The 71402-nt window shown below is 42.2% G+C and overlaps 4 protein-coding genes and 1 non-coding gene across 6 annotated transcripts; 2 read left to right on the forward strand and 3 right to left on the reverse strand.

Annotated features, from left to right (window-relative positions):
- The first annotated feature begins 4735 nt into the window (after window positions 1-4735).
- On the forward strand, window positions 4736-25867 carry pgh1 (Prostaglandin G/H synthase 1). 2 transcript variants are annotated; one of them, XM_014160048.2, is made up of 12 exons: window positions 4736-5053; window positions 5163-5252; window positions 6827-6943; window positions 7387-7527; window positions 10930-11073; window positions 11218-11399; window positions 16440-16523; window positions 21477-21723; window positions 22266-22552; window positions 24559-24706; window positions 25322-25667; window positions 25834-25867. In XM_014160048.2, exons 1-12 carry the CDS (start codon window positions 4966-4968, stop codon window positions 25835-25837), a joined length of 1878 nt encoding a protein of 625 aa, XP_014015523.1. In that variant the 5' UTR covers window positions 4736-4965; the 3' UTR covers window positions 25838-25867. The 2 variants fall into 2 exon arrangements, with proteins under 2 accessions (XP_014015523.1, NP_001133846.1); NM_001140374.1 differs by having other exon boundaries at window positions 4996-5053; window positions 25322-25867.
- Window positions 25868-30653: 4786 nt separating this feature from the next.
- On the reverse strand, window positions 30654-33108 carry LOC123729136 (uncharacterized). The gene is made up of 3 exons (XM_045703017.1): window positions 32890-33108; window positions 32557-32764; window positions 30654-32384 (listed from the first exon to the last, which is right to left on the reverse strand). The coding sequence occupies exons 2-3, from the start codon at window positions 32740-32742 to the stop codon at window positions 31875-31877; spliced, it is 696 nt and encodes a 231-aa protein (XP_045558973.1). The 5' UTR covers window positions 32743-32764; window positions 32890-33108; the 3' UTR covers window positions 30654-31874.
- Window positions 33109-35332: 2224 nt separating this feature from the next.
- On the reverse strand, window positions 35333-46930 carry LOC123729311 (proteoglycan 4). Its single transcript, XM_045704190.1, has 6 exons — window positions 46028-46930; window positions 45602-45715; window positions 45447-45499; window positions 45145-45244; window positions 38508-39888; window positions 35333-35782 (listed from the first exon to the last, which is right to left on the reverse strand). The coding sequence occupies exons 5-6, from the start codon at window positions 39434-39436 to the stop codon at window positions 35572-35574; spliced, it is 1140 nt and encodes a 379-aa protein (XP_045560146.1). The 5' UTR covers window positions 39437-39888; window positions 45145-45244; window positions 45447-45499; window positions 45602-45715; window positions 46028-46930; the 3' UTR covers window positions 35333-35571.
- Window positions 46931-47881: 951 nt separating this feature from the next.
- On the reverse strand, window positions 47882-56541 carry LOC106580018 (neogenin). The gene is made up of 9 exons (XM_045704220.1): window positions 56248-56541; window positions 55932-56083; window positions 55659-55812; window positions 54510-54525; window positions 51834-52264; window positions 48723-48912; window positions 48537-48631; window positions 48256-48442; window positions 47882-48117 (listed from the first exon to the last, which is right to left on the reverse strand). Exons 1-9 carry the CDS (start codon window positions 56255-56257, stop codon window positions 47997-47999), a joined length of 1356 nt encoding a protein of 451 aa, XP_045560176.1. The 5' UTR covers window positions 56258-56541; the 3' UTR covers window positions 47882-47996.
- A 9369-nt stretch (window positions 56542-65910) lies between these two features.
- On the forward strand, window positions 65911-65963 carry LOC123729350 (U7 small nuclear RNA). Its single transcript, XR_006761136.1, has one exon. It is a non-coding gene; the product is annotated as a U7 small nuclear RNA (small nuclear RNA).
- Window positions 65964-71402: the final 5439 nt, after the last annotated feature.

Raw genomic sequence — 71402 nt, forward strand, 5'->3', positions numbered from 1 at the left:
TGGTTTCGAGGTCACCCCTCCAAGGCCACACCACAGGAAAACATTTGTTGGCATGGCAATGTCATCAACAACACAAAATTAAAGGTAATTTAATGTTTGAAGAGCTGACCTCATCACTTTATATCCAGATATTTAACTGTAAAGGCATTTCTTTATCCCAAAGTTTAACTTATGAGTAACAACTCAAAAGTAAAGTTATATAACCAAACACTGAACAAGTCTCTCAGTTTTGTAAAAGTAATTCCAATACATTGTTTGAACTGAGGCGGGAGATTCCAAGGAGGGGTATACAGGGTTCTTCTTCAGGTGGGTTTTTAGGGCAGACTACATCCCGAAATGGTGTATTGCAGCCCACTACTGGAAGCGGAAAACTGAAAGGTGGGAAATTCACAACGGAATGCATAACCGGGGACCTGAGAGGAAAGAACTTCTCCAGGTCTGTGCAACTCCTCGTCTATGACATCCTTCAATCCCAAAAAGCGTAGTGCAATGTCTAAAAAAAAAAATCCTGCATTGTAAATTCCCACCCTAAATGGTGACTCCGCAAGTACGGCTGCCTCCGTTCTGATCCTTTCAAGCCTTACTGCTGGGCCACCTTACAATGACGACGAAAACGACGATAATGAGGAAGATGATGATGAATTTTGTGTTGTGTAATTTGCAACATTCAAGGTTATTACAATTGCAAGAAAAGCAAGTATCCATACTAGTATCAAGTATCTACACAATAAATGGTAATGCTCATAGAACAACCAATAGATGGGGCCAGTAAGCTACATTGCACACTACCCAAGGTGCTTAGAATGCACCAGAGACACTCTATATAACGATGAGATAGACTTGTCTTTGTTCCAAAGGCGGGAAGGCAGGCGTTCTGCTTTTCAGTCTGCCCCCTCAGATTTGCCGTGTTAAAAGAATACATAGTATATAAAAAAAAAATATATATATATATATACTGCTCAAAAAAATAAAGGGAACACTTAAACAACACATCCTAGATCTGAATGAAAGAAATAATCTTATTAAATACGTTTTTCTTTACACAGTTAAATGCGCTGACAACAAAATCACACAAAAATAATCAATGGAAATCCAATTTATCAACCCATGGAGGTCTGGATTTGGAGTCACACTCAAAATTAAAGTAGAAAACCACACTACAGGCTGATCCAACTTTGATGTAATGTCCTTAAAACAAGTCAAAATGAGGCTCAGTAGTGTGTGTGGCCTCCATGTGCCTGTATGACCTCCCTACAATGCCTGGGCATGCTCCTGATGAGGTGGCGGATGGTCTCCTGAGGGATCTCCTCCCTGGACTAAAGCATCCGCCAACTCCTGGACAGTCTGTGGTGCAACGTGGCGTTGGTGGATGGAGCGAGACATGATGTCCCAGATGTGCTCAATTGGATTCAGGTCTGGGGAACGGGCGGGCCAGTCCATAGCATCAATGCCTTCCTCTTGCAGGAACTGCTGACACACTCCAGCCACATGAGGTCTAGCATTGTCTTGCATTAGGAGGAACCCAGGGCCAACCGCACCAGCATATGGTCTCACAAGGGGTCTGAGGATCTCATCTCGGTACCTAATGGCAGTCAGGCTACCTCTAGCGAGCACATGGAGGGCTGTGCGGCCCCCCAAAGAAATGCCACCCCACACCATGACTGACCCACCGCCAAACCGGTCATGCTGGAGGATGTTGCAGGCAGCAGAACGTTCTCCACGGCGTCTCCAGACTCTGTCACGTCTGTCACATGTGCTCAGTGTGAACCTGCTTTCATCTGTGAAGAGCACAGGGCGCCAGTGGCGAATTTGCCAATCTTGGTGTTCTCTGGCAAATGCCAAACGTCCTGCACGGTGTTGGGCTGTAAAAACAACCCCCACCTGTGGACGTCGGGCCCTCATACCACCCTCATGGAGTCTGTTTCTGACCGTTTGAGCAGACACATGCACATTTGTGGCCTGCTGGAGGTCATTTTGCAGGGCTCTGGCAGTGCTTCTCCTGCTCCTCCTTGCACAAAGGCGGAGGTAGCGGTCCTGCTGCTGGGTTGTTGCCCTCCTACGGCCTCCTCCACATCTCCTGATGTACTGGCCTGTCTCCTGGTAGTGCCTCCATGCTCTGGACACTACGCTGACAGACACAGCAAACCTTCTTGCCACAGCTCGCATTAATGTGCCATCCTGGATGAGCTGCACTACCTGAGCCACTTGTGTGGGTTGTAGACTCCGTCTCATGCTACCACTAGAGTGAAAGCACCGCCAGCATTCAAAAGTGACCTCTTTGAAGCATTTATTTTGGCTAAGATCTGAGGTGCAGTTAACTCTAATTAACTTATCCTCTGCAGCATAGGTAACTCTGGGTCTTCCTTTCCTGTGGCGGTCCTCATGGGAGCCAGTTTCATCATAGCGCTTGATGGTTTTTGTGACTGAACTTGAAGAAACTTTCAAAGTTCTTGAAATGTTCTGTATTGACTGACCCTTGAATGAGTAGATGTCCACACTTTTGACTGGTACTGTATATGTATTTATATATTCTATTAGGTTCCCAATCTCCCAACCTCATAACTAGCTACCAAGACTTCATTTCAGGCTATCAATCAAGTTAGAGTTGATTGCCATGTTACAAGCTCATGCCTGCTTGCAAGGTTGGTAGACTTCAGAAAAGCAAGCAAAAACTAAACGTACTGAATAAGACTCACGTTCGTTTCAATCTTTTACCCAGATTTTAGCAGGTATGCAGAAAAGCATATGCAGTTTCTTTAACAAAAGAACCAGTCATAAGGATACAGGCTGCTCAAGAGTTATGCTTAGATATACCGAAAAATATACAATTATTTTACATAGAATTGGGCATAATGATTACAGCTCTAGTGTGCAGGAAAAAGCTGCTTGAAAAATGCTAAATTCTCCATCTTAACGATGCGGGGCCTAGCCCCCCTCCGTTCCACTCCCCAGCCATCCTCACATACGTTGTTCCCACTCAGATTTTTGGGGTGCACGATGCCCCTGCTTATAGCTGTATTCCCACGTGAACAGATTTTGACGGGAAGGGACACTCTCGCTCCGCCTCTTCCTTTCCGGAGTCGTTGTTGAAAAGGCGGAAAGGCAGGCGGGAGGAGGCAAGATCAGGTGGGAACATTCTAGCCAATCAGAGGGCAGATACGCATGTGCACAGCAGACAACTCCGATATAAAATAATTTTCTCAAAGTTGCAGAGAAGCCACATGCGGCCACTCATATCAGTACATTTGTAACTTAAACATTACGTAACTTCTATTCGATCAAATACGCCTCACTTAACAAATGACCAATTACATTTTTTTGTAGACCAAATTCAAAAGTCTCTCAGACCTCCATACAAAACATCTCTACTTGTTCTGCTTATCGTTGTCTTCTCTTATAGAAATATTTTGAAGGGAGTGGAGCCTCTTCTTTTGCCTCTTTCTTATATGCGCAACTGCATCAAGTCCAATGTGATTCTGTCCTCCCAGACCGTTTGCCTTGAGAAGGATTAGAAGGGTTATTAAATGGGGGGAATGGAGGGTGTTTTTTGTGTGAGGGCTAATACTTGGCAGGCTAATTTCACTTTTCCCCAATTCTGTATTTCCGGAAAGTAATTTAGGTAGGCCGTGACTGGCCTCACACTCCAGTACAGTAGGTGGTGGTGTAAGCACCTCAAAAGTTGGATGCGATCCGCAAACCCAATCCCAAAGAAGAAGAAGAAGAAGATGAAGCAGTCCCATGCAGTCACTAGTGGTTCTGGGGGGTGGGGTCAGTGCCAATCCCAATCCCAAAGAAGAAGAAGAAGAAGATGAAGCAGTCCCATGCAGTCACTAGCGGTTCTGGGAGGGGGGGGGGGGGCAGTGCCCCTGTGACAACAATTTTGGACCCCCTTGTGGCCCCCCTAAATGTGGAGTATGAAATAATTTTTACATAACTCATTTTTGCGATCGTTCTTTATTTACATTCGTTATTAGACAGTGGCAACGATGATGAATATGAACATGGTCTTTTGCCTGCTAATGCCTGCAATGCAGTGAAGAAAACGATATGACAACAATAACATCTAATGTAACCTCTAACAGTACAACTGGCCCCAGCTTGGCCCCCCCAGTTGAAATGGTCTAGAACCGCCACTGCATGCAGTGATGCCAATTTAGCAATTTTGTTGCTAGATTTAGCAACTTTTCAGACTACCCTGGCAACTTTCTTTTCAAACAGCATCTAGCAACAAATTTAGCTACTTAAAAAAAATTATTTGGAACTTTTAGCAACTTTTGAAAAGTGACTCAAATGCTAAAATGCACGCATTTTCCATCTACTTTGTTGATGACACAAAAACGATTTTCTCTGTCACACACTCAGTCACAACACACGTGTATGGCTGCAAAAGTACATTGTGAGTGACGTCAACAGCAGGCCAGCAGCAATTTCAGCAAATTGAAAATCATTGTTGGTTGACTGCAGCAGCAGTAGTATGCGTTCGACGAGCCAAACCCAATTAATATAGTTGGTCATGAATGTTTGATCTTGAACAAAATTACAACATCAATCAACATGTCTCAATCAAAATTGTACAGCCAGAAGTACAGAAAAGAGTGAGAGTCTGTACCTGAACAAATCAAATCATATTTTTTGCAGAGATGGCCAGTCAATTTGAGTGACGTTATTGTGTTTTCTACGTAATAACGCAGTTTTACGTTATCACGCAATGGCATCACAACGTCATTTAGCAACTTTTAGCAACAAATCAACCTGCCTCTAGCAACTTAACTTGAAAATTAGCTGGCAACACTGTCCATGTGTTGTATAGAAGTGAACCAGGAGATGGGGAAGTTGCTTACCATTTGTTTCGCCCCTACCAAAATGAACTTTCACGTATGAAATTCTGTGTGGACTTGTTTTTTAGATGGTATCTAAACAGCTTCCAGGAAGGAAATACATCGTATTGGTTATGTGTATTTCTTCATGAGTGCAGCATATATTATTTTTGCACTGCTGTATTGGGAAGACGCGTCCGCTGAAGGTGCTTATGCAGTAAATCTTACAATGAGAGGTGAGTTTTTGACAATTAAATGTTTTGTTTTGTTTTTTTACCAATGGCACCAAACCATTACATTATTTTAGGTTTGGTCATTCATTCACGTTAATAATTGTGTTTTTAGAGTGCGTCGTGTGCGTCTGGGCATGTATCCTGCTGCAAAGGTTACCAACATGTCCCGGGGAGGAGGGGAAAGACGCCAGTACAAATGTTGGTAGGTGTCTAATATTTTAAAACCTATAGCAGGGGCGGGAAACTTGCAGCCATGGGCAACAGGTGGAATTGCCGACTCTGACAGAAGGCTCGGGAATCCTTTATGGATATGGGTACACAGACCTGCTAGCCACTGAGGCTCATCATGAGTTAAGATTTCTTTGTGTCCCCAACCCCATCAAAGTTGCCCATCCCTGAACTATAGTGTCATTATTATCTAGTAACAATATGCTGAAATTCTATCAACTGGATTATATGAGATGTATACTGTTATTTAAAACTGCTGAAAAGAATATCCAAAACATCTCTAAAGAGCACATTGTGTCTTTACGTTTTCCAAAGTATACAACATTTAATATAAAGCTACAATGAACAGGCATCCAGACATATTTGTTTGTATGGCAACACAGATGACACAAGTAAACATATTTGCAAGTGGAGGAAGCCCGTTTGAAATAAGGAAGACGATTTGCATTTAAGGGTCATGCAATTTATTTGTACAAATACATTGACAGCCCTAATTGTACATATCTTTAACTTCCATTGTTTGGTCATTTTAAAGGGTTTGGGGGGGGGACCATGGTGTTAATACAAATGTTATATTATAAATATTCACCCCAATATCTGTGCTGTCAGTTGAATGCGTTGACTACTAGCACAGTATAGGGTTCTGTCTCCTATCATGAAGACAGAGTTTCCTCTTGGCAGAAAGAGACTGAAAGACTCCAGTTATCTAAATGACATGACTGAAGAATCCTGCTCAATTAGGAAGGGTCTGCTGAACTACTGCTATTCATACATCCACTCTTCATTTTGAAAATGAGAAATGCTATTTATGATCATCTCAATGGATATGTGTCTGTCTGTGAGGGAAGGACAGGAAGCCGTAACATGATAGAGATGGCAGGGCCAAGGATGTGAGAGTTGGCATCTTGCTTGTCTCATGGCAGCAGACGTTTCTGTTACCACAGCCCTCCGACCCCAGTCAGACTCCCAGTAGTCCTAACCCTCTTCTTTCCTAGTGTGCTAGTTTATTCTAGGCTGAATCTTAATTTGAGATTATTTAACCTACTGTAAATCTAATTTTGCGTTGCTGCCAGTGGGAGATTTGTGTGACAATAGTAGGTTAGGTTGTGCATACATCTCGAGTTTGGATTTGTACCTGACTAAGATACCATGCTCAGAGGTAATTAAGCTGTGGTTCCGGTGAGTATCCTCGTCAGATGATGTCACGTAGTTACTGTAATAAATATCTTCCCTACCTCATCAAACAAAAGGGAGTAGGGCAACACATCAAGTTCCAGCCTGAGATTATTGTTCCGCTGATGCTATAAGCACAGTTTTCAGGCTGGCACCCAAGCTAGAGAGACATTGGACAAATGGACACCATCTATTGTGTCTTGGCAATCTTTACTGTAGCTGGCAAATTTATGACAGAGGCACTGTGCTGATCAGGAAAAAGTATGTGCACCACTAGGAAAAACTCTGCTATTCCTGGTAAGGTCACATGGTCAGGAAAAGCTCAGTGCCTAAACTATACTTTAATTGACATGTGTACGTTTTTATCATTTGCAGTGAATCCCTGTTGCTATTACCCCTGTCAGAACTGGGGTGTGTGTGTCAGGTTTGGCATTGACCGCAATGAATGTGACTGCACTCGCACCGGCTTCTATGGACAGAATTGCACTATCCGTAAGTTAAGTGTTTTGCTTCTACATTCTTCTGATTCAAGTTATATTTAACATTTTCCTCTCTAGTTTATTAAAACATTGTTATCCTTTCCTCATGTGCAGAAGGATTTGTAACAAGATGAAAAGAAAAAGCGCCGTGTGTTTAGTTTCACAACTTTTTTTAATTTTTTTTTTTTTTTAATTTTTTTGTGAAGCTGCCCAAATAATAATTTCTAATTGAGAAAACACATTTTAAGTTGACTGCATTTTTACCTAAGTTTTCTTAAGTTGGAGCTAAGTTTGGGCCAACTATACATTTTAAGTTCATGTAACACTTTAACTGAAAAGTTGAGTAATCTAAAAAAGGTGGTGGGAACCAGTTACTTAATGATGAGTTGAAATTACTAAATTTATTTGTATTTTATTTTACAGTGTGCTGTTTGTCTTCTCTCTGTGTGTTTTTAGCTGAGTTCTGGACAAGGATCCACCAGCAGCTAAAGCCGAGCCCTGACGTGGTCCACTACATCCTCACACACTTCCACTGGCTGTGGAACCTCATCAACAGGACCTTCATGCGGGACTGGCTCATGAGGGTGGTCCTCACAGGTTAGTCGCCTGACATTCAATGCAGCCATGAGCATGCTGGCACAAAATGGTTGCTATAGTGGGCGCTGTGTATAAGTGGTGGAAGGGCTAACTTTGTACCATAAAAAAATAAAATGTACAGTGCTTTGCAACCAGGTGAAACATGCTATGATGATAGAAATGCATGCATGGATCCATTGTGCTGTTGTAACAGTTGAAAACGCATAAATGCTCTCCAAAGTGCTTCTAGAATTGAATCCTTATCCCATTATCTCAGACCCGTACTGTACATATTCATATCTACTCTTATGGTGTTACTTTAAGAGAAGAGTTTCTCTTCCCTACCAATGCATTCATTGGATAGTTTGCTTACAACGTGTGTCCATTTGCTTCATGGTTTCTCTGTTATGTTCTTGGCATGTAAATATTTGGTAACACACATTGGCCCATGGTGTCATCACCATTCTCTGAGTTCTTCCATCTAACTCGCTAGAACTGCAGACAGTTTTAGGCGTATTTACAAGGTTTAAATCTGAGGCGAGGTATTAAAAAGTGATGTTGTCAGCTAGCTAGCTCTGGTCTAACGTTAAGCAAACTCTCGGAAGTTCAAAGAAGTTCATGTTCCTTCATAGAAGCCGTTCCTCTTTAGGCTGAATTCCGATAATGCATGTCATCATAACAAGATGCCAAGCCTCTTCCTCCACTCTCTCTTGTTCTCTCCCCACCTGCCAAATTTCAGTCGCATCTCACGCCCTACAGAACTATTATAGCTTGCCTCCACCATAGCAAGCTGCTCTATCCACACTGACTGGTGAAGTAATTTAATGTTGCGATAAATAAAATAAAAAAATGTTTTGTTCGAACCGGTTCAGAACTTTATTTTGCTGGTCGGAACACTGGAACGAAATGAAAAACATTTTGGAAAATAATGGCTAAAATGCAAAACCTGACTTGTGTGTCAAATAATAATGATAGAGCCCACAGGTTTATTTTGCTTTGCATGTGAATGACATAAAGTTAAAGTATAGTTTATTGATATTATGTACTATAATGTGAATTACTTTTCAGTTACATCACATTGATAGTTTCATCCCTCGAATGTTTGCTTGAGGCTTTCCAAATCAAGCTACACTTCAAATTAATTAAATCATATTTTTCGGTCTGCGTGTTTCTTTAACTGAACGTTCCTTCGTTTTATTTGGGATTCAATCCATGGTGTGTTATAGTGCGGGGCACTAGACAGCATTGCCCCTTTTTTTAAACGTCATTTCTGCTTGAGCCGACATCCTCAGCTTTTACCGTGAGTGCAATCTCCGTAAACGGCGAAGAAATTGTCCTTAAAGGGGGAGTCTACTGTACTGCTTTATAATGTGCCTTGGATTGAGTCATGGTCTTAAACTGAATGTTGATAATGTTTCTTCATCTCACTGAAATTGGAAGTTTCTTAAAAGTTGAGAATGTCTTTTAACTCTGCTGGAAGTTGCAGTTTTAAAAACTGGTTATCATCTGGGTTGTTCTGCGGTTACAGTTATTTTCTGATATTATGAGAGAAGTGGCATCTCTTCATCTAAAATGTGTGACACACACACATGCTTGTTTTGCTATCCTTGTGGGGACCAAACAATTGATTCCCATTCAAAATCCTATTTTCCCCAACCCCTAAATCTAACCCTTAACCTTAATCCCAAACTCTAATTCTAACCCAAAGCCTAAGCCTAAAATAGCCTTTTCATTGTGGGGAATGGCGACATGTCCCCCCCCACTTGTCCGAATTTTCCTTGTTTTACTATCCTTGTGGCGGTCAGTGTAAGATGAGGGAGGCCATTTTTCTTTTTCATGAGCATGGCCTTATTTCTATTACAGCATATCAGATGACATCTCATTCATTTTCCAATAACCCAGTTCAATGTAACAGCGATAGGTTTAGGCTACTACATGATACTCAAATTTTCCCTGTACCCATCATGAGATTGCTACAATCTAGCCTATGAATGAAAGTTTACAATGTAGGTGCACACAGGTCCACAGACAAATTTGTGACATATGGACAGACAGTGACAATTAACACCACCTTGCACACTCTTGCCTGCAACTAGTTGATACAGGTTGTAATCATTAGTCCAACAGTTGCAAACAAGAGTTTCTATTGGACAAATTCAGGTATGTTTATTCCGCTTGCTTACGTTTTTTTAACAGAATCGGCCGAATGAGTACACCCCTGATCACTCGTAAACACAGTTCACTTTCATGGCAGCCACATCCTATGTGCTCTCCTTCTCTCACCTCTTCGCTTGTGGACTTCAATGCGCAACACATCAGCTGTATGTGACCAGGAGAAAAAACTTTTCCAAGCCAAACCGCTACACACAGTCTACATCGTTGTCACCATATTAGCTAAAGTGTTAGTCAGCATAGCTAATAGAACTAACGTGTTAGTAAACCGGCTACAATCAGGCAGTAATGTTACAGTGTACAGTCGGTAAGCAGTTACACCGGCGGGTCCCAGTGGCAATAAATTAATAATACCAAAAGCTTACCTTGACTTGGAAGAGTTCCAGTGTTGTGTTGGAAAGTCATAGCCAGCTACCTAACATAGCGTACCTCTGTTTGAGCAGGGTGTTTCAGTATACTAAACTAGCTAGCTGCATTTACTAGGTAAGTAAGTGTAATTTTTTTAAACTTTCAATCTCTGTCTCTCTTGCTTCTCCTTCATTTTTGAAGGAATTAATTTGTTCAAAACTGTTCAACTATTGTCTGTCTCTTTGAATCAACTACTCACCACATGTTATCCACTGCAGTGCTAGCTCGTTGTAGCTTATGCTTGTACTAGATTCATTCTCTGATCCTTTGATTGGGTGGAACACATGTCAGTCCATGCGGCAGTCCATGCAGCAAGAGTTCTGATATTCTGCAGGATGTCCTCGGAAGTTGTCATAATTACTGTGTAAGTCTATGGAAGGGCGTAAAAATCATGTGCCTCCAAGGTTTTGTATTGAAGTCAATGTACCCAAAGGAGGACAGAAGCTAACTGAGCACCGGCTACACAATGGTGCTACCCTACAGAGTACTGTTGAGGCTACTGTAGACCTTCTTTGCAAAATAGTGTGTTTTTAATCAGTTATTTGGTGATGTGATTATATTTAGTGTAGCTTTATCTAAAATGGATCAATTTAAATGTTTCACAATGAAAACATTTTTTAAATTCACCGAGGAGGATGGTCCTCCTCTGAGGAGCCTCCACTGCTTGTGAGGACTTCTGATCCCCACAAGGATAGTACAACCACCCCCCCCCCACACACACACACACTCACACACCTATCCCATGGGTTGTATTTCCTCCGAACATTGTTATTGCATTTTCAGTAAAACTTTAGGGCTATAATGATCAATGTGTCAAACAATTATGTTTTCTCCCTCCCAAAGTCAGATCCAACCTTATTCCTAGTCCTCCTACCTTCAACTCCAAGTATGGATACCTCAGCTGGGAGTCCTACTCCAATGTTTCCTATTACACCCGTATCCTACCCCCTGTGCCTGAAGACTGCCCCACCCCTATGGGTACCAAAGGTGAGATGGAGTGCATCCAAAGTTCCTATCAGAAAATAGGATGAAGGCATCCCACAAAGACTTTCTGGAGATTACCCAGTGAAATAAATCTTCCCAACTGCAACATGCATAGCTAACATACTTTCATTCCTCTCTTTTCTCCAGGAAAGTCTGTCCTCCCAGACCCAAAGCTGGTGGTGGAGAAGTTTCTTCTGAGGAGGCAATTCAGGCGGGATCCAAAGGGAACCAACCTAATGTTTGCTTTCTTCGCTCAGCACTTCACCCATCAGTTCTTCAAGACCCGAAACAGTATGGGCTTGGGCTTTACCAGGGCTCTGGGGCATGGGGTGAGTTACTTGGTACTCCCTGTACTGTACAGTATGTTATACAGTGTATTCAGACCCCTTGACGTTTTCCACATTTTGTTACAGCCTTATTCTAAAATTGATTAAATGAATTCTTCTCATCAATCTACACACAATACCCCATAATGACAAAGCCAAAATAGGTTTTTAGAAAATTTTGCAAATTTATAAAAAACAAAAACTGAAATAACTTTGTTAGGTTCTTATTAGAGAAGCTAATATCTAGAGAAACTAGAGAAGCTTTAATCAAGTTTAATCATTGCCAAAGGTTCTGTACAGCTGTAATCAGACAGCAAAACATTTCTTTCCATCAGTTATATACATCCTACTTAAGACACTCCTCCTCCTTACAGTTTATGGCTCCACAGGAAACGAATAAAGAGGGTAACAGGATGACAAACCCTGATTACTCCCTTAAGGGGAACTGACCTCACCCCTCACCTCCTGACCTCAACCCCTCCTTCACCTAATCCACAGATATCCATCTGTGTTCCCTATATCAACACATTGCTCTCCTCTCTTCCATCAAACACATTCCAAAGCCTTCTGGGTTGCTACAGATTCTTTCTATTCAAAGCTTCGTCTCTATCATTTATTTAATATCTCAATGTTCAACGTTTAGCCGATTCCAACACCTTATTTACATAAGTATTCAGAACCTTTGCTATGAGACTTGAAATTGAGCTCAGGTGCATCCTGTTTCCATTGATCATCCTTGAGATGTTTCTACAACTTGATTGGAGTCCACCTGTGGTAAATTCAATTGATTGGACTTGGAAAGGCACACACCTGTCTATATAAATTCCCACAGTTGACAGTACATGACAGTGCAAAAACCAAGCCATGAGGTTGAAGGTTTGTCCGTAGAGCACCTGAGACAGGATTGTGTCGAGGCACAGATCTGGGGAAGGGTACCACTTTTTTTTTGCAGCATTGAAGGTCCCAGTGGCCTCTATCATTCTTAAATGGAAGAAATTTGGAACCACCAAGACGCTTCCTAGAGCTGGCCAAACTGAGCAATCGGGGGAGAAGGGCCTTGGTCAGGGAGGTGACCAAGAACTCGATGGTCACTCTGACAGAGCTCCAGAGTTCTTCTGTGGAGATGAGAGAACCTTCCAGGACAACCATCTCTGCAGCACTCCACCAATCAGGCATTTATGGTAGAGTGGCCAGACAGAAGCCACTCCTCAACAAAAGGCATATAACAGCCTGCTTGGAGTTTGCCAAAAGGCACCTAAAGGACTCTCAGACCATGAGAAACAAGATTATCTGGTCTGATGAAACCAAGATTGAAATTGGCCTGAGTGCCAAGCGTCACAACTGGAGGAAACCTGGCACCATCCCTACAGTGAAGCGTAGTGGCAGCATCATGCTGTGGGGATGTTTTTCAGCAGCAGGGACTGGGAGACTAGTCAGGATTGAGCGAAAGATGAACGGAGCAAAGTGCAGAGAGATCCTTGATGAAAACCTGCTCCAGAGCACTCAGGACCTCAGACTGGGGCGAAGGTTCACCTTCCAACAGGACAACGACCATAAGCACACAGCCAAGACAACACAGGGGTGACTTAAGGACAATTCTCTGAATGTCCTTGAGTGGGCCAGCCAGAGTTCGGACTTAAATAGCTGTGCAGCGACGCTCCCCATCCATCCGGACAGAGTTTGAGAGGATTTGCAGAGAAGAATGGGAGAAATTCCCCAAATAAAAGTGTGCCAAGCTTGTAGCATCATACCCAAGAAGACTTGAGGCTGTAATCGCTGCCAAAGGGGCTTCAACGAAGTACTGAGTAAAGGGTCTGAATACTTATGTAATTGTGATATTGTGTGTAGACTAAGAATTTATACAGTGAGGGGGGGAAAAAGTATTTGATCCCCTGCTGATTTTGTACGTTTGCCCACTGACAAAGAAATGATCAGTCTATAATTTTAATGGTAGGTTTATTTGAACAGTGAGAAACATAATTAATACAAAAATCCAGAAAAACTCATGTCAAAAATGTTATAAATTGATTTACATTTTAATGAGGGAAATAAGTATTTGACCCCTCTGCAAAACATGACTTAGTACTTGGTGGCAAAACCCTTGTTGGCAATCACAGAGGTCAGACGTTTCTTGTAGTTGGCCACCAGGTTTGCACACATCTCAGGAGGGATTTTGTCCCACTCCTCTTTGCAGATCTTCTCCAAGTCATTAAGGTTTCAAGGCTGACGTTTGGCAACTCGAACCTTCAGCTCCCTCCACAGATTTTCTATGGGATTAAGGTCTGGAGACTGGCTAGGCCACTCCAGGACCTTAATGTGCTTCTTCTTGAGCCACTCCTTTGTTGCCTTGGCCATGTGTTTTGGGTCATTGTCATGCTGGAATACCCATCCACGACCCATTTTTAATGCCCTGGCTAAGGGAAGGAGGTTCTCACCCAAGATTTGAGGGTACATGGCCCCGTCCATCGTCCCTTTGATGCGGTGAAGTTGTCCTGTCCCCTTAGCAGAAAAACACCCCCAAAGCATAATGTTTCCACCTCCATGTTTGATGGTGGGGATAGTGTTCTTGGGGTCATAGGCAGCATTCCTCCTCCAAACATGTTGGGTTGATGCCAAAGAGCTCCATTTTGGTCTCATCTGACCACAACACTTTCACCCAGTTGTCCTCTGAATCATTCAGATGTTCATTGGCAAACTTCAGACGGGCATGTATATGTGCTTTCTTGAGCAGGGGACCTTGCGGGCGCTGCAGGATTTCAGTCCTTTACGGCGTAGTGTGTTACCAATTGTTTTCTTGGTGACTATGGTCCCAGCTGCCTTGAGATCATTGACAAGATCCTCCCGTGTAGTTCTGGGCTGATTCCTCACCGTCTCATGATCATTGCAAGAGTTTGGAATCTGATTGCTTCTGTGGACAGGTGTCTTTTATACAGGTAACAAGCTGAGATTAGGAGCACTCCCTTTAACTTCTTACATCTAGGGGTTCCGCTAGCGGAATGCCTCACCAATATCCAATGGAAGAGCGTGGCGCAAAATACAAAAACCTCAAATGCAATAATTAAAATTTTTAAAACATATGACTATTTTTACCCCATTTTAAAGATAAGACTCTCGTTAATCTGTCACAAAAACCCAAAACGCAGCTAAATGAAGCACTAACCTTTAATCTTCATCAGATGACACTCCTAGGACATTATCTTATACAATACATGCATGTTTTGTTCAATCAAGTTCATATTTATATAAAAAAAACTGCTTTTTACATTGGCGTGTGATGTTCAGAAATTGTATTCCCACCGAAAACTTCCGGTGAATTTACTAAATTACTCATCATAAACAATGACAAAATACATAACAGTTATTTTAAGAATTATAGATAAAGAACTCCTTTATGCAATCGCTATGTCAGATTTTAAAATAGCTTTTCGGCGAAAGCACATTTTGCAATATTCTGAGTACATAGCTCAGCCATCAGGGCTAGCTATTTTGACACCCGCCAAGTTCGGGGCACACTAAACTCAGAATTAGTATTTGAAAAATGGTATTACCTTTGCTGATCTTCGTCAGAATGCACTCCCAGGACTGCTACTTCCTCCAAGAAATGTTGTTTTTGTTCAAAATAATTCATAGTTATGTCAAAATACCTCAGTTTTGTTCGTGCGTTCAGGTCACTATCCAAAGGGTAATGCGTGAGCGCATTTCGAGACAATTCTTTTTCTAAATGTTCCATTACCGTACTTAGAAGCATATCAAACGCTGTTTAAAATCAATATTTATGGTATTTTTCTCGTAAAATAGTGATAATATTCCAACCGGACAATGGTGTATTCATTTAAAGAGGAAAAGAATAAACAGCGTGGTCTCGTGAATGCGCATATCCAATCTCTTTGTCACCAGGCAGACCACCATGAACTGAGCTACTATACTCTGCCCAGAGACAGGAGACGCCTCAATCCGCTTTCTGAAGGGTTTAGAGAGCCAATGGAAGCCTTAGAAAGTGCTACGTAACCCCACAGATACTGTAGTTTCGATAGAGAACCAAAAGAAGAACTAAAAATTGTCAGACAGGCCACTTCCTGCTTGGAATTCTCTCAGATTTTTGCCTGCCATATGAGTTCTGTTATACTCACAGACACCATTCAAACAGTTTTAGAAACTTCAGAGTGTTTTCAATCCCAATCTACTAATAATATGCAAATATTTGACTCTGGGCCCGAGAAGTAGGCCGTTTAATTTGGGTACATTTTTCATCCGGCCGTGATAATACTGCCCCCTATAGCGAAGAGGTTAAAAGTGTGCTCCTAATCTCAGCTCGTTACCTGTATAAAAGACACCTGGGAGCCAGAAATCTTTCTGATTGAGAGGCGGTCAAGTACTTATTTCCCTCATTAAAATGCAAATCAATTTATAACATTTTTTACATGCGTTTTTCTGGATTTTTTGTTGTTGTTATTCTGTCTCTCACTGTTCAAATAAACCTACCCTTTAAAATTATAGACTGATCATTTCTTTGTCAGTGGGCAAACGTACAAAATCAGCAGGGGATCAAATACTTTTTTTCCCTCACTGTATATTTTTAAATCCATTTTAGAATAAGGCTGTAACGTAACACAATGTGGAAAAAGTCAAGGCGTCTGAATACTTTCCGAATGCACTGTATATTATATTATTCAATTTGATAGAATGATAGAATAAATACAATTATATTTAGGGGAGGATGGCCAGTAAGTGATGTATTTAGGTGTTAGGAAGAGGTGGACATCTCCAATCCTTTTTGTACTTTTTCTTTACCTTTTTAGTCATTTTAGCAGATGCTCTTATCCAGAGCGATTTACAGTAGGCAGTCAATACATTTCCATACTTTTCCTCCATACTATTCCAACAGCCGCAATATAATCTTGTTCCTTGCTGGAACCAAATCTTGCACACACTGCGAGATACATGGGAGTCATATTGATCTATGTCTCTTACATGCATCCTGAATGTGAATCTCTTTTTATTCTCATATTTCATGTTAATCTCGTGTTATTAATCTCTAACCAGGTGGATGCCGGCAATGTCTACGGAGATAATCTGGAGCGTCAACTGAGCCTCCGGCTTCTTAAAGACGGAAAGATGAAATATCAGGTATGTGGAGTAATGCATAACTCCACTCCAGCTATGTGAAAGCATGGACAAGTCTCCACTGGAATGTTACTGTAGACACGGTACTACTCTGTGGTCCACTCTGAGGTACATGTGCTTTCTACCCTTTACACTTTTAACCCTTTTCATACTAATGTGGTTAAATATATCAAAAAAAGGTGGAACCAACATAAATTGCATTTAAAGAAAAATCTCAAAACGGATTTGCTCTTCTATATACAGGTTTAAAATGGCAGATTTTGGCACTGATAAACACCTACATTGGAACGCAGTGGCTGTACAGTTACATGACGTCAGAGGTCTGGCTCTGCGCTTCACAGCTCTGTATGGATTTTGACTGACTGTCCTTCTGAACTTGAGCACCTCGTGCGACAAGACTTTGCCTCCTTCCCTCCCGCTAATTGAGCAGCTTTTGCATGTTTTTTTGTTCTCTAAGGGAGGGAAGTGCTGTAAATTGAGGACTCAATGTATTTTGAAAAATTTGAGGTTGAGGATTATAATAAATACTGCTATGATGTCATACAAGCAAGCCAAACACCCGTGAGTCCAAATGTGAACTTCACATTTCCAAATCGTTAATGTCCATCACCCATTTCGTATGATAGGTTATGAATTGCAATTCGTATTATGTTACCAATTTTCTAAATGTACAGTATGTTACAAATTAGCTAGTGTAGGGGTTAAGGTTTAGGAGTTAGTTTAAAGGGTTAGGGGAAGGGATAGCTAACATGCTAAGTAATTGCAGAGTAGTTGCAAAAATGCTAAAGTTGTCTGAGATTCGATCTCGCAAACTTTGGTTTGCTAGACGTTCACGTTGCCTTAAGTAACCATCTGTCATATGTGACCATACCAAATGTAACATATCATACTCATTTTGGTGTCATGGATTTACGCTTACTATGTTACATCCAGGATGCTGATCTGGTGGACTCACTAAACACAAATGCTTAGTTTGTAAATTAAGTCTGAGTGTTGGAGAGTGCCCCTGACTATCCATAACTTAAAATAACCAGAAAATTGTACCCTCTGGTTTGCTTAATGTAAGGACTGCGAAATGATTTATACTTTTACTTTTTATACTTAAGTATATTATTGCAATTACATTTACTTTTAATACTTAAGTATATATAAAACCAGATACTTTAGTCATTTTCTATTAAGGTGAAAGTCAGCAAGTAAGTAAGTCTAAAGGTATCTTTACTTTTACTCAAGTATGACAATTGGGTACTTCTCCCACCACTGCACAGAGGTAGCAGGTAACAGCGTAGCCATTGTTCAGTGACCAGGTGCCAGTTAGTGTATCATTTGAGTGACCAAAAATCCTGACTCGTGTCAGGATAAAGAAGTACACCCATGAGGCCCATTTTCTTTATCTGTTGAATAAGCTGAATTCGACTCCAAAGAAGGACGTTAGGGAATGGTATCTGTTTTTGGCAAAGGTGTTGGTTCAGTGTCGGGAGAGGTTGTGTTGTAAGAACCCCATTGATTGTCTCTTTTGGCAGTGGTATGCATGTGAAACTCAGGATGAGATGACTGAGCAACTGTTGGTTATTTACAGTGCCTTAAAGTATTCAGACACCCATTACTTTTTCCAGTTTTTCCAGCCTTATTCTAAAATTGATTTAAATAATTTTTTTCCTCATCACTTTACACACAGTACCCCATAATGACAAATAAAAAAGTTTTTAAAAAAAGTTTGCTAATTTATAAAAAAAATAATATTAAATCGGAAATATCACATTTACATACGTTTTCAGACCCTTAACCTGTTGAGGACAGACGTTCCGCTAGCGGAACCTCGTTCCGCCTGCGGAACCCCTAGCCAACAGCCAATGGCATCGCACGGCGCGAAATACAAAACCAACTAAAATACCACAATTCAATTTTCTCAAACAATCAAATATTTGTCACCATTTTAAAGATAAGACTCTCGTTAATCTAACCACATGGTCCGATTTCAAAAAGGCTTTACAGCGAAAGCAAAACATTAGATTATGTTAGGAGAGTACATAGATACAAATAATCACACAGCCATTTTCCAAGCAAGCATATATGTCACATAAACCCAAACCACAGCTAAATGCAGCACTAACCTTTGATGATCTTCATCAGATGACACTCCTAGGACATTATGATATACAATACATGCATGTTTTGTTCAATCAAGTTCATATTTATATCAAAAAACAGCTTTTTACATTAGCATGTGATGTTCAGAACTAGCATACCCACCGCAAACTTCCGGTGAATTTACTAAATTACTCACGATAAACGTTGACAAAATACATAACAATTATTTTAAGAATTATAGATACAGAACTCCTTTATGCAATCGCTTTGTCCGATTTTAAAATGGCTTTTCGGCGAAAGCACATTTTGCAATATTCTGAGTACATAGCTCGGCCATCACGGCTAGCTATTTTGACATCCGCCAACTTCGGGGTCACCTAAACTCAGAATTACTATTAGAAAAATGGTATTACCTTTGCTGTTTTTCGTCAGAATGCACTCCCAAGACTTCTACTTCAACAACAAATGTTGTTTTGGTTCCAAATAATCCATAGTTATATCCAAATACCTCAGGTCACTATCCGAAGGGTAACGCGCGAGCGCATTTAGTGACAAAAAAATTCTAAATATTCCATTACCGTACTTAGAAGCATGTCAAACGCTGTTTAAAATCTATTTTTATGCTATTTTTCTCGTAAAATAGCGATAATATTCCAACCGGGCAACGTTGTATTCATTCAAAGAGAGAAAGAAAAACATGGCGAGTTCTCGTGACCGCGCATCTCCAGTCTCACTGTCCCCAGGTTGACCACTTACAAACTCTGCTCCTATACTTTGCCCAGAGACAGCAGACACCCATTCCACTTTCTGGCGGCTTTAGAGAGCCAATGGAAGCCTTAGAAAGTGTCACGTTACAGCACAGATGCTGTAATTTCGATAGAGATGTAACAGAAGGACAACAAATTGTCAGACAGGGCACTTCCTGCATGGAATCTTCTCGGGTTTTGGCCTGCCATATGAGTTCTGTTATACTCACAGACACCATTCAAACAGTTTTAGAAACGTTAGTGTTTTCTATCCAAATCTACTAATGATATGCATATTCTAGTTTCTGGGCAGGAGTAGTAACCAGATTAAATCGGGTATGTTTTTTATCCGGCCGTGAAAATACTGCCCCCTATCCCAAAGAAGTTAACTAAGTACTTTGTTGAAGCACCTTTGGCAACAATTACAGCCTCGAGTCTTAGGTATGATGCTACAAGCTTGGCACACCTGTATTTGGGGAGTTTCTCCCATTCTTCTCTGCAGATCTTCTCAAGCTCTGTTAGGTTGGATGGGAAGCATTGCTGCAAATCTATTTTCAGGTATTTCCAGTGATGTTTGATGGGGTTCAAGTCCGAGCTCTGGCTGGGCCACTCAAAGACATTCAGAGACTTGTCCCGAAACCACTCCTGCGTTGTCTTGACTGTGTCCCTAGAGTCGTTGTCCTGTTGGAAGGTGAACCTTCACCCCAGTCTGAGGTCCTGAGTGTTCTGGAGCAGGTTTTCATCAAGGATCTCTCTGTACATTGCTCCATTCATCTTTGCCTCGATCCTGACTAGTATCACAGTCCCTGCCGCTGAAAAACATCCCCACAGCATGATGCTGTCACCACCATGCTTCACTGTAGGGAAGATGCCAGGTTTCCTCGAGACGTGACACTTGGCAGTCAGGCCAAAGAGTTCAATCTTGGTTTCATCAGACATGAGAAACTTGTTTCTCATGGTCTGATAGTCTTCAGGTGCCTTTTGGCAAACTCCCAAGCGGGCTGTCATGTGCCTTTTTCTGAGGAGTGGCTTCTGCCTGGCAACTCTACTATAGAGGAGCTCTGTCAGAGTGACCATCAGGTTCTTGGTCACCTCCCTGACCAAGACCCTTCTCCCCTGATTGCTCAGTTTGGCCGGGCGGCCAGCTCTAGGAAGATTCTTGGTGGTTCCAAACTTATTCCATTTAAGAATAGAGGAGGCCCCTGTGTTCTTGGGGTCCTTCAATGCTGCAGAAATGTTTTGGTACCCTTCCCCAGATCTCTGCCTCGGTACAATCCTGTCTCGGAACTCTACAGACAATTCCTACGACCTCATGGCTTGGTTTTTGCTCTGACATGCATTGTCAATTGTGGGAGCTTATATAGACAGGTGTATACCTTTCCAAATCATGTCCAATCAGTAGAATTCACCACAGGTGGACTCCAAGTTACAGAAACATCTCAAGGATGATCACTGGAAACAATGCTCCTGAGCTTAATTTCGAGTCTCATAGCAAAGGGTCTAAATACTTATGCAAATAAGATATTTTGTATACATTTCCAAACATTTCTAAACCTATTTTCGCTTTGTCAATATTATTATTATTGTGTGAAGATTGAGGATTTTTTATTTATTTAATCAATTTTAGAATAAGGCTGTAACGTAACAAAATATGGGAAAAAGTTAAGTGTTCTGAATACATTCCGAAGGCACTGTATGGGTGGAGTTCAGGTAATCATTATTTACAGTAGTGTTTCCAAAATGTTGGGGTCATGACCCATTTTTCTGCTGCTCAAGACTGGGATCTGGCAAGACATGTTCATTGATTTGGTTTGGCAGGTTGCTGGGGAAATTGAGTCGCAGCATAAAGACATTTGTGAACAACTCATTTACTGTAGGCATAAGTTCTGTATAAAGGCCACACAATAAAATTCACATTATCTAACTCGGGACGGTCAGTCCTGACAGTGAATCGCTTGAAACCTTTTGAAATCGCTTTTCCACAAAAACCCAAAGGCTACCCCACATAATTAAAATGTTTCCATTATGCACACCAATTCCTTAAGCATGCTCACAAGTTACTACATTGTGCTAATGGATCTGTAAAGCTCTTAAGGGCTAATACTATCTTCTCTTCCAGGTGGTTAAAGGTGAGGTGTACCCTCCTACGGTGGCCGAGGCGCCGGTGAATATGAGATACCCTCAAGGGACTCCCGTGGGGCACCGTATGGCCATCGGGCAGGAGGTGTTTGGGCTGTTGCCAGGCCTCACCATGTACGCCACCCTGTGGCTGAGAGAACACAACCGCGTCTGTGACATCCTGAAGGCAGAGCACCCCACCTGGGGGGATGAGCAGCTCTTTCAGACCGCCAGGCTCATCGTAATAGGTAAGTACATACCTGACTGGACAGGGATCTCTCTCTGTCTAGCCTTTCATACCACCAGAGATTGCCCATTTTTAGACACTCAAGTACTTTAGGCAGAATATACATTTCTAGGAAATGTTGTCATGTGCTGGGTTGCTTAGGGCCCCCTAGCGGAGTCTCAACTTACTGTTGCGAGTTAGAATAGTAGGTGCAAGTTCGAGATTTGGTTGTGCATCAGCAATTTTTCTCTTGTTTTGTCAGTCATTGACAGTCACTCAATTAGCCATGTCAGCTAACAATTTTTAGATTGGTATGTTATTATTCCCAGCTATCTAAACTTGTAGTAATCATGGCCGAATACCGACCGGTCATGCAGGGCAAGTGTCCAGGGCCCCTGACCTTCAGGAGGTCCCAACCATATCTCGCTTAGGACCCCAAAAGACTAGAGCTGTCCCTGCTTGTTTGTCAATAGTTGGGGGGAATAAGAATCAACACACTTCTCTAGTAGATTCTCCCAAAATTGATTTTCTTGGGTGTAGATCCATATTTAGTTTATATTCCAGGTGAGACCATCCGGATAGTGATCGAGGAGTATGTGCAGCACCTGAGTGGCTACCTGTTGGATCTGAAGTTTGACCCAGTCCTGCTCTTCAAGTCCACGTTCCAGTACAGGAACCGCATCGCTGTGGAGTTTAAACAGCTGTACCACTGGCACCCCCTGATGCCAGACAGCTTCCACATAGACGGAGACGTGGTGCCCTACTCCCAGTTCATGTTCAACACCTCCATCGTCACACACTACGGGGTGGAGAAACTGGTAGACGCTTTCTCACGCCAGTATGCCGGACAGGTATGGGCTGTGCGGTGACCATGGGATTTCATATGCAGTGTCTTAATGATAAACCCTGGTCTCGATAATGTTGTCATACCATACATAAGTCGGTTGCGGTCAATGATAATATGGAACTTATTTTCTAAGAGTGTCTGCAAAAATTACAAAAAAATCTTAAGATAGCTAGGTGGGACAACCACATATCACAGTCATAGTGAGTACATTTTTCCTCAATAAAGGAGCTAGTAAGGGGGAAAAGAGTCAAGTGCGAGTGTTAGTTCACAAAATTATTTTTTGGGGGGTGAGGAGGTGGTGGGGTTGCTGTGGGATTATTTAAGATTCTCTTTGAAGATGTAGGGTTTCAGATGTTTTCAGAAGATGGGCAAGGGACTCTGGTGTCCTAGCTTCAGAGGGAAGGAATCTGGTTCCACCATTGGGGTGCCAGGACAGAGAAGAGCTTGGACTGGGCTGAGCGGGAGCTGCTCTCCCGTAGGGGTGGGAGGGCCAATAGACCAGAGTTGACAGAACGGAGAACTCAGGTTGGGGTGTAGGGATTAAGCAGAGCCTGAATGTAGGGAGGGTCTTGTTCTTGCTGCTCCGTAGGTAAGTACCATGGTCTTGTAGTGGATGTGAGCCAGTGTAGTGTGTGGAGGAGGGGGGTGACATGGGAGAACTCTATGGATGTTGTAGAGCATGAACCTGCAGGAGCGAGTCACGGCTTTGATATTTGCAGCGAACGACAGGGGGTTGTCAAGGGTCATGCCAAGGTAGTTTACACACTGGTAGGGGGACACCATGGAGTTGTCAACCGTGATGGAGAGGTCTTGGAGCGGACAGGCCTTTCCCGGGAGGAAGAGTAGCTCCGTCTTGTAGGGGTTGAGCTTCAGTTGGTAAGCCGTCATCCAAGCTGAGTTATCTGCTAGGCACGCGGAGATGCGTGTCGCCACCTGGGTGTCAGAAGGGAGGGAAAGGAGAAAAGTAGTTGAGTGTCATCCGCATAGCAATGATGAGAGAGACCATGTGAGGATATGACGCAGCCGAGTGACTTGGTGTATAGCGAGAAGAGGGCCTAGAACCGAGCCCTGGGGGACACCAGTAATGAGAGTACGTGGTGCAGACACAGATCCTCTCCAAGTCACCTGGTGAGTGACTTGAATTCAAATGGACACATTAGTCTGCTTTGTGTGTTCTGGTACTTCTTCTTTTGAGCAAGGCAGACGTTGTGTAAGAGAGATGGAGGATGAGGTTGGGACAGGGCAAATAGCATGGCAAGATTGAGTAGCCTGATGGTAAATCTGACACTACTTGGTGTGAAGTCCATAACCGTGAGCAGTAAAATAGCACATGTTGTAACTGTCACCACAGCCCTGCAAACTTGTTAATGCTCTGCATTCGGTATCTACAGAGCTGTTTTCTGTTGATTAGAAGCTGTGCTAGATCATGACAGGAGGCTTAAACAAGATGCTATCTGTCTGATATTAATCTTTTTTTCTCTGTGGCTTATTGATATCAATCTTTGTCAGCAGAGCAGCAACTATCTATGCGGTATTAGAGAGCAGAAACATGACATCTGTGTATGTGTGCCATTGAGGGTGAATAGGCAAGACAAAAGATTAAAGTGCCTTTGAACGTGGTAGTAGGTGCCAAGGTGTATATGGAGTAATGCATTTTGGGCCCTTCATAGGTGGGTCATTCATTTATTTTAATGACTTTTTTTTCCCATGTTCTCATGCATCCTATATTTATACAGGGGATGCCTGTTTGATCCTTTCAGATGTAGGGCTCTACTCAATCCGGAAAGCTGAATCGTTACAGATTCCGCGATAGAAATGTAAAGGTCATTTCTGATTGAGCCGACATAAGGAGCATTTACTGGAATCCAGTCTCCGATAAAGCAGGAATACTACTGGAATTACAATCACATTGTAAAGTTGAATATCCACAAAGCAGATTGACTCGAGCACTTAGTGTAGTGTACACCATTGCCTACAATGGGTCTGGCTGATTTTAATCCTGTTTCTCAGATAGGAGGAGGTCGAAACATCCACCCAGTGGTGACCAATGTGGCCGAGGGAGTTATTGAAGAGTCCAGGACTCTGCGTCTCCAACCCTTCAACGAGTACAGGAAGAGGTTCAACCTGAAGCCCTACACTTCTTTCTCTGACTTCACTGGTAAGACCACATATATTTTAGTTTGACTGCACAAACCGTCATTCTGTAACCAAACTTTCCATCTGTGCTCTTCTTGTGCATTGAGTTGTGTGGTTTGCAAAGTTAAACAAACCAGAATGACGAATTGTACACTCATTCTGTTACCAAACTTTGTATCTGCACTGTTCTGCAAGTAAATGTGTTTTTATAAAAATGTTCAGTGGAAATTGTTAAGTCATCGTTGTGCATTGACTTATGGTTTGTTTATCTTTGCAACGATTAGTTTTGCTTGGCATACATTTTAAAGTAACAAATCAGAGTCTCAGCATCACTCTGTCACTGTGTAATTGCCCTTATGCAAATTGAAAATATGTAAAATATCAACGTTCTCTCAAAGCAGCTAGCATACAGCTTCATCTTGACATGGGTTGGCCTCTTCAGACGCCATAGGCAGTCTTTGTTGTCCTCTCATCTCAAACCAGTCTTGTCTTTAACTTGATCATGTGTTTCTAATGAACTCTTTTACTCTTCTCTTCTGTATTTGTATTAATTTACTTTAAATGTGCCCTATCTGTGTAGTTTGCTGCAACCAAATTGCCCTTCTGGGACAATAATTATATTTTATATTGTCCCCAGGTGAGGAGGAGATAGCCAGGGAGCTGGAGGAGCTCTATGGTGACATTGATGCGCTGGAGTTCTACCCTGCCATCATGCTGGAGAAGACACGCCCCAACGCCATATTTGGTGAGAGCATGGTGGAGATGGGGGCTCCATTCTCCCTGAAAGGCCTTCTGGGTAACCCCATCTGTTCCCCTGAGTACTGGAAGCCCAGCACATTTGGAGGCCAGACAGGCTTTGATATAGTCAACTCAGCCTCGCTGGAGAGACTGGTGTGTCTGAACACTAATTGGTGTCCATACGTAGCCTTCAATGTCCCTCCAGCCGGGCAGGAGGAGCCGCCAAGGAAACAGTCCACTGAACTGTAAGCCATTGTGATTACTGTATCCATGGTTACGTTCGTTTTTTTTGTTTGTATGGTCTTACTATAATGCCCTTGTCCACCTATGATGCCTGTACTGTGTACTATGTTTACAATGCATAGACTGCATTTATGAATCATTCCCATGTTGCTTATGTCCTATGTACAGGTGACTGTCAAAATAAAGGAAACGCTTGAGTAAATGAGGAATACAAGTATGTTGAAAGCAGCGTGGTTTCGGAGGTAATTAACCCCCTAAAGTCAATGTCCGCACCCCAGTGGAAATATAATCCCCATAATAAAATAATCCCCATAAAAATCTGTCAATTTAAACTACAGAATTATTATTTTTTTGTATTGGATGAGTCTCAATCCACTGCATCTGTGACAGAGCTAGAGCGGTGTTTGTTAAACCATGATCAGTTTCTCACAAAGTCCTCTGTAGTGTCTAAAGGGTTTGACCTACTGTACAAACTATTATGACCCCTCTATGCAAAGGTGAGACTCTCACGTTTTGCTTTAGGACGACCACAGGCCTCAGGACTCGTCTGAAGGTCCCCCGGTACCAGTTGACAAAATGAACGGAAGTATATATGGAGACTGTATAGTGCCAAAAATAAGAGGTTGAATACATGTAAAATATTTTTTTTTACAAATGTTTCCTGATCTGACCTCAAAACTATGAAATAACACATATGGAATCATGTAGTAACCAAAAAAAGTTTTAAACAAATCAAAATGTATATTATATTTGAGATCCTTCAAAGTAGCCGCCCTTTGCCTTGGTATTGGTATTTTATTAAGATCCCAATTAGCTGTTGCAAAAGCAGCAGCTACTCTTCCTGTGGTCCACACAAAACATGACATGGCCTTGATGACAGCTTTGCACACTCTTGGCATTCTCTCAACCAGCTTCACCTGGAATGCTTTTCCAACAGTCTTGAAGGAGTTCCCACATGCAGAGAACTTGTTGGCTGCTTTTCCTTCACTCTGCGGTCCAACTCATCCCAAATGGGCTTGCCCTGGTTAAATGACAAAAAATACATCTCATTTGGGTTGCGATCTGGTGATTGTGGAGGCTAGGTCATCTGATGCAGCACTCATCACTCCTTGGCCAAATAGCCCTTGCACAGCCTGGAGGTGTGTTTTGGCTCATTGTCCTGTTGAAAAACAAATGATTGTCCCATTAAGTGCCAACCAGATGGGATGGCATATCGCTGCAAAATGCCGTGGTAGCCATGCTGGTTAAGTGTGCCTTGAATTCTAAATAAATCACTGACAGTGTCACCAGCAAAGCACCTCCACACCATCATACCTCCTCCTCCATGCTTCACTGTGGGAACCACACATGCAGAGATCATCCGTGCACCTTCTCTGCATCTCACAAAGCCACAGCGGTTGGAACCAAAAATCTCATTTGGACTCATCAGACCAAAGGACAGATTTCCACCGGTCTAATGTCCATTGCTCGTGTTTCTTGGCCCAAGCAAGTCTCTTGTTATTGGTGTCCTTTAGTAGTGGTTTCTTAGCAGCAATTTGACCATGAAGGCCTTATTCACGCAGTCTCCTCTGAACAGTTGATGTTGAGATGTCTGTTACTTGAACTCTGAAGCATTTATTTGGGCTGCAATCTGAGGTGCAGTTAACTCAAATTTATCCTCTGCAGCAGAGGTAACTCTGGGTCTTCCTTTCCTGTGGTGGTCGTCATGAGAGCCAGTTTCATCATAGCGCTTGATGGTTTTTGCGTCTGCACTTGAGGAAATGTTCAAAGTTCTTGATGTTCCGGATTGACTGACCTTCATGTCTTAAAATAATGACGGACTGTCGTTTCTCTTTGCTTATTTGCGTTGTTTTTGCCATAACATGGACTTGGTCTTTCTGTATATCAACCCACCTGGGTGGCAGGTAGCCTAGTGGTTAGAGCGTTGGAATAGTAACCGAAAGGTTGCTGGATCAAGTCCCACCATCAGCAAAACATCAAGTGATGGAGTTTCTCGTGGAAGATGGGTAATCACATCTAGGGCTGTGCGGTGACCGTATTATTGCCACACCGGCTGTCACGAGTCATGAAGGCAGTCAAATTCCACATAACGGTTTAGTCACGGTAATCCAAGCTCTGATGCTGCCGATGGTCATTATTAGCCTACCAAACTTGCTAACTGCCTTGTACTCAGTACTCTTGTCTGTCTAATCACTCTGACATCAATGCAAATGTAATCGAAAATCTAATCAAACACTTCATGAGATCCCATGAGCTCATGTTGCGCAACATTGCTATAGGCTATGCAATTGCACGAGAAAACAAAAACCCGTTTAGACACAGGCCAAGAAAGCAGAGGTAGTCAACACAACATTACACAATTTACAATACAAAAACCATAACATGTCAGTAAGCACATATCCGGCCTACAGAAAACATTTACCAGAGTTTTTAAACTCACTAAGGGGCACTAGTAAACTTGGCAAAAAAAGAAACATCCTCTCACTGTCAACTGCGGTTATTTTCAGCAAACTTAACATATGTAAATATTTGTATGACCATAAGATTAAACAACTGAGACATAAACTGAACAATTCCACAGACATGTGACTAACAGAAATGGAATAATGTGTCCCTGAACAAAGGGGGTCCAAAGTAACAGTCAGTATCTGGTGTGGTCACCAGCTGCATTAAGTACTGCAGTGCATCTCCACCTCATGGACTGCACCAGATTTGACAATTCTTGCTGTGAGATGTTACCCCACTCATCCACCAAGGCACCTGCAAATTCCCAGACATTTCTGGGGGGGAATGGCCCTAGCCCTCACCCTCCGATCCAACAGGTTCTAGACGTGCTCAATGGGATTGAGATCCGGGCTCTTCGCTGCCCAGGGCAGAACACTCCTGTCATTCCTGTCTTGCTGGAAATCACACACAGAACCAGCAGTATGGCTGGTGGCATTGTCATGCTGGATGGTCAAGTCAGGATGAGCCTGCAGGAAGGGTACCACATGAGGGAGGAGGATGTCTTCCCTGTAACGCACAGCGTTGAGATTTCCTGCAATGACAACAAGCTCAGTCCGATGATGCGGTGACACACCGCCCCAGACCATGACATACCCTCCACCTCCAAATCGATCCCGCTCCAGAGTACAGGCCTCGGTGTAACGCTCATTCCTTCGACGATAAACACGAATCTGACCATCACCCCTGGTGAGACAAAACCGCGACTCGTCAGTGAAGAGCACTTTTTTCCAGTCCTGTCTGGTCCAGCGACGGTGGATTTGTGCCCATAAGCGACGTTGTTGCCGGTGATATCTGGTGAGGACCTGCCTTGCAACAGACCTACAAGCCCTCAGTCCAGCCTTTCTCAGCCTATTGCGGACAGTCTGAGCACTGATGGAGGGATTGTGCGTTCCTGGTGTAACTCGGGCAGTTGTTGTTGCCATCCTGTACCTGTCCCGCAGGTGTGATGTTCGGATGTACCGATCCTGTGCAGGTGTTGTTACACGTGGTCTGCCACTGTGAGGATGATCAGCTGTCTGTCCTGTCTCCCTGTAGTGCTGTCTTAAGCTTCTCACAGTACGGACATTGCAATTTATTGCCCTGGCCACATCTGCAGTCCTCATGCCTCCTTGCAGCATGCCTAATGCACGTTCACGCAGATGAGCAGGTACCCTGGGCATCTTTCTTTTGGTGGTTTTCAGAGTCAGTAGAAGGGCCTCTTTTAGTGTCCTAACTGTGACCTTAATTGCCTACCGTCTGTAAGCTGTTAGTGTCTTAACGACCGTTCCACAGGTGCATGTTCATTTTTTTATGGTTCATTGAACAAGCATGGGAAACAGTGTTTAAACCCTTTACAATGAAGATCTGTGAAGTTATTTGGATTTTTACGAATTATCTTTGAAAGACAGGGTCCTGAAAAAGGGACATTTTTGATTTTTTTGCTGAGTTTACATCTAGGTGAAGTGTATTTTGCAGACTGTTCCATGCAGTGGTGGTCGGTGACATTTTAAGAGGGAGGACAATAATTTTTTTTATGAGCATGGCCTTATTTCTATTACAGTATACTGGATGACTATCATCCATATCCATTCACCCAGCTCAATGTAACATCGATAGGTTTAGGCTACTACATGAATTTCCCTTCACCCATCATGAGGTTGCTACAACCTAGCCTATGAATTAAAGTTTACAACGTAGGTTTACAGGTTGAGAGGGAAATTTGAGTAATCATGGTAGACAGACAGTGACACATTCAATACTGCTTTGCACACTCTTGCCTGCATCTCGCTGATCTAGGGTGTAATCATTAGTGCAACAGTTGCAAACGAGTTATGTTTATCCCAGTTTCGGTCTGTTTGCAAACATAGTTCACTTTCATGGCAGCCACCAACAAACAGCATGATCATTTTGCTCATTGTATAATTCCTTCTTGCATCTACGCGCTCTCCTCCTCTCACCTTTTCCCTTTGCTTGTGGACGTACTAGATTAATGTCAGTTCATGCTGCAAGATCTCTGGTAGGTTGGAGGATGTCCTCCGGATGTCCTCCATAATTACTGTGTAAGACTATGGAAGGGGGTAAGAACCATGCGCCTTCTAAGTTTTGCATTGAAGTCAACCAAACTAACTGTCCTTCGGCTACACCCTGGTGCTACCCTACAGAGTGCTGTTGAGGCTACTGTAGACCTTCATTGCAAAACATTGTTTTATCAATTATTTGGTGATGTGGATATATTTAGTGTAGTTTTATCTAAAAAAGTGCAACATTTAAAAAAAGTTATCCATTTACATTTTTTAATTCACTGAGGAGGATGGTCCTCCATTTCCTTCTCTGAGGAGCCTTCACTGGTTCCATGCCTCCGGTGCAAAATAGGAAAAGGCGGTCTTGCTTAGCTCAGTAACGGCCCTATGTATGAGAAAGTGGGATCCATCCGAAACCTTCCACTCTGTAATAAGGTTTATTTGACATTGATTTAGGTCTACATTACAGTACATCCATAGTGATCTAGCTATGATAATTTATTTAATTGTATTTTTGCAGAAGCTACCAAACAAAAACCAATACAGCAGTATTATTTCCCTTTTTATTTTTGGCTGTTGTTGAGTATCTAAAAATCCATTTGATACAGTACTTTAAAAAAGTAATAATTATCACAGTATGTGAATGTTAGATCTGTGTCAAATAACTTTTAATATTTTTCTTGGCATTTTATCACCCATACAAACGTAATAAGTTCACTGATTTAATACACTCAAATATAAATATGTAAGATAAAAAAAAAAAATTACATTAACTTTTGTTAGCAACAATTGATACTGGACATGTTATTGAAACAAATATGAGAAATACAGGAAAAAAATAGAATTTTCAGTTTAATTTAAGAGTGAATGAATTCATGGCAGTAGCAAAGGAAAAGGAAATTCATGAAAGTTAGACATTTCACTTATCATAAAGTGAACTGATCCAGATAAATGACATTTCAGGTCAGCTGGGTCTCAAATTGGGACTTACAGTAAGTTAAGCCCTGTCGTCATCTTTCTTTGGTTTCAGCACAGAAGTAACAGTCAGTTTATGGTGCAACAGAGAGAGGTTGTGGATTACCTGATTAGGAAGTGTAAAGTAACAAAGATTGCAATATTTTGTACACAGCTGTTTTCTCCTTGGCTTTTTCATTGTAGAATATTCAACTGATAAAATGTATTTGACACAAATGAGTTTATAAAGTGTATATATAAATATAATGAGCTATATATTCAGTCAAGGCAGAGAAACATTGGCATGTAAAACAAGATTATGAAAGCACTTATACATATTCTAGTTTTTGCTTCCTATAAATGCATTATTTTAGGTGTCAAGCATCATTATGTAACTGACATTTGTAATACACAATGAAGCCATAATATACATTATCAATAATGAAAATCTCATGACTTTTCTTTATGAAGGACAGAAGCAGAATACATTGACATTATGTAGTTGACATGTTTATAGCTGACTGTGGTGCGGTATGTGTAGTGCATTTAGGATGCTGTCCTATAGTCTTCAGTGGATGGTTCCAACACAAACACATTCTCCACACCAGCGTCAGAACAAGGCAGAGGAAACAGGCTGATAAACACAGACACGTGAAGACAACCAACAATCCAGCCAAGCTGTCCAAAGTGGAGACTAATGGCAACATCTGTGTTGGAACCAATTCTCCATCCGGCATTCCCTCTATCTAGTTACTTACTCTGGCACATGCTGGGAAACGATTGGTCATGCTCCTGACTGTGGGCCAATCGGGAGCTGAGCTGGGGCCCTGGAGCAGCAGCGGCGGTAGCATTAACCTGTGTGGCGGCTGTCACGGTCGCCATGGCAGCGGTGGCTGACGCAAGAGCTGCTGGGTAGAAGTGAACATCAACGGCGACGGTGGTGAGGCCTAGGGAGACGCAGTGGGAGAGGAGGAGGGGGGCGTTACCGTGGGAGATGCTGATGCTGTGGCGGACGGGCGTGGCACGGGGCTCAGTGGTCTGGAGGGTCAGGGAGGAGCGCAGGCTTTCCTCACGCACAGGAGAAGGGGAGGGAGTGGGGGAGCGGAAAGGTGAAGGAGTGAGCGAGGGGGGCTCAGGGAGAAAGTCCTGGCCCTGGCATTGTCCGTATACTCCTCCACCGCCCCAGTCCTCCACACACTGCAGCTGGATGCTGGGGTGAGACAGGCTGCAGTCTTTCTCTTCATCCAGGAAGGGGTCAACCTGAGGTGGAGAGGATCCAGACAACTGCTACTCCTGAATTTGTAATATCTTGGCATGGCAATGTGTGGGAAATGTTGGACATGATTTTACATACATACATACATTACATACATACATACACGCGAGCACACATGTATTCACACGCACACACCACACACACACATATACTGACCTGTGTGTCTTCGATGGGCTCAGGGTAGGTTTCTGCTATGACTGAGTGTTCTGGAGTGGGCGGGGGGCGAGGCTGTGTCTCTTGATTCTCATCAAAGGCAGGGTCTATCATCACAGTGACTGGGCTGGGGGCAGGAGGTCTGGTACGTGTATCTGACGTGTTGGGGCTTTGTTCAATCACAGCCATCAAATCATCATCCTCAAACGCCCTTCCAGAACCGAGGATACATATACTATATATTAGCCATAAGGGGAAGTACAGTCCTATTTTCATAGAGATATCCTCAACAACAACAAGAACAACAAACACAATAATAGTGCCAACAACAATCACCTGTTCTCATAGGTCCTCCCAGTGTCCAGACGTTCAGCATGTCTGAAAGGGACTCCCAGGTTCCTGGGAACTGTGGAAGACAAGGCTAATGGGATTCAATAAGATAAATTAATATACTGAACAAAGATATAAATGCAACATGCAACAATTTCAACAACTTTACTGAGTTACAGTTAAATATAACCAAACCATCAAACAAGCAAAGCGTCAGTACAGGACTAAGATCGAATCGTACTACACCGGCTCCCACGCTCGTCAGATGTGGCAGGGCTTGCAAACTATTACAGACTACAAAGGAAAGCACAGCAGAGAGTTGCCCAGTGATACGAGCCTACCAGACAAGCTAAATAACTTATATGCTCGCTTCGAGGCAAGTAACACTGAAGCATGCATGAAAGCATCAGCTGTTCCGGATGACTGTGTGATCACGCTCTCTGCAGCTGATGTGAGTAAGACCTTTAAACAGGTCAACATTCACAAGGCCGCAGGGCCAGACGGATTACCAGGACGTGTCCTCTGAGCATGCGCTGACCAACTGGCAAGTGTCTTCACTGACATTTTCAACCTCTCCCTGTCTGAGTCAAATACCAACATGTTTCAAGCAGACCACCATAGTCCCTGTGCCCAAGAACATTAAGGTAACCTCCTAAATGACTACCGACCCATAGCACTCATGTCTGTAGCCATGAAGTGCTTTGAAAGGCTTGTCATGGCTCACATCAATACCATCATCCCAAAAACACTAGACCCACTCAATTTGCATACCGCCCCAACAGATCCACAGATGATGCAATCTCTATTGCACTCCACACTGCCCTTTCCCACCTGGAAAAAAGGAACACCTGTGTGAGAATGCTATTAATTGACTACAGCTCAGCATTCAACACCATAGTGCCCTCAAAGCTCATCACTAAGCTAAGGACCCTGGGACTAAACACCTTCCTCTGCAACTGGATCCTGGACTTCCTGACAGGCTGCCCCCAGGTGGTAAGGGTAGGTAACAACACATCCGCCATGTTGATCCTCAACACAGGGGCCCCTCAGGGGTGCGTGCTCAGTCCCCTCCTGTACTCCCTGTTCACTCATGACTGCACAGCCAGGCACGACTCCAACACCATCATTAAGTTTGCCGATGACACAACAGTGGTAGGCCTGATCACCAACAACGACGAGACAGCCTATAGGGAGGAGGTCAGAGACCTGGCTGTGTGGTGCCAGGACAACAACCTCTCCCTGAACGTGATCAAGACAAACGAGATGATTGTGGACTACAGGAAAAGGAGGACCGAGCACGCCCCCATTCTCATCGACAGGGCTGTAGTGGAGCAGGTTGAGAGCTTCAAGTTCCTTGGTGTCCACATCACCAACAAACTAACATGGTCCAAGCACACCAAGATAGTTGTGAAGAGGGCACGATAAAACCTATTCCTCCTCAGGAGACTGAAAAGATTTGGCATGGGTCCTCAGATCCTCTAAAGGTTCTACAGCTGCACCATCGAGAGCATCCTGACTCCTGACTAATTGCATCACTGCCTGGTATTGCAACTGCTTGGCCTCCGACCGCAAGGCACTACAGAGGGTACATCACTGGGGCCAAGCTTCCTGCCATCCAGGAACTCTATACAAGGCGGTGTCAGAGGAAGGCCCAAAAAATTGTCAAAGACTCCAGCCACCCTAGTCATAGATTGTTCTCTCTGCTACCGCATGGCAAGCTGTACCGGAGCGCCAAGTCTAGGTCCAAGAGGCTTCTAAACAGCTTCTACCCGCAAGCCATAAGACTACTGAACATCTAATCAAATGGCTACCCAGACTATTTGCATTGCCCCCCTCTTTTACACTGCTGCTACTCTCTGTTATTAACTATGCATAGTCACTTTAATAACTCTACCTATTTGTATTAACTCTACCTACATATTACCTCAATTACCTTGACTAACCATGAGGGCATTGACCCACCCACTTGGGAGCCAGGCTCACCCATAGGGGAGCCAGGCCCATCCAATCAGAATGAGTTTTTCACCTTAAAAGGGCTTTATTACAGACAGAAATACTCCTCAGTTTCATCAGCTGTCTAGGTGGCTGATCTCAGACAATCCCGCAGGTGAAGAAGTTGGATATGGAGGTCCTGGGCTGGCGTGGTTACACGTGATCTGCGGTTGTGAGGCCGATTGGGTGTACTGCCAAATTCTCTAAAACGAAGTTGGAGGCGGCTTATGGTAGAGAAATTAACATTAATTCTCTGCCAACAGCTCTAGTAGACATTCCTGCAGTCAGCATTCCAATTGCACCTGTGTAATGATCATGCTGTTTAATCAGTTTCTTGATATGCCACACCTGTCAGGTGGATGCGTTATCTTGTAAAAGAGAAATGCTCACTAACATGAATGTAAACCAATTTGAGCACCAAATGTGAGAGAAATAAGCTTTTTGTGAGTATGGAAAATTTCTGAGATCTTTTATTTCAGCTCATGAAACATTGGAACAACACTTTGCATGTTGCCTTTAAAGTTTTGTTCAGTATACTTCCTCTTTTATAACTCCATGCCCAGGGTTCAAATCACTGTCAGAATCTTGCAATTTCTGGTTGTTAAGATTTTTTATGATTATAGGGGTGCTAACATTTAATAGGCAGTGCCATGTTTTGTCCTGCCCATGAGTAATTTGAACCATGAAAACAGTATGCTAAAAGATAGGCATTAGGGTTGAGATCCAGCAGAGATTGAGCTGGTCAGCCCACTGACCTCTAATAGCGGGGGCAGGCTCGTTCTTCTGGACCAGGGAGTAGAAGGCCATGGTGATGAAGATGAAGGCCAGAGACACGCCCACTCCCACCACGATGGGGATGTCATGTTTCTCCAGCACTGGAAGCCACGGAGGAGGAGGAGGCTTTACTCTGGGAGAGAGAGGGAGTGAGACAGAGAGCAAGAGTAAGATCGTTCCATTCTTCTCATTCTTAATGGTGATCATAATTATGTCCAAATGCAGCATTTAGTCGAAGGAGCTCCAAATACAATAGGTAAAAGAAAGACTTTGGATATTAGGAGTTTCAGTTGTGATGTACATTTCTCTTGCAACATTATCCAATCAAAAGAATTAGGAGTGAAACAAACTCATGGCCTCATTGTGTAAAAATGTTAGTCATTACAGCCAACAGAATAATACATGTCGCAACTGTGCAAATATTTAAGCAAGATCAAAGGTTCTATTCAGTCTGTATTACTGAAGAGTTACAGATTCCGCAACAGAAATGTAAAGTTAATTTCCGATTGAGCCGAGATATGTAGCATTTACCGTGAATGCAGTCTCCGCTAAAACAGGAAAATTGCCTGTAAATTTCAATCGCCCTGTAAAGCTGAACTTCCGCAATGCAAATTGAATAGATCCCCAAGTGTGATAGCAGCTGTGGTGGTTGCAGAGTTTTATCTGGAGTCTTGTCAGCAGTTTAAGCTTGTGAGCCCCATATAGAAAGTGGTAAATGATCTCGTAGATCCTGATACACTCCTCAGATTCACAGAAAGCTACATCTTGAAAGTTCTTCCATTGATTAAGCCTTACTGTTGCATTCCCCCTATTCACCATTGTCCACATAGCACACAATCACTCAAAACATTGAGTATTACTGTATATTTTGCTTTGCAAAGAATGCATGCACACTGTAAGCAGATACCAATGGTATAAAGTACTTAAGTAAAAATACTGGAAAGTACTACATAAGTCGTTTTTTGGGGTATCTGTAATTTACTATTTATATTTTTGACTAGTTTTTCTTTTACTTCACTACATTCCTAATGATAATTCTGTACTTTTTACTCCATACATTTTTCCTGACACCCAAAAGTACTCGTTACATTTTTAATGGTTAGCAGGACAGAAAAATGGTCTAATTCACACACTTATCAAGAGAACAGTCCTGTTCATCCCTACTGCCTCTGATTTGGCGGACTCACTTAAACACATGCTTTGCTTGTAAATTATGTCCTTTATATTCTTTATATTCAATTCTTGGGCCGACTCTTTTCTCTGTATGCATCAATGATGTCGCTCTTGCTGCTGGTGAGTCTCTGATCCACCTCTACGCAGACGACACCATTCTGTATACTTCTGGCCCTTCTTTGGACACTGGGTTAACTACCCTCCAGACGAGCTTCAATGCCATACAACTCTCCTTCCGTGGCCTCCAACTGCTCTTAAATACAAGTAAAACTAAATGCATGCTCTTCAACTGATCGCTGCCTGCACCTGCCCGCCCGTCCAGCATCACTACTCTGGACGGTTCTGACTTAGAATATGTGGACAACTACATATACCTAGGTGTCTGGTTAGACTGTAAACTCTCCTTCCAGACTGACATCAAACATCTCCAATCCAAAGTTAAATCTAGAATTGGCTTCCTATTTCGCAATAAAGCATCTTTCACTCATGCTGCCAAACATACCATGGTAAAACTGACCATCCTACCGATTCTCGACTTCGGCGATGTCATTTACAAAATAGCCTCCAATACCCTACTCAATAAATTGGATGCAGTCTATCACAGTGCCATCTGTTTTGTCACCAAAGCCCCATATACTACCCACCACTGCGACCTGTACGCTCTCGTTGGCTGGCCCTCGCTTCATACTCGTCGCCAAACCCACTGGCTCCAGGTCATCTACAAGACCCTGCTAGGTAAAGTTCTCCCTTATCTCAGCTCGCTGGTCACCATAGCAGCACCCAGCTGTAGCACGCGCTCCAGCAGGTATATCTCTCTGGTCACCCCCAAAGCCAATTCCTCCTTCGGCCTCCTCTCCTTCCAGTTCTCTGCTGCCAATGACTGGAACGAACTACAAAAATCTCTAAAACTGGAAACACTTATCTCCCTCACTAGCTTTAAGCACCAGCTGTCAGAGCAGCTCACAGATTACTGCACCTGTACATAGCCCATCTATAATTTAGCCCAAACAACTACCTCTTCCCCTACTGTATTTATTTATTTATTTATTTATTTATTTATTTTGCTCCTTTGCACCCCATTATTTCTATTTCTACTTTGCACTTTCTTCCACTGCAAATCTACCATTCCAGTGTTTTACTTGCTATACTGTATTTACTTCGCCACCATGGCCTTTTTTGCCTTTACCTCCCTTATCTCACCTCATTTGCTCACTTTGTATGTATATAGACTTATTTTTCTACTATATTATTGACTGTATGTTTGTTTTACTCCATGTGTAACTCTGTGTTGTTGTATGTGTCAAACTGCTTTGCTTTATCTTGGCCAGGTCGCAATTGTAAATGAGAACTTGTTCTCAACTCGCCTACCTGGTTAAATAAAAGTGAAATAAATAAATATAAAGAAATTGAAGTATATTTTAGCAACTACATTACTTTTGATACTTAAAAGTATATTAAAAACCAAATACTTTTAGACTTTTATTCAAGTATTATTTTACTGGATGACTTTCCCTTTTCTATTAAGGTATCTTTACTTGTACTCAAGTATGGCAATGGGTTACTTTTTCCACCACTGGCAGATACTGTAAAAACTATCTATGCTGTAAGCAGACGACTGGGATGATTTCAAAATAAAAGTCAACTTCATCTCCCACCTCTTGCCACTGTACCGCATAGTGCCCTACCTGGGGTCCTCACTGGTCCTGATGGGGGACTGAGAAGTGTTCCTCTTCAGCCACTCTGTGGGCTCTGTGTCATTGTGCCTGTTTGGTTTGGCTGGATGAACTGGCTTAGCGGGCTGATTCATGTTCTGCTGCGGGAGGTCTGGTGTGGAGGTCCATGGGGCACTAGGGCCCTTGGGGTCAGGGGTGGGGGGTATGGTGCTCAGGTCAGGAGGATGTGTGATTGAGACTGAAGGCTGGGTCAGGAGATGTGTAGGCTGGGTTTGTTGAGGTTTCGGCTGGGTTTGTGTAAGTTCAGGCTGGGTTTGTGTAGGTTCATGTTGGGCTTGTGTAGGTTCAGGCTGAGTGGGTGTAGGTTCAGGCTGAGTGGGTGTAGGTTCAGGCTGAGTTTGTTTAGGTAGAGGATGGGTTTGTGTAGATTCAGGCTGAGTTTGTTGAGGTTTAGGCTGGGTTTGTGTAGGTTGAGGTTGAGGTTGGGTTTGTGTAGGTTCAGGCTGAGTTTGTGTAGGTTCAGGCTGGGTTTGTGTAGGTTCAGGCTGAGTTTGTGTAGGTTCAGGCTGGGTTTGTGTAGGTTCAGGCTGAGTTTGTGTAGGTTCAGGCTGGGTTTGTATAGGTTCAGGCTGGATTTGTCTGACTGAAAACAGGGTGACAGGGCTAGGATGCTGTATATGTGGATATGAAGGATAACCTTGCGTTACAGGACGGTGGGTTTGAGTGATTGAGTCAGAAGGATGCAGGGTTTGCATGAGTAGAGACTGAGTCACAGGTTCTCTGGGCTGGGTAAGACAATCAGGACTCTGGGTAGAGGGGTCTGAAAGGTGGGTGGGAGAGTCTGGAGAAGGTTGCGGGCGTGGGACCAGAGACTGGGTAATACTGGCGATGGGCTTTAGTGGCTTAATTGGTTGGTCAGTGACTTGATGCTGGATATGCATGACTGATGGCTGGTTGTGGATGCTTTGGGATACGGACTGTGTTAATTGAGATTGGCTATGTGGGACTAAAACCTGGCGTTGTGTCACTAGGGGTGGATTATGTGCTAATGTTGGCTGGGTATGTATTATTGGAAGCTGGGTAAGTGAGAGGACTCTATGAGTTACTGAAGGCTGGCTTAGTAGGTCTAAGGGTTGATATAGAGGTGGATGTGGGGGTTGTAGTACTGGAAGCTGGATCTGTGTGATTGTGGGCTGGGTTGGTTTGGCCGAGGCCTGGTTCAATGGTAGCTGAGAGTGAAGGTCAGGTAGTACCAGCAATCCTGTCTGTCCTCCGCTGAGACGTGCTAGTCCTAAAGCTGTCTTCTTGAGAGACGAGAGCAGTCGTAAAGTGTCAGGGGTAGACACTTGCGTGATGTTGTTGTTCAAGTCTCTTTGAGATGCTTGGACTGAAACTAGAAAATAATGAAAAGAATGGTGTCAAACAAAAATGCATGCTAGTCGAAAAACAAGAATACCACTGTTTCCTGTGGGTTTCTAGGCACAATAGTCAATCACTTTAGCATATTTTTCAGTGGTATATTCTCTAAGTACAAAACTCTAAACTGATAACACTTGTAATGTCCCAAACCTTAACTTTTAAATGAACCATTCGGAATTAATTCCTAAACAATGTGGGGTGCAGCTGCAGCAGGAGGAGAAACCCAGGGTGTCCAAAACACCTCGAAACGTTTGGAGCAACTTCGGAATTTGACATTTGGAGAAACGTTGACAAACGTCAGAATCTGAAGTCAAATTAGTCAAACCGTGAGATCTTGTTGATCAGAAATAGGGCTATTGTAAAGCAGTTGGCTACTGTAAAAATATAGTACAGTGCTGTATGCAATTTCTGCCTCATGCAACATTGTACAAGACCACCTTTTCTTCATGACTTGTCAACTTATACAGTATCGCCGGTCTCTCTGCTTGAAACTCATCAGCTTACAATATATCAATGAAATTCAGATAATGAGGGGAAGATATTGTTTTTATAAACCGGGTGGTTCAATCCCTGAATGCTGATTGTCTGAAAGCAATGTTATAATCGGGCATATACTGTACCACAGGTATAACAAAAAATGTTTTGTTGGTAACCAGTTTATATAAGCAATAAGGCACCTCAGGGTTTGTGGTATATGGCCAATATACGATGGCTAAGGGTTGTATCCAGGCAATCTGGTTACGTCGTGCCTAAGAACAGCTCTTAGCCGTGGTATATTGTCTATATTGCTTAAATATACAATTGAAGTCGGAAGTTTACATACACTTAGGATGGAGTCATTAAAACTCGTTTTTCAACCACTCCACAAATTTCTTGTTAACAAACTATAGTTTTGGCAAGTCGGTTAGGACATCTACTTTGTGCATGACACAAACATTTTTCCACAATTGTTTACAGACAGATTATTTCACTTATAAATCAGCCAAGACCTCAGAAACAAAATTGTAAACCTCCACAAGTCTGGTTCATCCTTGGGAGCAATTTACAAATGCCTGAAGGTACCACGTTCATCTGTACAAACAATAGTATGCAAGTATAAACACCATGGGACCACGCAGCCGTCATACCGCTCAGGAAGGAGACACGTTCTGTCTCCTAGAGATGAACACACTTTGGTGCGAAAAGTGCAAATCAATCCCAGAACAACAGCAAAGGACCTTGTGAAGATGCTGGAGGAAACAGGTACAAAAGTATCTATATCTACAGTAAAACGAGTCCTATATCGACATAACCTGAATGGCCGCTCAGCAAGGAAGAAGCCACTGTTCCAAAACCGCCATAAAAAAGCCAGACTACGGTTTGCAACTGCACATGGGGACAAAGATCGTACTTTTTGGAGAAAACGTCCGTTGGTCTGATGAAACCAAAATAGAACTGTTTGGGCATAATGACCATTGTTATGTTTGGAGGAAAAAGGGGGAGGCTTGCAAGCCGAAGAACACCATCCCAACCTTGAAGCACGAGGGTGGCAGCATCATGTTGTGGGGGTGTTTTGCTGCAGGAGGGACTGGTGCACTTCACAAAATAGATGGCATCATGAGGCAGGAAAATTATGTGGCTATATTAAAGCAACATCTCAAGACATCAGTCCGGAAGTTAAAGCTTGGTCGTAAATTGATTTTTCAAAATGGACAATGAGCCAAAGCATACTTCCAAAGTTGTGGCAAAATGGCTTAAGGACAACAAAGTCAAGGTATTGGAGTGGCCATCACAAAGCCCTGACCTCAAACCTATAGAAAACTTGTGGGCAGAACTGAAAAAGCAAGCAAGGAGGCCTACAAACCTGACTCAGTTACACCAGCTCGGTCAGGAGGAATGGGTCAAAATTCACCCAACTTATTGTGTGAAGCTTGTGGAAGGCTACCCGAAACATTTGACCCAAGTTTAACAATTTAAAGGCAATGCTACCAAATACTAATTGAGTGTATGTAAACTTCTGACCCACTGGGAATGTGATGAATGTGATTTCACATTCTTAAAATAAAGTGGTGATCCTAACTGACCTAAGACAGGGAATTTTTACTAAGATTAAATGTCAGAAATTGTGAAAAACTGAGTTTAAAGGTATTTGGCTAAGTTGTATGTAAACTTCCGACTTCAACTGTACAACCCAGGTATTTCAGCAGTGCATTGTACACTACATTATAATTCCAAATTGTAGCACATAGTGACAATTTCCACTTTAGAGCCTGGCTGATGGAAAATTATGAGGTAGTATTTACAGCCACATGCATATATGATTTGGTTTTATCTTTAACAAATTGATACATTTATTAGGTAAAAAATATATATGTACGGCTAAATGAATTCTGCTCTGTATTAGAGAATTCTACAGGAGAATGTCAGGCCATCCGTCCGTGAGCTGCAGCTGGGTCATGAAGCATGACAATGATGGCAAACACACAAACAAGTCTACATCAGAATGGCTGAAAAGCAACACATTTCAAGTTTTGGAATGGCATAGTCAAAGTCCAGACCTAAACCCGATTGTGGTAGGACCTGAAACAAGCAGTTTATTCTCACAAACCCACAAATATCGTTAAGTTCTGCATGGAAGAGTGGGCCAAAATTCTTCCACAACGATGTGAGACTGATCAACAACTACAGGAATTGTTTTGTTGCAATCATTGCAGCTAAAGGTGGCACAACCAGTTATCAAGTGTAAGGTGGCAATTACTTTTACACACAGGGGCATTGGGTGTTGCATAACTTTGTTTATTAAATAAATGAAATAAGTATCATGTTTTGTTCACTCAGGTTCCCTTTATCTAAAATTAGGTTTTGGTTGAAGATCTGATAGCATTTAATGTAAAAAATATGCACAAATTTAGAAAATCAGAAAGGGGCAAATTATTTTTCACAGGACTATATACGTTAACTAGGCACTACATTATTTTGGTTCAGTAGTTATCCGTTTCGAGCAGTTTGATTAAGTGATAGTTAATTGTATTGTTAACAAATTACAAAATTCAAAAGGCACTCGCACATCTGAGCAATCTTTTTGCAGGTCCATGGCAACAGTTGAAACAGGATGAAGGAAAAAGGAAACCGCACACTGCTCTTGATAGTATCACTGATATTTAATAAGCTTACGTATTGGCCTCACGGCCTTCGTCAGAGCTTTTGTGAATTTTCTGGAAACAGCACCTCTATGTAGACCTAGCCCCACCCACATCCGTATAAATATGTGTCTTATTTATACACTTTTGTAGTGTTTGTGAAATGCATATTGTTATGTTTGGTAGCACTTATTTATTTTTCCTTTGCCTCCAACCCCTTTCCATGCGTGGAACGGATGTGGGTGGGGCTAGGTCTACATAGAGGTGCTGTTTCCAGAGAATTCACAAAAGCTCTGACGAAGGCCGTGACGCCGATACGTAAGCTTATTAAATATCAGTGATACTATCAAGAGCAGTATTGTTAACAAATTACAAAAAAATCATATCAAAAGTGAAGTGAGTATAGCGTTTTGAAAAGCAGATATCTAGATTGAATATGTATACAAATTGAAAGAGTGATTTGGTGCAGTGAACAAGTGACTTTGTGAATTTGTTTGTTGTACTCAGTCAATTTAGAATGTGCTTAGAGTTTTGAAATGCAAGCAATTTTGATGATCTGTTTTGATTTTTGTTACTTAGAGTTGTGACAATGTACCACATACTTGTGAAAATTGCACCAAAGCCCACATGAAAAATACTATACTGTATACTATGGTAGGAATACTATAGTATTCATTGTAGTGTTTTTACAGACTTACTGTAGCATTTACAGTTTACTATTGTATAAATGCTTTAGTAAAAAAAGAGTAGCATATACTATAGTAATTACTGTAGTGTTTTTGCGGACTGTAGATACTGTAGTACTTACTGTAGTGTTTTTTTGCGGACTGTAGTATACTGTAGTAATTACTGTAGTAATTTTGCGGACTGTAAAATGGTATAGTGGAGTATTTGCTGGAGTATACTGTAGTATTTACTGTAGTGTTTTATGGGACATTACTATAGTATTTAATGAAGTGTTACTGTTGTATTATCTTTGAGGTTCTCCTTGAGGAAACCTACTGGAGAAATACTAAAGAAGCACATCTTCCATAACCTGTGGGTAGGTAGGAATGGGTTCTGAATGGAGAGTTCAGAGCTTCTGTTCTTTTCTATAACCTGTAGGGAACACAATATATAGTCTAAACTTGGCATGTAGGTTTCTCACTTACAGGTGGCACAAATTAAGATATGGAAGATGGGAATGTGCAGGGAATATACAAATTAAATACTGTAGTATTTACTATAGTAAAAAAACTGTTTTGTGGAATGTAGTGATTTTGCAGACATTTCTATGGTATTTACTACAGTGCTTTTTTATAATACTGTAGTATTTACTGTAGTATTCTACAGTAAACTCCAAAATTGTAAGTTGACTGTATAAAGTTTGCTTTCAAAGAGTGTTCTAAATCTAAAGCATGTATTATAATAATTGATTACGCTTATGTTGTATTAATAGAAGGGGAGGGGTTATAAGACCCCTCCCTCCTTACATTTATAGGGTCCTAGACTACAGATGAACAATATATATACATTATGCGGTTTAATATTGTTTCACAGTACTTTTCTAGGCTCACTGCCTCTTATGAAGAAACTGTCTGAGAAATGTATGACTGCGAAGACAGAACTCTACAGGGGAGTGTAAGAGATAAGAGATTAGTCAGACATTCCACTATAAATCAACATGGACATTTACTTCTAAGCTTTTAGATAGCTATATAAACAAGAGTTTTAGTGTTGAGCAGGCATGGTGTTGGTCTCATGAGTAGAAGATAATGACGTAGGCAGTGACATCACTAGGGCTGGACTTCGGGTTTAATAAAATAACTTGGGACCTTTTCTTCGATGCAGAACTTACTCGGAAACATGCGTTATGTTCCTGTTGTCAACTTCTGTCTGCAATTACATTAATAAAGGTTTTTGAATGATTTAATTAAAGATATTGTCATAATGCTAATTTCACCAATGAGCCAATGATTGACAAGGAACAAGGAAACGAACCCCAACACATGCATATTACATAACATAACACATTACAATATTGCCTCAGCCTTGTAAATACTTAAAAAGGTAGTTAGTACAAGGATTCGCATGCATAGCATACTATGATTTAAGTTTTGGGCTATACACACCTGTGCTTCCTGCCTGTAATTGGGTTATCTCAGAACGCTGAGCTAGACTCAGGACGTTACTGGACAGGGGAGTTCTCTGCTCTGCTTCAATGTTTGGAACCTGCAATTTGTGGAAAGATGTTTGTCAGATTCATGAAATATGACATTGTCGGAAACGCATACCAACTGAACCACTGAAAGCCGTTAGAAATAAACACACAACTGGAGAGCGCAACAAAGATGTGACTCATGATGTTCAACAGTGGTAAACAATTCAGCAAACAAGCGTTAGAGACTTGCACATCAACCTCATTATTACTCACTGCAGACACAATCTGTCTATGCTGCTTGTCCCTATCAGCCGGGTCATCTTCAGCTTTAGATAGAGGAGATAATGATGAGCATAGATAGGTTGACAGTGTGTGTGTGTTTGTGTGTGTGTATTCTACTGTAGATATCATAAAGACATGGATAATACCAGAGATGGTGAGGGTGGCTCTTCTTTGCTGTTGTCCCGCTCTGTTCTCAGCGGCACAGTGGTAGACCCCTGCATCAGATAACTGAACACTGGAGATATGCAGAGCCCCCTCATCTGCACACACATGAAAGCACAAAGTCACACATTCACCAAACACTTAATGAACATTGCAACAACAGCCTTTATAGCCAGGTACAAAAATAACCCCTAGCCTATAGCACATTCCCCTAACCAATAACGCAGAAGCTGTTCAGACCACTGAAAATCTAAGGAGAACTTCACCATGTTGCTTTCACTAATCTGACCTCTTCTACTTAAGTAGAAATGGCTTTGCCTCTATAGAAGTATAAAGGGCTTTGCCTCTATAGGAGAATGTGCTTGTTTTTCTTTCTTAGCAGGTGTACGTTTTAAATGTGACTGGCTCACCATCTACATGCCTCTCCAGGGTTGGGGTGATTGAGGTCTGAGAGTGTCCTCTGGTCCAGGTGTACCTGATGGGGAGATCCCCCACTGCTCTGCATGGCAGGACCACAGAGGACCCTTCTGAGCTGCTCACTGCCCCAACGAAGGACACTATGATGGGGCTCACTGAGCCAGAGAGGGGGGGTGAAGGGGGAGAGAGCTCCACATCAGACAATCCTTATCATCGTCTCAGTACATTAATTCAGGTAATAAACACCTTAATCACATGCCTGAGCTCCACTTCCAGGTAATGTTGATCAAGTTAACTTCGTTGTCCGTACCTGTGATGTAGGCCAATATATCCAGCATGATCAAGTTTTTTTTACTTCATCAATTATACTGAACAAAAATATAAATGCAACATGCAACAATTTTATTGATTTTACTGAGTTACAGTTTTATTTTAATTCAGTGTACATATGGTAATGAATTTAGTCACTTCCTGTTAGAGTTGGGATACACACGTTTGTCCACCACTATTCTTTGCCACCCTGAGAAGGCTGTTGTAGCCGAAATACGTCAGTGTTGTTTTTAGTTAAAACAATAAAGGCTTTTACATTTTTCCACTACATTAGAGCGCCTTGATTACTTCTGGAAGTTTGTTATGCACAAAGGCTTTTCAGGCATCGTTCACTACCCAGCATCAACTTATTTTTGTTCTATAGTTTTTAATTCCATGATCAAAGAGCACCTCATGGATTAACTATCAACCATAGAATAACTCCTCTCCTGTGTCTCTACATTAGTCTGCTCTATTTGGCATCCAGACATGCATGAGCCACGCAGTACCATAGTTTAACATCAAACAGAATGTGTGTACTGTACTGGGTGAGGGAAGTTACCAGCAACACGTAAAGTAGCTGTGCTCCAGTCATGCCCCACAGTGTTAGAGGCTGCACAGGTGTAAGTGCCCTCGTCATAGCTCCTGACAGACAGGATGTAGAGGGTAGCGTTTCTCACCCTGAGAACAGAGAAGCTGGTCGGTCATTATCACAGAAAGGGGAGTGGTCTCCTGTCTTTGTCAGGCTAAAGGTTCCTGACAAAAGATTGGTTGATGACATCAAAATGTTTTCTAGTGTACAGTAACACAAGACTGTGTTGGCCCACGGAGCTAAAACCTCACAGAACGACTTCTGTTACACTGAACGTACCCCACAGCGATCTTTCCACCAGTCTGCATAGAGCGTCCCTGTTTGGACCAGACGATGGAGGGAAGGGGATGTCCCCAAACCTGGCAGTGGAACACCACCTGGGCCCCCACAGGGACCATCACCACTGGGGGCCACAGCCTCACCGAGGGAGGGGCTGGCAGGACAATAGGGGATCAGGGGGAGGAGGAAGAGGAGGCTGAACTTCTTACTTCTGTATCAATATATCTCAGACAATGGACTGTGTCTCAGATGATGATTGCAATTGTATATGCCTACTGAATGTAAACATGCTTTATTAATATCTCCTATACAGACACAGAATATAATATCTCTGTCACGTCCTTACCATGGTAAGATGTGATTTTCTATGGTTGAGTAGGTCAGGGTGTGACAGGGGGTGTTTTGTGTTTTTCTATGTTTTCTATTTCTATGTTTAAGTTCTAGTTTATCTATTTCTATGTTGTTGTTTTTTGGGTTGATCTCCAGTTGGAGGCAGCTGGTCCTCGTTGCCTCTGATTGGAGATCATATTTAAGTAGGGTTTTTTTCCACCTGTGTTTGTGGGCAGTTATTTTCTGGTTAGTCTTTGTACCTGACAGAACTGTATTTCTGATCTTTTGCCATTTGTTATTTTGTCTTTAGTATTTTTGAGTTAATAAATATCATAATGAGCACTCAACACGCTGCGTTTTGGTCCCCTCTATACGACGCCCCGTTACAATCTCCTATACAGACACAGAATATAATATCTCCTATACAGACACAAGGCTAGTGAATAATAAGCCTACGTCATGTGTGATGTCTTACCGAGAACGGTCAGTCTGGCTGTTCTAGAGGTCACAGATCTGTACAGGTGGACATTGGACGCTCTGCAGAAGTACACTCCCCTGTCTGTGTCATGGGCACTGGAGAAACAAGCAGTTAAATATGGCTTACACTGGCTATTGCAGGATGACTACCATCATACAATACATTAACATAGTCATACACACACACACACACATACACATGCAACTATGCATGCACATTACACACACACACACCTGTGGAAGATGAGGTCTCCATTAGGCCCAACAGTGAAGTGTGTCTTGGGAGTGAGGAGGCGGTTGTTCTTGAACCAAGACACCGTGGCTGGAGGCCTGCTGTAGGGGGGTCTGCAGAACAGAGTAACAGAGTCTCCCATCCTCACTGTCTGGTTGGTGGGCTGCAGGACAAAGCTCCATTCCATCACTGTGGAGAGGGAGATAGGTACTGTATGTCAGTTAAGGTGATAGTATTGATATTTAGGTTGGAATAATAGCAACCAGAGCATGGTATACAGTACCTGCTGGGAGGAGATAGGCAGGCTGAGATCTGATTGTCTCCCTCTCATTCCTGGCCTCACAGTGGTAGGAACCCTCATCTTCCTCAGACACATTCCTGGGAATGAGGAGCACAGATGCTTTTTACATTGGATTTAAAGATGAAAAAAAACAATGATAATGTCATAATGTCCTCAAGATCTCCTCACTTGAACACAAGCAGCTGTCCCTTGTTCTGCAAACTCAAGCCGGAGCTGTTCACCAGGAGATGGCTGTCTTTGAACCATTGCACTGTGGGAGCTGGGAAGCCTCGGGCAGCACAGCACATGGAGACCTCTGTCTCCATGGCGATGGTGAGGTTGTCAGGGCCCTGAGTGATCTGCAGCCCTGTAGGGACTCCTGCAGAGCAATAGATATAGTACATGTGTGTGGGGGGTGGGTGGATGGGGTGGGGTGGGGGGGGGGGGGGGGTGTCTCAACGACACAGACTTCCTGTGTAATGTTCAACAGATAAACATGGGGGTGTGTCTCAACACTCTACAGTGGCTTCCTGTCAGTGTTCGGGGAAGCTACTCTGAAAATATAGTTTACCAAGCTACCAACTATTTCACACTGGAAGAAGTTAAGCTACACTAAACCGACCCTTAAGAAAAATATAGCTTACTTAACTAAAGTTACTTTGAAAAAGTAGTTCACTACACCCAACTACTTAGTGAAAAATGATCATATGTAAATGTCATAGACTACAAAATTCATGAACAGATCACTTTGGTGTCATAATGTTAACAGAACATATAATTTAGCCAATTAAACACAAACACAATGTTTCAAGTGAGAATTAGGCAGTAGTGTGTAGTTCCAGTAGTAATGATCTTTCAGTTTGTCCCTGTTTCCCTCAGACACAGTAGTATTTTTTTCTGAGCCTGTGACTCAAACCACTTGAAGCTGGGATATCCCCCCTACCATTTAATTTGCTCTTCTGAATGTCCATCAACTCCTGGCTAAACCCTACATCACAGCCACGGACAAAGCACATGCCTGCAATCATTACATCGTAGCTCAGCAGGAGAGAGTGGTTTCATCACAGAAGCACATTCAGAAATTGATTTATTAGCCATTAATCCGTAAATATTAAACAAAAACAACGAGTTCCTAACAAGTTCAGCAGTGATCAAGAGAGACCTTTAGAAAATATGCAAATTCTCTCTAATACTAAACATACAAATAGGCATTATACAGTTATAAGGAAGGTGAAATCTTATAGTTAGTCATCTTATAGTTAGTCATATAGTTAGTCATAATTTGATTATGCTATATTTAGAAAGCATGTAAGTCATTTCAAGCATTCATACAGTTTAGTTGAATAGGAGACATATCATATAAAATATACTGCTCAAAAAAATAAAGGGAACACTTAAACAACACATCCTAGATCTGAATGAAAGAAATAATCTTATTAAATACTTTTTTCTTTACATAGCTGAATGTGCTGACAACTAAATCACACAAAAATAATCAATGGAAATCCAATTTATCAACCCATGGAGGTCTGGATTTGGAGTCACACTCAAAATTAAAGTGGAAAACCACACTACAGGCTGATCCAACTTTGATGTAATGTCCTTAAAACAAGTCAAAATGAGGCTCAGTAGTGTGTGTGGCCTCCACGTGCCTGTATGACCTCCCTACAATGCCTGGGCATGCTCCTAATGAGGTGGCGGATGGTCTCCTAAGGGATCTCCTCCTAGACCTGGACTAAAGCATCCGCCAACTCCTGGACAGTCTGTGGTGCAACGTGGCGTTGGTGGATGGAGCGAGACATGATGTCTCAGATGTGCTCAATTGGATTCAGGTCTGGGGAACGGGCGGCCAGTCCATAGCATCAATGTCTTCCTCTTGCAGGAACTGCTGACACACTCCAGCCACATGAGGTATAGCATTGTCTTGCATTAGGAGGAACCCAGGGCCAACCGCACCAGCATATGGTCTCACAAGGGGTCTGAGGATCTCATCTCGGTATCTAATGGCAGTCAGGCTACCTCTGGCGAGCACATGGAGGGCTGTGCGGCCCCCCAAAGAAATGCCACCCCACACCATGACTGACCCACCGTCAAAACGGTCATGCTGGAGGATGTTGCAGGCAGCAGAACGTTCTCCACGGCGTCTCCAGACTCTGTCACGTCTGTCACATGTGCTCAGTGTGAACCTGCTTTCATCTGTGAAGAGCACAGGGCGCCAGTGGCGAATTTGCCAATCTTGGTGTTCTCTGGCAAATGCCAAACGTCCTGCACGGTGTTGGGCTGTAAGCACAACCCCCACCTGTGGACGTCGGGCCCTCATACCACCCTCATGGAGTCTGTTTCTGACCGTTTGAGCAGACACATGCACATTTGTGGCCTGCTGGAGGTCATTTTGCAGGGCTCTGGCATTGCTCCTCCTGCTCCTCCTTGCACAAAAGCGGAGGTAGCGGTCATGCTGCTGGGTTGTTGCCCTCCTACGGCCTCCTCCATGTCTCCTGATGTACTGGCCTGTCTCCTGGTAGCGCCTCCATGCTCTGGACACTACGCTGACAGACACAGCAAACCTTCTTGCCACAGCTCGCATTGATGTGCCATCCTGGATGAGCTGCACTACCTGAGCCACTTGTGTGGGTTGTAGACTCCGTCTCATGCTACCACTAGAGTGAAAGCACCGCCAGCATTCAAAAGTGACCAAAACATCAGCCAGGAAGCATAGGAACTGAGAAGTGGTCTGTGGTCCCCACCTGCAGAATCACTCCTATATTGGGGGTGTCTTGCTAATTGCCTATAATTTCCACCTGTTGTCTATTCCATTTGCACAACAGCATGTGAAATGTATTGTCAGTCAGTGTTGCTTCCTAAGTGGACAGTTTGATTTCACAGAAGTGTGATTGACTTGGAGTTACATTGTGTTGTTTAAGTGTTCCCTTTATTTTTTTGAGCAGTGTATTTTATATTTGTATCATATTTCTACTGTGTACTTGAGCTTCCTAAAAAGACTTGAGTGTCCTAAAAAGTGACTACCCCTCAATGTATAAACATTTTATCCAGAAAGGTGCGATTTTAATCTTTCTTTGAGTATGCAGCATTACTAGTTATTGTTTATGGCCCTCTCATGATAAATAATTACTTTGGGGGATTACTTAGATGACATTATAAATTACATTTAATTACATTTAACTGGTTAAGGTGCAGGGAGTCAGTGCAAGAGACTGTTGTTGTGCCGACGGTCAGTCCATGTTCAAGAGTTCAGTAGTCTGATGGTATGTAGGTAAAAACTGTCTCTGAGCCTGGAGGTACGGGACCCGATGCTCTGGTACCGTATGCCAGACAGTAACAGAGGGAATAGTCCGTGGCTGGGGTGAGCGAGGTCCTTTGATGTCCTGTATGGTGGGGAGCACGGCTCCGTGATGTACTGGGCTGTCTTTACCACCTGCTGAAGGGCTTTGTGGCTGTGAACAGAGCAGTTTCCGTACCAGGCCGTGATGCAGCCTGTCAGGAAGCTCTCGATGATGCTGCGGTACAATTTGGAGAGCCGTCGGAGAAAGTAGAGGTGCTGTTGCGCATTCTTGACCAGGGCGGTGGTGTTGACAGTCCATGTGATCTTCTCGGTGATGTGGAGGCCGAGGAACCTGAAGCTGCTGACTCTTTCCACTACAGCCTCGTCGATGTTGATCGAGGCGTGTCCTCCTCCCTGCTTCCTGAAGTCGACAATCAACTCCTTCGCTTTGCTGACATTGAGGGAGAAGTTGTTGTTTTGGCCTCACACTGTCAGGTCTCTGACCTCCTCCCTGTAGGCAGACTCCTTGTCAGTGATGAGGACTACAACTGTGGTGTCGTCCGCAAACCTGAAGATGGAGTTGGTGTTGTGCTTCGCCACACAGTACAGCAGTACAGCAGAGTACAGCAGATATACAGTGCCTTCGGAAATTATTAACCCCTTGACTTGTTCCACATGTTGTTGTGTTACAGCCTACACACAATACCCTATAATGTCAATGTGGAATCATGTTTTTAGACATTTTTACAAATGAATTGAAAATGAAAAGCTGAAGTGTCTTGAGCCAATAAGTATTCAACCCCTTTGTTATGGCAAGCCTAAATAACTTCAGGAGTAAAAATGTGCTTAGCAAGTCACATAATAAGTTGCATGGACTATGTGTGCAATAACACTCTTTAACGTGATTTATGAATGACTACTTCATCTCTGTACCCCACTCAAGCAGTGAATATCAAACACAGATTCAACCACAAAGACTAGGGAGTTTTTCGAATGCCATGTGAAGAAGGGCACCTATTGGTAGATGGGTAAAAAAATGTAATATGCCTTTGAGCATGGTAAAATTATTAACTAGACTTTGGACGGTGCATCAATACACCCAGTCACTACAAAGATACAGGCGTCCTTCCTAACTCAGTTGCCGGAGAGGAAGGAAAACGCTCAGAGATTTCACCATGATGCCAATGGTGGGAAAAAAAAAAACTAGAGTCGATGTCCACACACCCGAATTAGCATAATACAACAATCCCCATGTCAGTTTAAGCTAGAGATATTGTCTGTGGTGTTGGATGTGTCTCAATCCTCCGCATCCGCCGATATTGCACTTCCGCATCTGCGGTGAAAGGTGGCAGAGCAAGAGTTCTGTTTGCCAGCATGTTAACCATCGCAAGGCTGCCAGCCCAGACAGCTTCCCTAGCCGCGTCCTCAGAGCATGCGCAGACCAGCGGGCTGGAGTGTTTACGGACATATTCAATCTCTCCCTATCCCAGTCTGCTGTCCCCACTTGCTTCAAGATGTCCACCATTGTTCCTGTACCCAAGAAAGCAAAGGTAGCTAAACTAAATGTCATCATGAAGTGCTTTGAGAGGCTAGTTAAGGATCATATCACCTCCACCTTACCTGATAGCCTAGACCCACCTCAATTTGCTTACAGCCCCAATATATCCACAGACAATGCAATCACTATTGCACTGCACACTGCCCTATCCCACCTGGCCAAGGGGAATACCTATGTAAGAATGCTGTTCTTTGACTTTAGCTCAGCCTTCAACACCATAGTACCCTCCAAGGTCATTATCAAGCTCGGGGCCCTGGGTCTGAACCCCGCCCTGTACAACTGGGTCCTGGACATCCTGACAGGCCGCCCCTAGGTGGTAAAGGTAGGAAACAACACCTCCACTTCACTGATCCACAGCACAGGGCCCCACAAGGGTGCGTACTCAGCCCCCTCCTATACTCTTTGTTCACCCATGACTGCGTGGCCACACACGCCTCCAACTCAATCATCAAGTTTGCAGGCGACACAACCATAGTAGGCCTGATTACCAACAATGACGAGACAGCCTACAGAGAGGTGGTGAGGGACCTGGGAGTGTGGTGCCAGGGAAATAACCTCTCCCTCAACATCAAGAAAACGAAGGAGCTGATCGTGGACTTCAGGAATAAGCAGAGGGAGCACGCACCTATCCACATTGATGGGAATGCAGTGGAGAAGGTGGAAAGCTTCAAGTTCCTTGGCGTACACATCACTGACGATGTGAAATGGCCCACCCACACTGATAGTGTGGTGAAGAAGGCACAACAGAACCTCTTCAACCTCAGAAGGCTGAAGAAATTTGTCTTGGACCCTAAGACTCTCACAAACTTTTACAGATGCACAATTGAGAGTATCCTGTATGGCTGTATCACCGCCTGGTACAGCAATTGCACCACCCGCAAAACGCAGGGTTCTCCAGAGGGTTGTGCGGTCTGCCTAACGCATTACCGGGGGCACACTGCCTGCCCTCCAGGACACCTACAGCACCCGATGTCACAGGAAGGCCAAAAAAAATCATCAAGGACATCAACCACCCGAGCCACTGCCTGGTGCATCAAAGCTGGGACTGAGGGACTGAAAAACAGCTTCTATCTCAAGTCCATCAGACTGTTAAATAGCTATCACTAGCCGGCTACCACTCGGTTATCCAACCCTGCACCTTAGAGGCTGCCGCCCTATAGAAATAGACATGGAATCACTGGTCACTTTAATAATGTTTACATACTTTATTACAAGCATTTCACTACACACGCAACAACATCTGCTAAATATGTGCATGTGACCAATAAATTTGATTTGACCATGAGACATCCCGAAAATCAGTCTTCTCACAAAATTACCTGTAGCATCCAAACGGTTTAGCCTACAAAGTATTCTGGTCTACAAATTACCACTCTATGAAAATATGAGACTATCACGAACACGATGGGGTTCTCTGTTTTGTTCTACGACCCCCACAAGCGTCTTGGGACTCGTCTGAAGTCGGTATCTGTTGTTCCGTGCTTGTGTATGGGCTAATAGCAGTAAGGCCAAAAACATTTGTTTATCAATACTTCAGAATTGTCACATCCTGACCATAGTAAGATGTGATTTTCTATGGTAGAGTAGGTCAGGGCATGACAGGTGTTTGTGTTTTTCTATGTTTTCTATTTCTATGTTTAAGTTCGAGTTTTTCTATTTCTATGTTGTTTTTTTTGGGTTGATCTCCAATTGGAGGCAGCTGGTCCTCGTTACCTCTGATTGGACATCATATTTAAGTAGGGGTTTTTCTTCCTGGGTTTTGTGGGTGATTATCTTTTGAGTAGTGTTTGTTTCTCTCTGCGTCACGGTTTGTTGTTTTGTAAATTCAGTTATTTATGTTTTGCAAAGTTTCACGGATTTATTAAAATGTGGAACTACAACCACGCTGCCCTTTGGTCCGCTCCTTTCGACAGCCGTGACAAGAATTCAGAATCAAATAGTTAAATGGTCCTAGGTATGACCTTCTTAAAACATTTCCATATAATTTAGTAGACTGGATATTAAAACATTTTTTCACTTTGTCATTATGGGGTGTGCCCCCGGTGTGTAGATGGGTGAGAACAAAATCTATTTAATCCATTTTGAATTCAGGCTGTAACACTACAATATGTGAAATGAGTCAAGGGGTATTAATACTTTCTGAAGACAGCGTAGATTGATACAGGAGCTGGCTAAAACAGAAAAAGGCTGGCACCAACTCTAGTTCCGTCATCCATGCTGTTCTAAGAAGACAGGGCAGAGAGAGGGGGTAAGCAGGGAGTAGGGAAGAGGCTGTGCATTGTCTCACCTTGTACAGTGAGTGTAGCCGCCTTGCTCTCCAGGCTGCTGTTCACTAAGGCGTTGTGTGTGACACAGACGTATTCCCCGTCGTCCTCTATTAAGACATTAGAGAGGTGCAGAGTGCCTAAGGTCTTCCTCTGGTTACCCCCTCCATATTGGCCCTGGAGTAACACAGTGTGCATTGAGACATACACACAGCCACACACAATCAAATCTCCACATACAAAGACACAAAAAAGACATGCAATCTTATCCATGCACAGACTAATGCATTCAATACCTGAATCTGAGTGCCTTTGGTGAAGAGTGTGTTGTCTTTGAGCCAGGTGATGTGTGCAGGGGGTGAGCTGTTCCCTGAGACACACTGGAGGAACACTGCTTGACCCTCACTGACCGTCTGAGACTGAGGACTAAAGAACACTGCCTCCAGCTCTACACACACAGTATCAAACAAAGGATCAAATGTATCTATGCTTTTCTCATTTCTTAAACAGACATCACATACAAGCCAAATATGTTCTATGTACTAAAGCTAATGTAGATGTATTGTATTACTTCAGCAGAGGCATGCAGAAGAGGTGAGAAGGCCAACAAACCAGCTTCCATCACTTGGACAACAGTCCTGATGTGTTTGGCTCCAATGCCTGCACTACAGACATATCTCCCCAGGTCCCCCTCTCTCAGCTGGGGGAAGAACAGAGATCCGTTGGCCACTTGGTGGATCCCTTTGTCAGGACCAGGACTCAGTGCTGCTGCCTCTCCGCTGGCCCTTTCCCATCGAACAGACAGTGCCCCCTGGCGGCTGGAGTCATACACTGCACAGTGTAGTGTGAGGGGAGCACCAAGCACACCAACACTATCCTCTGGACGGGTGGAGAACACTGACCACAGACAGAAGTGTGAGACACAAACCAGAGAGAGAGAGAGAGAGAGAGTGAACAGGCAGCAAATTGACATACTAAATTCTGAGGCTTCACTATTCAGAGTTGATCCTATACAACGGGTGGGTCTAATCCTGGATGCTGATTGGTAAAGCCGCGTTCCAGGCAGTGTCTATTCCACAAGATACCAGCCGGCTAAAGCTAGGATCCTATACTGTAGGTTAAGTAACACATGAGACCCAGTCAGTCTCTGCTTGTCAGTAACTTGTCGTGTGAAAGGATACAGAGCTGATTAATGTACCAGTTAGGCACCCAAATGGCTAGTTACTGTATGTAATATGAATACTTTACTTCAAAACATTAGCTGCAATCATTGACAGTGAAGTAGCCAGTAAAAGTGAGAATTGTTTTGAGTTATTACTCTACAGAAAAACACGACAGAAGATGATTCACATTCATATATGAATTTTCAAAAGATCTAATGATTGAATGTTTCCAAACAGCCAATTTATCTGAGAACCTGGATAATCAGATAACAGTGTTTGTGAAGCTGCGTGTTGCTAGGCGACAGATGAAGCTGAAGCAGGTTTTTTTTTTCAAGCCTTTTGTCACATGTATACATGAGGTCTGGAAATTAGCATGGGGACTATTTAGAAAACTAGTCTCGATCATTGCAGAAATCATGACAGTATCAGTATTTCATTAATACATAAATAACTCGTAGTATTAGTGTTGCAGGTCATAAAGTGTGGACCTATATCTCTCATGAAAATGTATAGTCTGTTCTGTAAATGTGATTAATGATATGACCAACAACAAAAAACTCACCAGTATTATGCAATCATTGTGCAGCAACCACTCTATACAATAAGTGTACAATAATTTGGCAACAGCTTTTGCATTACCACATTTGGCTACCCTCATTGACGTCGAACTGCAATAACAGCAACAAAGGCAAAAGCATACATACCGTGCACTCTGTATTCAGTTTGCCTCTCACTCACCAAGGTCAGACAGGGCTGGTTGACTGTGAAGAGAGCAGGAGAAAATGAGCAGCCAAAGGTGAGAGGCCACAGCAGAGGGACCACAGACAGACATAGACTCCAGCATCCTACTGCAGGGTACCACCTGACGCTAAAGTCCAGAGAGGCTTGTCCATGGGAACAGCAGTGCGTGTGTCCTGAAAAACAGTGTGACAATCACATATCATATTCATTTTATGCGGTGAATCAGAGATTATATGAGTAGATTTGAAAAAGGTAGCTTGATTGTTTCACCAGTTTAATCAGGGGCCGAGCGGGGATTATTTCAAATTTTCCCTATGTTGTTTGCAATTATTTGTCTGATTGTGGATTTATTATAGTGTGTAACTAATAACATTCATAGTATTATTTTGCATCCAAAGGGGTTGCCAATCTTGTTGCACTGTTGCAGTTCTTTTGTGCATGTGTGCATGCATTTTCTAAATGCTCCATGCAATATATGAAAGAGCTCACTTAGCACCACTCCCCCATCTCTCTCTCGCTCTCACACTAGATCTCTCTCTCTCACTAGATCTCTCTCTCTCACTAGATCTCTCTCTCTCTCTCTCTCTCTCTCTCTCTCTCTCTCTCTCTCTCTCTCTCTCTCTCTCTCTCTCTCTCTCTCTCTCTCTCTCTCTAATTCCTATTTTGGTTGTGTATTTCAGTGGCACCGCGATGGCAGTGGAGCATTGTCTGCTACTGGCCTCTTTACTCTCTTCAATGGGCCAGCCACTTTATCCTCCAGCTCAGCAGCAGCGGCCCCTCCACTCAATGTAGGTGACATGAAAAGGCCTCTCTCTCTATTTCTCTCTCTCTTTCTCTCTCTCGCTCGGTCTCTCACTAGATCTCTCTCTCTCTCTCTCTTTCTCTAGCTCTCTCTCTCACTAGATCTCTCTCACTAGATCTCTCTCTCTCTCACTAGATCTCTCTCTCGCTCGCTCTCTCTCTCTCTCTCTCTCTCGCTCACTCTCTCTAATTCCTATTTTGGTTGTGTATTTCAGTGGCACCGCGATGGCAGTGGAGCATTGTCTGCTACTGGCCTCTTTACTCTCTTCAATGGGCCAGCCACTTTATCCTCCAGCTCAGCAGCAGCGGCCCCTCCAGTCAATGTAGGTGACATGAAAAGGCCTGCAGAGCTTTGTACTGTGAAGATCAGTTATCATCAGCCCCCCTGGAAGAAAGCTGCCTGTCTGATCACATGGGCTTTCATGCTCATGCTAAGCTCAACATGGCCATGTAAGGACAGAATGACTATGTAATGCGACACAGTTTGTGCTCGTAGAGGTGTGTGTTTCACGCTTGTAAACATTACAGGATTGAAGAGGGGAAATGTAGTGTATTTGATCTCAAGAAGCTTTAAAATCCTCCTGCTGGACATGCATATAAAAGGAGATTAGTCACATGCGATAATGATAAATAAACAACAACAAGAAAAAACACTGCATTTACTCTGCTGTGATGCAGGGTTAGGGTATAGGTTCATATTGCAAGGGGTAAGGAGATGTCTGAAGTATGTTTTCCTCAGTGGCGTGAGCAGCTATAGTGAAACTATGTGGAAATAGTTCAAATCACAATAATTGAATGATAAATTCACCTCAGATTGTATCAATGGTCATCTACTCCTTCACGGAATATCTGTATAACACAAAACAACAAAATTGACATCAAAAAGTCACCTCAGGTACACTTCAATTTCCATTAAACGTAAATATTTGAAGTAGACGCCTGAAAATGTGACACAAAAGTCATTGTAATACTGCAGGCAGAGAGGACACAGATTACTTAAGAACTGTGATAGTGAAAGCGGTCCCATGGCCATGGCCCCTAACTGGCGATGGAAGTACTTGCTAGTGGTCATGTGAATGGGCACTTTAGGGCCTGGACTCATCTGGCGTGGGTAGCAAGCCAGCAGGTGGGCACACTAACAGCTATCTGCTGAGAGCCTGGGGGTGTGTGTTTTCTTTAACCTAACAACAGGCCATTTACCTAGCAAGCAGTTTAGCAAGTCATTAAGATTTTACTTCATCTCTCACTCAAGCACTTACAGATGTAGGATCTTAAATTGAGCCAGTTTGCTACAGCAGCAACAGAAAATGTGGTTCATGGATATTTCTTATTCCAAAGTGGAAATTACAAACTTCAGAAGCCTTTTTAAACCTCAAATACACTACTAGTTTTAAACGTTCTCCTGCAACAGGGTGATCGAAATAATATCCTACATCTGTATATTCTGTCTGTTTCTTTGTTTTTTGGTTACAGATATTTTGCCTTTACAGACATGTGTTATTTGTCAGCAGCATTTGTACAAATAATAAATAATAATACTCCACTGAGACAGGCTCCTAAAGTATCAAAATGCTATCAATTTGTTTTTGAAATTACATTATTTATGTGTAATGATGTAAACATACATTAAATCAATGTTGGTTATTGTAAAAGGCCACTGCAACATTTACAAATTGACATGAAACTTAATTACCAGAAACGCACACCCACTGTAATATTACAATATATTTGGGTCTTACTGCAACTAGCACTATTGGAGCACTATTGTAACTGGAGCTAGCACTATTGGAGCACTATTGGAGCACTATTGTAACTGGAACTAGCACTATTGGAGCACTATTGTAACTGGAACTAGCACTATTGGAGCACTATTGTAACTGGAACTAGCACTATTGGAGCACTATCGGAACTGAAACTAACACAATTGGAACACTATTGTAACTGGAACTAACACTATTGGAGCACTATTGTAACTGGAACTAACACTATTGGAGCACTATTGTAACTCAAACTAACACTATTGGAGCACTATTGTAATTGAAACTAACACAATTGGAGCACTATTGTAACTGGAACTAGCACTATTGGAGCACTATCGGAACTGGAACTAGCACAATTGGAGCACTATTGTAACTGAAACTAACACAATTGGAACACTATTGTAACTGGAACTAGCACTATTGGAGCACTATTGTAACTGGAACTAGCAATATTGGAGCACTATTGGAGCACTATTGTAACTGGAACTAGCACTATTGGAGCACTATTGTAACTGGAACTAGCACTATTGGAGCACTATTGTAATTGAAACTAACACTATTGGAGCACTATTGTAACTGGAACTAGCACTATTGGAGCACTATTGTAACTGGAACTAGCACTATTGGAGCACTATTGTAATTGAAACTAACACAATTGGAGCACTATTGTAATTGAAACTAACACTATTGGAGCACTATTGTAACCGGAACTAGCACTATTGGAGCAATATCGGAACTGGAACTAGCACTATTGGAGCACTATTGTAACTGAAACTAACACAATTGGAACACTATTGTAACTGGAGCTAGCACTATTGTAACTGAAACTAACACAACTGGAGCATTATTGTAACTGGAACTAACACTATTGGAGCACTATTGTAACTGGAACTAACACTATTGGAGCACTATTGTAACTGGAACTAGCACTATTGGAGCACTATTGTAACTGGAACTAACACTATTGGAGCACTATTGTAACTGGAACTAACACTATTGGAGCACTATTGTAACTGAAACTAACACTATTGGTGCACTATTGTAACTGGAACTAGCACTATTGCTAAAAACTACTATTCAAACAAATGACAGCATGAAATGCAGAATGCATGTAAATGTTTCCTATTGTAGCAAAATTGCTAAAATTACAAGACAACCTTTGCTTAGGATATTTATTTGCAAGTTATAGAATGATGAAACACAGTATCATGATTTATAAAGTAAGACACTGTACCTTCAGCCAGTAGATCTCTCCAGCTCTCTCTGGTCCATGCAGACCCTCCGTTCGTCCGCTGCATATGCTTAGGTTTCAGGTGGAAAGGACAAGCCACGCTCACTTGCACGCATCAGACACGCGTGCGCACGCACGCACGCGCGCACGCACACGCACGCACACACACACACACACACACACACACACACACACACACACACACACACACACACACACACACACACACACACACACACACACACACACACACACACACACACACACACACACAGGGGAGCAGAGCAGAGCATAATCCATTCATAGCCACTTCCAACAGTACTATAACAAGCTTATTATCCTAATACAATACAAAGTATTGTGTTTCTATTGTTTTTCCAGATGAAGGAGCACTGATGCGTTGTGAAAAAAGGTATGCACAGATAACGAAAATTCATATTAAATATCACTAATGATTAGGGTTGCAAAGTGAGGGTATATTACTGACAATTTTTTACATTTTCCAGTAAACGATCAGAATTTAGGTATATTTCAAGGATTTTATGTAACCTATCACAAGACATCTAGTGGCCCTTTTGGGTACTTCAGATGACCACAGGTGTCTGTAATTATCTCTGGCCCTCTGTGTGGCTTTATCACATGTACAATGTTTGAAATCATTAAATAAGATGATTTAAAAAATGTAATAATGAATGACAAAGCTGTAAAACATTATCTTAAATACAAACCATCAACTTAGTGAATATCATTGGTGTTTAATATGAGGGTTTCAGAATGAAATATCCTTTATTGTTAATGTTTTGGCGTCAAACTGGTGGAAGAGTTGGAAGAGTTGGAAGAGTTGTATAGTTAATAAAAAATAATGCCATTGTTGATTAGATGCTTTTTCATTAATCAGCTATTTTCTCTTGAACCATATGGTCTATCTACTAGAACCTCATGGACAATTTTATAAAGTTATTCAAAGATAAATGACCAAAGTTACGATAGATTGCTATAGATTTTCTGTTAATTACCTACATTTCTGAAGATTCGGGTAACTTTGGTAAACTACTGGTAGCTTTTCAACACTACGAATGATGAATGTGTTTTAGTTAGTTAATATACCAAAAGGCACAATTTGAAAGTACTATCAATGAACAATATGGGACACACAGTATGAAGACAGAATTGTAAATGTCCTGTAACAACTCAAAAGAGTTGCCTGTACCTGAGTGACTAAAACCAGCAGTTCTATGATGGCTTTCAGTCGTATAGAAGTGGATCTGTTAATGGACTGTGCATCATGGAAAGTGCTGTGTGGACTTTTCTGCCTTAAATGAGGCTAATGAGAATGACTGCAAGGCAACACTAAACCAATATTGTGCCAGTTTTTGTCATTGGAAATAATGTGCTGTCGTAGATTAGGAAAAACAAAAATGAACACTTCGTCAAACAATTGATAACAACGCCATTGTGTCGTGTAAGATGTTGATGAGACACATATCCTATGTTCGTAGAAAATAAGGTGATTGTGATTGCCTTGACTGAACCCATTAAGTCTTGTCTATAGACAAGGCTGTCAATTAAGGCTGAGGACGCATCAATGTAAGCATAAACAGATAAGCAGTTTTCTTCTTCCCGTGTTAGGGAGAAATGCAGATAGGCTAAACACTATGGTCTCATCTCCATGGAATTGAGGCCGTAGTAGCACTGTTTAGCACATCCAAAGGCATGGCTATTATCCACACATAGCCTCACCTCAGTCAACCTGTAGTAAGTCTTTGCAAATGTAAATGGACTTATTTTTCCCAATCAATTCAGCGCAATAAAATGGAAATGAAAGTACAAATAGGCCCGATTTATAATCTATGCAAGGAGGGTGATTTCAATTAACCGGACAAAGACTAATTTAGTTGGCACGTGATATTGTCAGTTCTCGACATCAAACACACAAATTCACCAAAGGAGGTGTGCAACTCGATACCTGCCTAGACGCTAAGCATTTACATTTGTTGCTGATGTGATAAAGTTGAATAAAAATTACGATATAAAATGTAAATCCAGGGGCGAAATGTGGTCATTGGTTAGTTGTAAATATAACTCTACTCAGAATCCTCAATAATGCTATAATAATGTAATTGAAATGCAATGTACTAAGATGAGTCATTGATTTATTGAGACCAAATTGTCTCCAGAGCTAGGAATACGTATTCTGTGAATGAACTTATGCAGCTCTTGCACGGTAATGTCAATGCATTTACCAACAACCATAGTAAAACAAATATTAGAAGAACTTTGTTTGTCTTGTTTTTTTTATGCATTGACGTACCTTCCCAGTGAGAGAGCTTGTTGTGAGATAATGATAATGTGAGAGATGAAGGGACTTTCCTCATCATTGACAGGGTGTGAGTGTGTAGAGTGGTGTCATTCAAACCCTCAGCTCTCGGCTCTCTAATCAAGCCATTTGGACCAGCAGACAGAGACTACTGAGCAATAACTCAGCTTACCCTGCAAAACGTGCAGTACTATTACCACATAAATATATTGATTGGTACACAAAGCATCAGCTTTAAATGACTTTTTATTCAAATATGTCTAACAATAAATAAATTCAAAGTATACCTACTCACTGCCGTGTCTCTCAGGGCCAGAATTGCAAACTAGTTAGATGTTTGATTTGACAGGATTTTAATGGTTTATTTGAGTACCAAGGGATGAAGGTCTTCAGTTGTTGCTATTATTATTGTAATGGTAAGTCTTACAGCCACAGTTAAATTCAGTGTTTGTACTGAAAATCACAATAAACTGTAATATGGAACAGATCCTTGTTAAAAAGCATGACATTCAAAAGAAACAGGCTACAGGTCAGGTGCAAGAATTGTGATGCACAGGACGTGCAATTATGCCTAGCTATCATTTTAGAAGACACAATGTTAGCCTGGTCCCAGATCTGTTTGTGCTGTCTTGCATACTCCTTTGGTCATTGTCATGCGTGTGAAAAAGGACCATAGGAGATGGCGGAGTTGGTGAGACAGCACAAACAGATCTGGGACCAGGCTAAAACAACAATGATTTCTGTATTCTCCAGTTCAGAAGTCAGAAAAGCCGAGGGCTCAGCCAGACAAAGATTGGAGTAAAAAGGAAGAGGGCAGGTACTTTGAAGATAGGACTGGCAGCTCCGTGGAGATCGGGCCAGCAGAAAGCCTGCTCCAACGTGTGACGTGTCTCAGGACTGATACCTGGAAAACCAGGAGGATTGAGGAGATTGGTACAGATGTAGTAGTGAATACATAGAATACTTTTTGTATCCTGTAAACATGATCTTACCATGTTGTGTCCATTCATTCCAGGTATGCAGTGAGTCACTTTTGTGCTGTCCTCCAGTATCTGTGTGGAATGGAATTGAATTGGAACTTAATATTAAATGTGGGAACAACACACCTACTGTACAATCATGTAGTTTGTTAAGTTAAAGTGCTCACCTCTTGAGTGATCCAAGAGCAGATGCTTCAGTTCGCGGAGAGCGCGGGTGAGATTCTCCAGACGGTGGTGAAGGTGGACATTCTCCTCTTTTAAAGCGTGGATGGTATCCTGGAGCTCATAGCCAGAGCCAATGCTTGGAAACGTACAGACCACCCAGAACATCACAACCACCTGCACCGTGAGCAGTGTTGTCTCCCTCAAGGCCATAATAGCGAAAGATAGGCTAATAGCAATTCTGTCTGGCAAAATCAGCTCAATGTTTCATTGCTTTGTCAAGAATGTCTGAATACCCTTACTGCAGCAACTGTTCTGATAAACGGCTCAGCTGCTCCAACATGTGATAAAAGCATGTGTAAATGGCAGCATTGCCTTTTTCTAGGGCTTGCCTATTTCTAGGTCAAACCATTATTTGGGGTCCAGTAGTGGTGGGCAGCCATTGGCAACTCTCAGAGATCAATTGTACTGTTCTGCATCACTAATCTAGGCTAGGGAGGTGCTTTTCTGTTCCCTAATGACATTGACTTCATAAGGTCCACCACAAAGGTGAACCAATCTGCTGTGAACAGTGAACCTATCACATTCCAGGAAACCAGAGAAACCTAGATGGATTCAGCCCAAGTCTGCATTGCCTGGGAAAGTAGCTACCCACATATAAAAAATACTACAGTATACTATAAAATATTACAGTACTTACTATATAATTCTGGAGTAAACTGTTGTATACTGTACTATGCTACACACTGTAGTATCCCTTGATAGTGTGTAGTACTATGTAAAGAATTTTGTAGTATACTGTAGAATACTATAGGAAATACTACAGTATTATCCACAAAAAACACTGTAGTAAGTAATACAGAAATGTCCACAAAAACAATACAGTCCTCAATTTATTTTAACTATAGTAAATACTACAGTATTTCATTTCCATATACCCTGCCCATTCCCTTCCACTATATCCCAATTTGCGCCACCCATAAGTGAGAAAACTACATGCCAAGTATAGACCATATATTTTGTTTCCTACAGGTTAGAAGAAAAGAGCAGAAGCTCTGAACTCTCCGTTCAGACCCTAGTCCTACCTACCTACAGTACCTACCTACCTACAGGTTAAGGAAAATGTGCTCATTTAGTATTTCTCCAGTAGGTTTCCTCAAGGAGAAAGCCCCCAACTTCTATGTCAAAGATAATAAAACAAAAACACTTTAGTAAATACTACAGTAATATCCCCCAAAACACTACAGTAAATACTACAGTATACTAGTCTGCAAAAACCCTACAGTAAAAACTACAGTATACCGTACTACAGTCCGCAAAAACACTACAGTAATAACAATAGTATATAGTACTCTTTTTTTACTACAGTATTTATACTATAGTTAACTGTACATTTTACAGTATACTACAGTGAATACTACAGTATAGTCCGATGAAAAAACATTCCTACCACTGTATACACTATACAATTTTTTTCATGTGGGTAGCTCTAACCAGAGGCATATTTTGTGATGAGGAGCAATTCCACTAAACTAAACTTGGCGAGAATTACCACAGAACCTTGAGGGGACTGGAGTATCTACTATTTAACCTCAAGCCTCTATCCTCGTTGAGCATTGGCTTGAGCTGTTTACAGTCTCTGTCTGTGACTTGTCTGTGACATCTGCACATCCTGGAATGCCTGCGTAAGCCCAATTCCTCTTTAAAACTTTGTTTCAGTATCGTCAAAAGGTTACAGTTCAAAGTTAGCAGACAAAAGTTGGAAATTGGTTTGATGTTACAGAGGTCATACATAGAGCTTTGGAGAAGGAAACCCCTCAATGGGATAACATCTGGGGTTTCGTGGGAAGTTAAAATGGAAGAAATAAAAAACATCCCTGGAGTGATTGATGCACGTCAGATGAATTGAGTAGTAAGGTTTGGACCCTTTCTTTAAATTTTTGCCTGAAATGACATACCCAAATCTAACTGCCTGTAGCTCTGGACCTGAAGCAAGGATATGCATATTCTTGATACCGTTTGAAAATAAACACTTTGAAGTTTGTGGAAATGGGAAATTAATATAGGAGAATATAACGCATTAGATCTGGTAAAATATAATACAAAAAACAAAACAAGTGTTTTCTATTTTCTTTTTTTTCCTCCATCATCTTTGAAATGCAAGAGAAAGGCCATATATTAACCTGTCTGGGCCAGTGGGACGCTTGCGTCCCACCCTAATCAACAGCCAGTGGAATCGCTTCGCGCTAAATGCAAAACCTCATAAATGCTATAACTTCAATTTCTCAAACATATGACTATTTTACACCGTTTTATAGATACACCTCTCCTGAATCGAACCACGTTGTCCGATTTCAAAAAGGCTTTACAGCAAAAGCAAAACATTAGATTATGTCAGCAGAGTACCCAGCCAGAAATAATCACACAGCCATTTTCAAAGCAACTAGCATGCATCACAAATACCCAAAACACAGCTAAATGCAGCACTAACCTTTGACAACCTTCATCAGATGACTCCTAGGACATCATGTTACACAACACATACATTTTTTGTTCGATAAAGTTCATATTTATATATAAAAACAGCATTTTACATCGGCGCATGACGTTCAGAAAATCTTTTCCCTCAAATGCTTCCGATGATCAGCGCTACAATTTACAAAATTACTATTCGAAAACATTGTTAAAATGTAATATTGTCATTCAAAGACTTATAGATTAACATGTCTTGAATGCCATCTCTTTGCCAGATTTAAAAATAACTTTACTGGGAAATCACACTTTGCAATAAACGACGTGGTATGCCCAGAAAATAAGTCTATGTTGGAGCCATCTTGGAACGATCAACCATCAAAAATACTATTGTAAATAATCCCTTACCTTTGATTATCTTTATCAGAAGGCACTTCTAGGAATCCCAGGTCCATAACAAATGTAGTTTTGTTCAAAAAAGTTAATAATTTATGTCCCAATAGTGTTAACGCGCTCCGAAGGCTAGTGAAAATGTACCGTGTGCGTCTGACTTGTCGTCAGGAATGAGCAAAAAATATATATTTAAGTTCGTTCAAACATGTCAAACATTGTATAACATAAATCTTTAGGGGTTTTTTCAACCAGGGCTTCAATAATATTACATTGGGACGGTTGCATTGTCTTTCAAAACGTTTCGAAAAGGGAGAGTACCCATGGACGCCGACGTCACAATGGTAATGGCCCATCCCCTGTGACCAAGGTAAACATCCTCTCTTTCAGTCAATTTTGATGGTAGGAGGCTCAAACCACTTTGTAAAGACTGGGGACATCTAGTGGAAGCCATAGGAAGTGCTAAATGAATCGCAAGCCCCTGTGTGTTTCAATGGCAAATGTTTGAAGTGATATCCACACATCAGATTTCAGTTTCCTGTCAGGATTTGTCTCAGGGTTTTGACTGCCATATGAGTTCTGTTATACTCACAGACACCATTCAAACAGTTTTAGAAACTTTAGGGTGTTTTCTATCCAAATCAAACAATTATATGCATATTCTAGTTACTGGGCAGGAGTAGTAACCAGATTAAATCGGGTACGTTTTTTTATCCGGCTGTGCAAATACTGCCCCCTAGCCCTAACAGGTTTTAAGATAAAAGCCTAGGTGGCCTTTAGATTTTGTCCACAAGATGGCAGCAGTGTGTTCAAAGTTTCAGACTGATACAGTGAAGAATTACCTCACTACACAATATTTTGCATGAAGTCTGCAGGAGTCAGACCAAGATTACTGAATGTAAGTACATTTTTTACCTTTGGAGGTGAATGTATCAAACCAGTTGCCGTGATAATTGTGTTTTGTTGTTGTGCACTATCCTCAAACAATAGCATGGTATTTATTTATGTAATAGCTACTGTAAATTGGACATTGTAGTTAGATTAACAAGAACGTAAGCTTTCTGCCCATATACAGTGGCAAGAAAAAGCATGTGAACCCTTTGGAGTTACCTGGATTTCTGCATAAATTGGTCATCAAATTTGATCTGATATTCATCTAAGTCACAACAATAGACAAAAAAAAATAATATATATAGTTTTTTATTTAACTAGACAAGTCATTTAGGAATAAATTCTTATTTACAATGACGGCCTACCAAAAGGTAAAAGCCCTCCTGCGGGGACGGGGACCTGGGATAAAAATATATATTTTTTAAATACAATATAAATATAGGACAAAACACACATCACAACAAGAGAGACTACATAAACACTACATAAAGAGAGACTAAGACAACAACATAACAGAAAAACATGACAACACAGCATGGTAGAAACACAACATGACAACAACATGGTAGCAACGGTAGCAACACAAAAACATGGTACAAACATTTTTGGGCAAAGTCAACAGCACAAAGGGCAAGAAGGTAGAGACAACAATACATCACACAAAGTAGCCACAACTGTCAGTAAGAGTGTCCATGAATGAACAGATTTAGATAAAACTGTCCAGTTTGAGTGTTTGTTGCAGCTCGTTCCAGTTGATAGCTGCAGCAAACTGAAAAGAGGAGCGACCCAGGGATGTGTGTGCTTTGGGGGCCGTTAACAGAATGTGACCGGCAGAGTGGGTGTTGTATCTGGAGAATGAGGGCTGCAGTAGATATCTCAGATAGGGGTGAGTGAGGCCTAAGATGGTTTTATAAATAAGCATCAACTAGTTGGTCTTGCGATGGGTATACAGAGATGACCAGTTTACAGAAGAGTATAGAGTGCAGTGATGTGTCATATAAGGAGCATTGGTGGCAAATCTGATGGCTGAATGGTAAAGAACATCTAGCCGCTCGAGAGCACCCTTACCTGCCGATCTATAAATGATGTCTCTGTAATCTAGCATGGGTAGGATGGTCATCTGAATCAGGGTTAGTTTGGCAGCTGGGGTGAAAGAGGAGCGATTACGATAGAGGAAACCAAGTTTAGATTTAACTTTAGCATGCAGCTTTGATGTGCTGAGAGAAGGACAGTGCATCGTCTAGCCATAGTCCCAAGTACTTGTATGAGGTGACGACCTCAAGCGCTAAACCCTCAGAGGTAGTAATCACACCTGTGGGGAGAGGTGCATTCTTCCTACCAAACCACATAACCTTTGTTTTGGAGGTGTTCAGAACAAGGATAAGGGTAAAGAAAGCTTGTTGGATACTAAGAAAGCTTTGTTGTAGAGCATTTATAAGACTGTAACATCTGCATGTAAATGGATGAGAGAGCTTCCTACTGCCTGAGCTATGTTGCACATAGTTGCAAATAGTGTTGCACATAGTGTGCTTAAACTAATAACACACAAAGTATTGTATTTTTCTTGTCTATATTGAATACATCATTTAAACATTCACAGCGTAGGTTGGAAAAAGTGTGAAACCCTAGGCTAATGACTTCTCCAAAAGCTAATTGGAGTCAGGAGTCAGCTAACCTGGAGTCCAATCAATGAGACGAGATTGGAGATGTTGGTTAGAGCTGACTTGCTCTATAAAAAACACTCACAAAATCTGAGTTTGCTATTCACAAGAAGTATTGCCTGATGTGAACCATGCCTCGAATAAAAGAGATCTCAGAAGACCTAAGATTAAGAATTGTTGACTTGCATAAAGCTGGAAAGGGTTACAAAAGTATCTCTAAAAGATTTTATGTTCATCAGTCCATGGTAAGACAAATTGTCTATAAATGGAGAAAGTTCAGCACTGTTGCTACTCTCCCTAGGAGTGGCCGTCCTGCAAAGATGACTGCAAGAGCACAGCGCAGAATGCTCAATGAGGTTAAGAAGAATCCTAGAGTGTCAGCTAAAGACTTACAGAAATCTCTGAAACATGCTGACTTCTCTGTTGACAAGTCTACAATACGTAAAACAGTAAAACAAAAATGGTGTTCATGGGAGGACACTACGGAAGAAGCCACTGCTGTCCAAAAAAACTTTGCTGCACATCTATAGTTTGCAAAAATGCACCTGGATGCTCCACAGCGCTACTGGCAAAATATTCTGTGGACAGATTAAACTACAGTTGAGTTGTTTGGAAGGAACAGACAACACTATGTGTGGAGAAAAAAAGACACAGCATACCAACATCCAACCTCATCCCAACTGTAAAGTATGGTGGAGGGAGCATCATGGTTTAGGGCTGCTTTGCTGCCTCAGGGCCTGGACAGCTTGCTATCATCGACAGAAAAAATAATTCCCCAGTTTATCAAGACATTTTGCAAGAGAATGTTAGGCTATCTGTCTGCCAATTGAAGCTCAACAGAAGTTGGGTGATACATCAGGACAACGACCTAAAACACAGAAGTAAATCAACAACAGAATGGCTTCAACAGAAGAAAATATGCCTTCTAGAGTGGCCCAGTCAGAGTCCTGACCTCAACCCGATTGAGATGCTGTGGTATGACCTCAAGAGAACAGTTCACACCAGACATCCCAAGAATATTGCTGAACTGAAACAGTTTTGTAAAGTCCAAAATTCCTCCTGACCGTTGTGCAGGTCTAACCGCACTACAGAACACATTTGGTTGAGGTTATTGCTGCCAACCAGTTATTAAATCCAAGGGTTCACCATACTGGTACAGATCTACTAAAAATCCTAGTGATATATGTTTCAGTAAGAT

Source organism: Salmo salar, chromosome ssa20 (genome assembly GCF_905237065.1).
Source record: "Salmo salar chromosome ssa20, Ssal_v3.1, whole genome shotgun sequence".
NCBI classification, from domain to species: domain Eukaryota; kingdom Metazoa; phylum Chordata; class Actinopteri; order Salmoniformes; family Salmonidae; genus Salmo; species Salmo salar.

Coding starts and splice junctions, on each gene's coding strand:
- pgh1 (XM_014160048.2), top strand. CDS start 4,966: ATGAGTGCAGCATATATTATTTTTGCACTGCTGTATTGGGAAGACGCG. Junction 11,074..11,217: donor CACCCCTATGGGTACCAAAG/GTGAGATGGAGT, acceptor TCTTTTCTCCAG/GAAAGTCTGTCCTCCCAGAC. Junction 11,400..16,439: donor CCAGGGCTCTGGGGCATGGG/GTGAGTTACTTG, acceptor ATCTCTAACCAG/GTGGATGCCGGCAATGTCTA.
- LOC123729136 (XM_045703017.1), bottom strand. CDS start 32,742: ATGGCTGTGATTGAACAAAGCCCCAACACGTCAGATACACGTACCAGA. Junction 32,385..32,556: donor AGCCCATCGAAGACACACAG/GTCAGTATATGT, acceptor TCTCCACCTCAG/GTTGACCCCTTCCTGGATGA.
- LOC123729311 (XM_045704190.1), bottom strand. CDS start 39,436: ATGCATATCCAGCATCAAGTCACTGACCAACCAATTAAGCCACTAAAG. Junction 35,783..38,507: donor AGGACCAGTGAGGACCCCAG/GTAGGGCACTAT, acceptor TCTCTCTCCCAG/AGTAAAGCCTCCTCCTCCTC.
- LOC106580018 (XM_045704220.1), bottom strand. Junction 48,632..48,722: donor GGACAGCTGCTTGTGTTCAA/GTGAGGAGATCT, acceptor CCTCATTCCCAG/GAATGTGTCTGAGGAAGATG. Junction 48,443..48,536: donor TGCCTATCTCCTCCCAGCAG/GTACTGTATACC, acceptor CCCTCTCCACAG/TGATGGAATGGAGCTTTGTC.